Below are 72089 nucleotides of genomic sequence, written 5' to 3'. Positions count from 1 at the left end.
TCTTTTTAAAAGCATTCATTTGCATGGTGCATATTTTAATTAAAATTAAATATTCTACTTTTTGAATTTACTGCAGAGTTCATAAAATCGAATATTTTTATGAGGTACTCTACAAATAAATGTTAAATGAAGTACATTAAGTAAGTGATCTATTCTTTCAAAATGTGGAAAGAGAAAATTATTGCATATGGTTGATTTTAGTTTGATAGCAGGAATTGTCAAAAGTGAAGTGTATAGTAAGTAGTTATTGACTTTTTGTTACATTTGTACTCATTTCAGAGGCTACAGGAATAGGAACAGTAGTAATATGGAAGATAACGAAAAGTGTATAGGAAATACAAAAGGAAGAAAATGTTGCGTATTGGAATCCAGCACAATCAGGTTTGTACTTTTCAGCTTTGCTTATTTCATGACCAGATTTTGCATATTGTACCTCAACGCACTAAGGACACAATTCATATGTAAATGAAGCAAATATTAATAGTTTCACTTTTAAAATATTGGAAACAACAATTTGAGTGGAAGACTACAAAAAGGTCTGTTTATTTATATATTTTACAGGAAAATTCTGCAAAATTCAGCAGAACAATCAACATATACAAATCCAAATTGTACTGGCTTAGGAGATAATGATGAAGGGGATAGTTCAACTTTGCAACAATGCCATAGACCATTATCAACCAAATGCCAGAAGGTAAGTGACATGAATCAGTCATTCATGAAAGAAAGACTTATGAAATAATACTAAGCAGCCTAGGGGTGGCGCTGTCCAGGGAGAGTATAAATACTCGGGCACGGGCCCAGCTTGCGCAGGACATTCTTAACAGGAACTAGTGAAGGACACAACTAGACCTCCATGTTGTAAAACAGTTGATTAAAGCTTTGTTTAACGCTTAGACCAAGTGCCTAGTAGTTTTCTTATGTTGGTAAGTTCATTTTAATAGAAAATTCTACTTTTGTTTTATTATTCATCAGATGAGTGTGTTATTTTAACAATTTTCATATGACATTCTTCTGTTCATTCCTCTGTTAAAACAGAGGAATATCATATGAATGCATTAAGTGTTCATTCTGTGTAGTATCAGAATGGACTGTTGAGATGATGTGGAGACATGTTCTAATGTGGTTTATGACTAGGGCCAGTGATTTGTTGCAGCTTGAGAAGCGTGACAAATCCCATGATTTTCTGGCCTTAATGTTGTGATTTTGTTTCCAACAACTGCAATTTTATACCAAGCTATGAGAATGTGTTGTGTTACCACTTGGGCTATTCCCACTCTGCACACAGCCTTGCAAATGAAACCGCTAACTGCTACTTTAATACTCAATTTTTCAAAAAGTCGATTCTACACACAGTTGGAACTATCTGCATTTCAAATGAATCACCGGGGTTTCTGGCCCGTTCTTGCACTGCTCAAGTTGCAGCCCAAATGTCCGCTTATTCTGGGACAGTTTAAATGACCTGACGAAGCATCAGGGGCAATGTTCCCTCTTTTTATAAAAAAAAAAAAAAATGTTGTACTGAGCGGGCCACAAACTCCTTTGAGCGCAACCTTTTCGTCCATTAGCAAATTTTAAAACAACAACTTTTACAACGACAGCAATAGCAACCACTTAAAAGCATATATACAGTAATGCCATACTGCCACCCCACTGTCTCATGATTTGAGACAATCAGACAAGGTTCTATACAATTTCAGATCATAACCTTGGCCCCTAACATTTTTATATATTTTTTATCCACACTTTTGGTTTGTGCCTTTTCCTTTTTTTCTCTCCCACATGGCAGCTGTCTTTCATTCTGCCAACGCATTTCACACTTCATCTAGAGCCATCCTTTGTTTCTTTACCTGTCCTATTACCATCTCGTCTCGCCTTGAATATCTGTACTGGCCTCGCTAGACGTGCTCCTACCTAGTTATCCAGCAAGTTAAACACTTATTCAAATAATTCCTCGAAGCCGATTTGCTGGTTTGAAGCTTTACTTGAACAAATTTGTGAAACTGTAAACAAAGACAAAATATGTTTTGTACATAAAACTGAGTAATATACATTAGATATTACATAAGATATAAACATATTTACAACAGTAGAATAGACTAATTGTATAACTAACTAACATTTGGACTGTACTTCTGTAAATACCAACTATTACTTCTTATAAACATAGTATTGTCAAAATACTACACTGACAAAGTTGCTATCATGTTAACAAACAAAGATACTCACAGATATTGCGTATGGCCTAACATATGAGATCAGATTACACTGGATTGCAAATCCCTCATGGAATTCTCCATTACTCAAGTCAGGTTCTTTCTGGGAAAACTCCTTCCTGGGTCAAACAGGAAGAAAGGTCAACTGACCTCTGCTGCATACAAACACTGCTAACACAATAACCACCACCAGAGGGTGCTATCTGCATGTAAAATGTCCATAAGTCCAGAACAACATCTCTTAACCTCTCAGACCTTCCCTTTTGTTCTTTCATCCCCTCCCCCAATTCCCAGCCCCCAAACTTGCTTTTTAATCTGTTTCATTTCCTGCTTTTTTCTCAGTTCTGACAAAGGGTCTTCGACCTGAAACGTTAACTCTGTTTCTCTCCACAGATGTTGCCTGGCCTGCTGAGTTTTTCCAGCGTTTTCTGTTGTTATTTCGGATTTCCAGCACCTGCAGTATTTTGCTATCGTATTAACATAACTTCTCTGCTTTTGAATTTCATTCCTCTAGAAATGAACCCCAGTGCTTTATTTGCACTTTTATGGCTTTTTTAACCTGCGTTGCTACTTTTAATGATTTGTGAATCTATACCCCTTGATCCCTTTGCACCTCTACCCCATTTAGACTTTTATTTTCCAAGGAGTAGGTTGCCTCCTTATTCCACTTACCAAAATACACCACCTCACACTTATATATATATTGGAAATAATTTGTCATTTACATGCCCATTCTGCAAGTTTGTTTACGGTAGAATTAATTGAAAGCTTTTAGTTTGTCATGTACAAACTCTATTTAATAAAAAATTACTTGTCAGAATTGACTGGGATATAAAAGAACTGCATTATAATGCATTAACACTTCAGAAGTGTCACTCAGTTACACGGTTATGCATCGTCAAACAATCCAAAAGCCCAAGGTGAGCTGAAAGAGGCATATCTATTCATGCAGTTTGTATTAATTTTAAATTTTTAATGTATTAGCCCATCCCTCATGTCACTATAGCAATGGCTGCACAAGCAGCAGAAATAGTGGCTTTCCTAATGCGCTGACGTGCTGTGCGTCCACATAAGTAGTTAGAATATTAATCACAACGCAACCAGACAACCAACAAATATAAAGTGCTGTAGTTCTTTAGTTCACAGTATTAAAAAGAATTGAACAAACACAGGTATCCGTATTTCCAACTTCAATCACTTCCATTAATAAACGTTGTCTTCTTGAACCAGTACACCCTCCATGTAACGTCAGAAAGGCAGCACTTATTCACAGGTGCAGAAAAACATACACAATTTGCATCATGGAATTAAAACCAAAAAGCATGGAAAGTTATGATTTAACAGAAATAAACATTCATCTTTCTTCCTGGACAGGAGAACCAATCAGACTGACTTAGAAATGTTTACTCGTATGTTGACGTAAAGATGTTAACTTACGAATTTCGCTTCTAATGTTATTCTATTCTCCACAATATTTATCCCTGCTGTTATCACGAAAAAGTGTTGAATTATTTTATGTACTTCCCAATTAACTAGCGGAAACAAACTTCATTATACTCTCAATTTTTAATCTCCTATTTGAAACATTTATAGCAAATCAAAATTATACATTATCAGTTTAATCAAAGTATTTTCTGTGTCTTTCTCAATAAACAAATAGTAGTTTCTTCTAAAGTAGCTTCCTGCAATTTTTATACATAATTATATAACTCATGTTTCTATTAACACTCCACTAAATGTTTAAGAGGAAATCTATATTTACATTATTCCTGGGACTTGTTAGGACTATAGAACAACAGACAGCATAAAATGGTTTTCTACCTTTTTTGGTTCTCTTCCTAAACGTCTTAATGATATTTTTTAAAAAGTCAATAAAAAGTAATATGTAACTTCTACAAATCTTCCCCGCCCTCCCCCTCCTCAACAGCATGGTTGCATGTTTGTGTAAAGCTACTCACTTCAGTCGATCATTCAAAATCAAATATTTAATTTCAATTTAAAAATGTTTTAAGCATTTCAGAACCTCTTTAAAAGCGTTTGGACTGCAAGACCTGGTTGAAACTTGTTTAGATGAGGGGAAAATTGATTTTTGTTTCAGTTTCTTCCAAAATCATATTCGAATCTTAGGGGGAATAAAGTGTTTTTAACACATTTTTTGTGAAAATTTCATTAAAAATCTTTAAATTCTTTCAAGAATCGTTGCAGCTTTGACAGAAGTTGCTCCGAGTTTCTCTTTCCCTCTTCAATGCTGCCGTTAAACATACAACATACAATATTAAAATAAACTCTAATTCCAAAAGGAGCTCAAATAAGAAAGTGAATAAAGTAGTTAAACTTCCTAAGAAGGCGGTGAGGTTATCAATCCCCAGCCTTGGCGATGAGTTGTGATCAGTTTTGGAGAAGTTGTTTCCTCTTTTTCTGCTGCCGTTCCCTCCATCTCTCACAGAATCTGAGGTACAAACAGGGGCACAAACTTTTCCCCTCTCTCATAACATGATTTAAACAACCCTGATAGACTCTTTCAAAAAGGGGACAACACCTGGCAAAATTTAACCGGAACTGACATTCAACATCACATTCCTGCACTTTTTTCCGGCTTTAAACCATTTTCTGAATTTTAAAAAAATCTCATTTTTGTTTCACTGGTGGCACTAAAACTTGTTTGTTTAGCCTCCTTCCAGCAGCCATTGTACATGTTCTGCGCCTCCACCTGTGTTGTTTCAAAGTGCGGCCGCCGCTCAGTCCCCGGGAACGGACTACACGCGTCTGGACCCTCGCCCTTCTCTCTGTCCCCCTCTCTCTCTGTCCCTCGCGCTCTCTCTCTCTCTCTCTCGCTCTCTTGCTCTCTTCATCTCCCTCTCTCTCTCTCCCCCTCGTCTCCCTCTCCCTCCCTCCGTCTCCCTCGCGCTCGCGCTCTCTCTCTCTCTCTCTCTCTCTCTCTCTCTTCTCTCTCTCTCTCTCTCTCTCCGTCCCCCTCCCCCCTCTCTCTCCCTCCGTCCCCCTCTCTCTCCCTCCGTCCCCCTCTCTCTCCCTCCGTCCCCCTCTCTCTCCCTCCGTCCCCCTCTCTCTCCCTCCGTCCCCCTCTCTCTCCGTCCCCCTCTCTCTCCGTCCCCCTCTCTCTCCCTCCGTCCCCCTCTCTCTCCCTCCGTCCCCCTCTCTCTCCCTCCGTCCCCCTCTCTCTCCCTCCGTCCCCCTCTCTCTCCCTCCGTCCCCCTCTCTCTCCCTCCTCCGTCCCCTCTCTCTCCCTCCGTCCCCCTCTCTCTCCCTCCGTCCCCCTCTCTCTCCCTCCGTCCCCCTCTCTCTCCCTCGCTCCGTCCCCCTCCCTAGTCTCTCTCCCTCCGTCCCCCTCCCTCCGACCCCTCTCCAGTCTCTCTCTCCCTCCGTCTCCCTCCCCTGTCTCTCTCCCTCCGTCCCCCTCCCCAGTCTCTCTCCCTCCGTCCCCCTCTCTCTCCCTCCGTCCCCCTCTCTCTCCCTCCGTCCCCCTCTCTCTCCCTCGCTCCGTCCCCCTCCCTAGTCTCTCTCCCTCCGTCCCCCTCCCTCCGACCCCTCTCCAGTCTCTCTCTCCCTCCGTCTCCCTCCCCTGTCTCTCTCCCTCCGTCCCCCTCCCCAGTCTCTCTCCCTCCCCCTCCGATTCCTTCTCTCTTCCCTTTCGATCCTCTATCTTCCCCCCACCGGCTACCAACGGATTCCACGACCTCTGCACAGAGCCGACGAAAGCGTGGCCCAGCTGGGTACTGCACATGTGCGGCTCCGGTATCCGGCGAGCTGGTGCTGAAGGTTGAAAGGTGAATAATCAGAACGTGGGGACTCTCCCGCTGTCCCGTTAAAAAGCCAAGGGAGAAAGCCAAACCCCTCCCGGCGTTACACAGCAACCCATCAACCATTGCAACACACACTTCAAGAGTTGCAATTGCGATCGGCTCTGAGGTCGCAAGACTCACAAACGCTTCTTTCTGGATTCCCGGGGCTGTTGTGTAGTGGGCCCCTCCCCCGCCCCAGCTACTGTCCAGCTCTCTGCGCGGCATTTCATTTGAAGTGCGCGGGAGCTCTGGAACGTGTGCGCGGCCGCGCACCTTAGAGGGAACAGTGATCAGGGGGGTGGAATTCAACTTTGGCAGGTGCGCAAAAGAGGTGGTAACAGATCAGCCGCCTGTTATGCAGTGAAAGATAGTTTGGGGTGTGGTGAATGACAAGCAACATAGCACCGAACAATCAACTGAATTACGGAGCGTGATCCCAAAACACTAATAAAAATTGTGAAACCCATTGTAATAAATTTGCAGAACTATGGGGAAAGAGCAGGGGAGTGGGACTAATTGGACAGCTCTTCCAAAAGAGCACAGGGGCCGAATGGCCTCCTGTGCTGTACGATTCTATGAATAATTCAGTCAGCAGTGGCCTTGGCCATAGGCCTTTATTCCAAGCTGCTTTTCATTTGTATCTAGTTTTTGAGTTGTCAACTTTCTTGGGGCGATGTCAACCTTTCCGAGTTTTGTAGATTGTCAGGTACATTGACAAGTATATGTGCTGGGAATTTCCTCGGGGTTTTCCCACTCTACTGCTGTAACTTTGAAGTTCAGCAGACACCCCTGTTTGTGTGTCAAGCCCCAAGAAAACTCCTGGTAATGGACTTCTCTTCAGAGGAACATAGAAACAGGAGTTGGCCATCAGCCCCTTGAGCTTGCTCACCATTCAGTTAGATCATGGCTGATCTGTATCTTAACTCCATTTACCCACCATGGATCCATATCTTTTAATACCCTTACCTAACAAATTATCAATTTCCGTTTTGAAATGTTCAATTGACCTTGCCTGACCAGCCTTTGTGTGAAGATGTGCTTCCTGACCACCCTTGAATGGCCTAGCTCGAATTTTAAGGTTATGCCCCCTTGTTCTGGACTCCCCCCCCCCCCCCCCCCCCCGCCCCCCCCACCGGAGGAAATCATTTCTCTCTCAGATCCTTTTATCATCTTAAACACCTCAATTAGATTACTCCTTAATCTTCTATTCTTCTATACTTGGAGGCTGCTGAGGTCCACCATAATATGGATCAGGAATGAACTAGGACTACAAATACCTGTTGTACTCGTTTCCAAGACGGGGAAGTTCCTTGAACCTGTTGATGTGAATTTTGGGATTGCAGCTGCAATTGTCCTGGAAATGTTGCCATATTTTGCTGGGGCAAATCACTTGTCTTCTTTATGATTTTATCGTATTCTCTGCTGCTACTACAGAATTGCGTCGTGCTCCAGACTCTATGGGGGAGAAATTCAGTTGGCTGCGCCACCCGTTTGTTCCTTAAGAGGGCGCTAAGTGGGTTGCAAGCCACTGGCCATGCCGCCCACTAAATTCAGCGGGACGCTAGTGGTGGCGCCAGCCGTTAGCGCTGCGCCGCTACCGATGACGTCATCGGTGTGCGCAGCGCCCCGCTGATGCCCCGGCCGCGATATTTGGAAGCGCCCCCTGATTTAACACCGGACGCTATGTGCGACCGGTTCAGGGGGGCCTACCTGCGGCGGTGAATGTGCAAATTAAAGGAGGTGCGGGGCGGCCATTTTTGTTGCTGGCCGTCTGCCAGCACACCTTTGCGCTGCCGTCCCCGGCCTCCTTGAACCCCCCCCCCCCCCCCGCGGAGTGCCGGCTGCGTTCCAAGAACCAGGCACTTCTCCTCGGTGCCGGGCTCTTTTGCCGGCACTCGCGATCCCCGGGGGCCCAGCTGGGCCCCAGATCGCGCTGAACAAGGCCCATCCCCTTTAAGCCACGATATTCAGTCGCAGCGCCCCAAGAGGGATGCGGGGCGCCTCCAGTAGCGCCGCGCTTCCCTTTGGGGCGCTCCAACTGAATTTCCGGCGGGCGGCTGCGAATGCTTCCGGGGCGCTACTTTTAGCGCCCTGGTGAGGCTGGCGCCCCAAACGGGGCGCTACTGAATTTCTAGGCCTATGTCTTATATTTATGTTTTTTTTCTTGTAAACCAGGTAGGAACAAAGGTGGCAGCCAAGTTCCAGGTAGAACATGGGTACACAGTGGATGATGATGACCTCAAAAGTGTGAAGAGTGTAAAAAGTGTGAAGAGTGTAAAAAGTGTGAAGAGTGTAAATAGCTCCTCAGACTCTGTTGCAAGTATGAAATGGTCAAAGGGCTTTGTGAGGAAACTGGTTAGTAATCAGCAACAACCTTCAGCAACTTATTTTTCAGAAGCAGGAAATACCAGGTGAATTGAAGCTCCTGTTACAATGTATTTCCATTTTTAATGAATCACAGAGGGCGCCGCTGCAGCATTTAGGCAGACCTCTAATGCAAATGTGGTGTTCCACTCAATAACGTCTTAATACTATGTCACATCGTTATGTCTTAATGGCAGTGCTTTTTTTTTGTTATCTTCTAGGTGAAAGATAAGAGCACTTGGAAATGTAGAGCTATCTTTTTCTGTTCTATTCTGCATGATATTAGCAATTTGTTTTGTGGCCAAGGGAAGAAAAAACAACATTGGAAATAAAATCCATCTTTTCAGTACAGAGGAGTAACTGGCCATGGAGGTCTTTAGAAAATGATCTGTACAGTTTACACAAATGTACAATTATAAGACTTACCTTTTTTGACTTTGTACATGGTTTCTCAGGACACGGTTTGGTTCGGGGTACATGTGAAATCTGGTATTATAACAATACTTGCAGGTACATACAGTGAGGATCACATATAGTTACACTTCTGTCCTGGCGCATCACTGTTAATACCTGCTGCTGCCTCAACTTAAGGCAACAACTCGCCCACTTTCCCCACAAGTCCCCAGCCGCCTATTAGGAGTGATCCCAGCCCTGTCACTGAGCATCCCTCAACTAATGGATAGAACTGGACGGGGGAAAAATTGTTGCTTTGTGCCTCCCGTTAGCGAGGCTAACCCTAAGAGGGCGCTAACGGGGCGCAAAGCAACAAGCCCGGGCGTGGCACCGCCAATGCCTCCCGTGAAATTCAGCGGGAGGTTAGCGGCGGTAACCGTTAGCGCCCGGCGGCGCTGTGCCGCCTGTGATGACATAATCGCCGTACGCAGCACCCCGCTCGTGCCCTGGCCACGATCTTTGGTAGCGCTCCCTGACTTACCGCCGGACGCTATGTCCGAAGGGGTCATGGGGGCCTACCTGTGGCCAGGGTGCCACTATTTATAGGCGAGGTGCCGGGCGGCCATTTTTGTTGCTGGCCACCTGCCAGCACCTGCCTCCGCTGCCATCCCTGGCCTGCTGAGCAACCCCCTCCCCCCAACACGGAGTGCCGGCTGTGCTCCACGAGCCCAACATTTCTCGAGTGCCGGGCTCTTTTGCCGGCACTCCGATCCCGGTGGCCCAGCTGGGCCCCAGGTCGCGCTGCGCAAGGCCCCTCCCCTTTAAGAAGGGGAGGAAGGCCTGCAGTACCGCAGCACGTAGCACTTCGATATTCCCTCGTAGCACCCCAAGAGGGAGGTGGGGCGCTTCCAGTAGCACCCCGCTTCCTTCTTGGGGCGCTACCCCCGGTGAAGTTAGCGCCCCATAGGGGGTGCGACTCAATTTTTCCCCTATGTATTTTTGTACTCAAGATAGTGCTAGAGAATGGAACTCTTGCCATTTCAGGCACCCAGTATCGACATCAAGCTGTCTTGGGTCAGGTATAGCATTGTCAGACGCAGATTAAAGCTCCCGCTATTTTGCCTCAACAATCTGCCTCTGCTCCAACCTCAACAGCTATCCCTGCTATACCAGTGCTACACTTTTTCCATTTTCCACACCAGCCACCCTGTGGCTTTGTTGAGCGAGATTGACAATTAGTGCCAAATTAGGGACATTTTATGCTGTAGGTCCATGCCCACTATGATTGAGGTTGTCCAAGCTCATTTCATATAAGACCCATACAGCCAAAAGATAGAGGAGACTATCACCCCATCAGTTAGGTCCTGGAGGTGAAAGGCCAGTGTTTAACCCACATTATTATTTGGTCTCATCCAAATTATATGTACTTATATTTTTTTAAACTAGTTTGAGAAAGAAGCTCAGGCTCCAATCACAGCTCAATCTTTGAACAGGGAAGGAGGATTACTGTGCTAAAAGTAGTAATATTTTAAAAAGTTTTGAGAATTTTAAATGAAGACATATTTTATGGTTGGCACAAACTTTATTACAGCAATATAATACCACTTTTTAATCATAGAACTGCCTTTAAACTGTAGATGCAGTATGAGAGCACAATAGTTCCCAGGCATCACACTGCTCCACGGACCAGAACAGAACAAACCAAGTACAGTAAACATTAACTACAAAGTAAACACTTAAAAGCCTACTGGGAATTGAAGTAAAAGCCTATAAAATGTTAGTTTATTTTAGATTTCTCTACGTTTCTTGTCCTTTGCTAGTTTACATTTTCTCTGTCGGAGCCGATTTATCCCTCTTTGCATCATTCCTTTCTATCTCTGACATTATTAGTTTTGCTTCCTGCAGTTCCTCCTCTCTACAGCACACTTTTTAAAATTGCAAAACCAAGGTTAAAGGCCAATATCTATCGTACAGGAGGTCTTGTCTTATCAGAACTTAAGAAAGGCCATTCAGCCCTCTTGTTTGGCTCCCTTTTCTTGGTTCAAACATCAGTGGTGCCCAGCGGCAGCCCACACTCCACAAGGACAGTGTCTATGACTTTAGGAGCTCCACGATCTATTTATCTGCCCTGGAAGATCAAGTTAGTGCTCCTAAGAATGTGTAAAAATGAAAGCAACAAAATCTTTTCATAATTAAAAAAAATCCCACAAAATAAATCATTGTTTTAGTAAAACAAACTGCTGTATGTGCTGACTAGATGATCACATTCATTTTTCAATATCATATATCACTTTAGAATCCTCTGTTTTAACTCCTTCATATGCTCAAGTATATTGACTTATATTGAATCTCTGTTAAGCTGCTTTGACTATGTAAAAATCTTTATAAATAGCATCTGTTACTAGTATTACATTTATTCTTTAATTCAAATTCTAAGTACTGTGAAATTTCCTTTCATCAAAATGAAAAATAATAGTGTAAGTATGATCTGTTGTTCTGGAAGTATTATGTTGTTAGATTTGCATCAGAAAAAGAGTTTTATTATTATTATACATGGGATTGATTACAAGGGCTTAAACAAACTTACGTTGGTCAGATGATGCCCACAGAAATCTCCTGATTAGACTCCGCCCTTTCATAGATGAGTTAAGATCAGAAACTCATTATCGAGAGTCAGAGAGGAGCCCAGCCTTTCTCCCCTGCGCCCCCAGCCACCCCTCCTCCCCCCACCCCCCCACACCAGCCACCCACCGCTACCACTCGACGGTGTAGCACATAGCTATATACCAACACTTTTTGGTATACAACTGTAAAGAAGGCTGCATTATGTTTGGAGACATAATTAGTCATTTCTATTAGCAATCATGCAGCTACACAGGGCCAAAAGATTTACAGGGACAGGGGTATATAGTGCAGTGGTTATGTTACTGGACTAGTAATCCAGAGGCAGGACTAATCATCCAGAGAATATGAATTCAAATCCCAAAACCCATAATCACTTGGCAGTTTGAGAATTTGAATTAATTTTTTTTTAAATCGGTAAATAAAAAATTGGTATCGGTAAAAGTGACCATGAAGCTGTTGGATTGTCGTAAAAACCCAACTGGTTCACCAATGTCATTTTAGGGAAGGAAACCTAATGTCCTTACCTAGCCTACATGTGACTCCAGTCCCATACCAATGTGGCTAACTCTTCACTAACAAGTCACTCAGTTGTAGCAACCTGCTGTCAGCGGCCCCCCACCACCTTCTCAGGGCAACTCGGATGGCCAATAAATGCCAGCCTTGCTCACATCCCGCGAATAAAAAAAAGTTGCCTTTCCCTCGTACATATGACAGAATATTTTGCTTGTTTGTGATGAATAAGGATGGCACCTCATTGTGAGCAATCTAAAAGTGGCCATTTTGGTCATCAGTAGCTAGAATGAAAAACAGCTTTCTGTACAGTGCTTCTGAGTGCCGAGTGCCAGCACTGATTGGAAGCCTATTACAGAATGAGGTAGTTCATACAAAACATGGAAAAGTTCCTAAACAATTGTGTTTTTTTGACCTAGGTTGTGCAGATCAGATCTAAATGTAAATGGTGCTAGCTGCCCCAAGTACTCCGTTGTTCCTTCAGTACGAAAATTGAAGTCTATCGCAAGTAAAAGACATGATCAGCCAGTTACAGACAGCAGCTGCAGGTACCTATTCTATTGTTCATATTTAGATTTTGTGACAATTTATAAGGCCATGGTAATTTAATTCTTCAAACCATTAGTCGTTTGTTCTTGGAAAGGTAATTTAGTTTTACCTGTTTTGTCAGACTGATCTGAAAATCCGCCTTTAAAAATAAATTGATATTCCAGTGACTATTTAATTTGTGTGTGTTACAGGTAAAATGGAGTTTGATGCACAAACTTCATCCCACCATGCTCCCTTCTGATTTACATCTACTTTAACAGTACCATAAAAGCCCTGATTTAAACACTCTCCTGTTTAATTAACCCTCGCTCCTGTTTAATTAATCCTCCCTTCCCCAAGTTGCTCTTGTACTCCTATGGTCCTCATTCTGAAGGGTAGGGAGCCAGCAAACATCGCCATGGATACTGTCAACACTTGGTGTGCCAGGAGATACTTGAGCAGTATTGGGAGGGTAACATCACTCTCTGCTGACTGCCCTTGCTTCCAAACATGACCCATCCTCTGAGGGAATCTGAGATTTCAACACCATATCCTTAATGTGGAATCATAGTTCAAGCATTGTAACTGCTGGTTTCTCCTTGACTTTCCCTATTTATGTGCAGCCTATTGAGACAAATTTTGGTGTGTAAGCTGTGGCTAAAATCTGTCGCTGTACTGTTACATAGTTCCTTAAGCTGCGCAGAACAGGAAGGTGTTTTGAGGAAAAGTTAATCGTGTGAAGAGCCAGGCGAGGCAAATGGAAAGCTAGAGGTACAAAGAAGGGTGAAAAATACATAGAAAAGCAGAAAAAGGAAAGGCTAACTTTGTTTTGGATTCCAAGTACAGAAAGAAGCCATTCACCCATTGTGCCTGTGCCGGTTGCTTGAAAAAGCTATCCCATTCCCTTCTGAAAGTTATCATTGAATCTGCTTCCACCACCCTTTCAGATCAGAACAACTCGCTGCATATTTTTTTTTCCTAATGTCGCCTTCAAAGAGTTGTGTACGTACACCCCTAAGTCTCTCTGTTCCTGCACCCCTTTAAAATTGTGCCATTTAGTTTGTATTGCCTTTCCTCGTTCTTCCTACTAAATTGAATCACTTCACATGTCTTTGTGTTAAATTTGGTCTTCCATGCGTCTGCCCAGTTCACCAGAACCTTGTATCATTTTCCCAGTTATGCTAGAAACAGACCCATGTCCCACCTAAAAGGGCTGATTTTAACCTTGCCCGCGTGGTGGAAACCAGCCCGTGGGACTTTCCCGCCGGCGTACCGCTGTCTTCACGCCGGTTCTGATCTTAACCTGCTCATCTGAAAGAGACAGCCACCAGAATTTTAACCATAGGCCTGCCAGTGGGCGTTATGGCTTCCTTGCCAGGCCAACCTAGCAGTGAGAGGAGCCGGGGCCAGAACAGGCCCAAAAAAAGTTAACTGGTTTTACTATGTTTTTAACTGTCCTCATGGGGCCAGGAGTAGCTGGAGCGCTCCTCTGGGCCCCATAAGGAACGTTTATGCCTCCCCTGCCCCAGGCTCCACCCCTCACCCCCCTCCCCCACTTGCAAGACGCTCCTGAAACCTCTCCTAACCGCTTACCGGAAGCCCGGGGACCGTTCCTTCGTTCCCCGGTGATGGCCTCCTGCTTGTCAGCCAGTTGCCAGTTTTGGGTGGGAAAATGACGGGGCCCATTCATATGAGGCCCAGGAGATAATATTTTATGGATCTCATGCTGCTGAAGTTGGGACGTCCACCTCAGCCGCTGCCTGCCCAGCCTCCACCCCTAGTTAAAATCGGGTTTTCAAGTGTTTTCATTTCACTTCAGAGAAAAAAAAATCACAGTATCTAAAATAGCTATTTGGTCACAAATTATTAGAGAGATTGGAAAGGAAGCAAATGGTGTTCAAAGTAGAATTTAAGAAAAAGGTGTGCACTATTTCTCACGGGGAAAGAAAAGTCGAAATCATAGAATAGTATAGCACGGTAGGAGGCCATTCGGCCCATCGAGCCTGTGCCGGCTCTTTCGACGGGCAATCCAGTTAGTCCCACTCCCCTGCTTTTTCCCCATATCCCTGAAATTTTTTTCTCCTTCAAGTATTTATCCAATTCCCTTTTGAAGGCTATTATTGAGTCTGCCTCCACTAACCCTATCAGACAGTGCATTCCAAATCCTAACCACTCGTTGTGTAAAAAAGTTTTTCCTCATGTCGCCTCTGGTTCTTTTGCCAAGCACCTTAAACCTGTGCCCTCTGGTTATCGACCCTTCAGCCATTGGAAACAGTTTCTCTTTATTTACTCTATCTAAATCCTTCATGATTTTGAACACCTCTATCAAATCTCTTCTTCGCCTTCTCTGCTCCAAGGAGAACAACCCCAGCTTCTCCAGTCTAACCACGTAACTGTATTCCCTCATCCCTGGAACCATTCTAGTAAATCTCTCCTCTCCAAAGCCTTCACGTCCTTCCTAAAGTGTGGTGCCTAGAATTGGACACAATACTCCAGCTGGGGCCAAACTAGTGCTTTATAAAGGTTTAGCATCTCCAGTATAATTACGAATTTCACAGTAGTGATTTAAAATGTAAATTTTTTATTTCTTAAGAAAAATACTAATTATTTTTACATTTTGAAGGACTGAACTGGAACAAATCTGTAGCCTGTCCTATCTGAATGGAATTAGCCTGGACATGGAGATTGAACACAGATCTGTAAGTCAGGCTGCAAACTGTACAGCAGATACTGTCAGCGGTGAGAAAGGAGCTGATCCAGACTATGCTCCAGAAGGGGTAACTAAAATTACTTTCCAAAGTCCAGTTGTACAAGACGTTTTTCCTGTGACTCCAAACTGTGAGAAGCCTGAAGGAAAGATGAACAAAATAACCAAGCAACCTGGCAGAAAACTTCAACGGACTAAATCAAACTCCTCGATAGCAACCAGTTTAAGCAAAACATCTGCGAAGTCTTGCACTAGCAAAATCTCCGAAAGGACAGTTTGTTGCAGCACAATCAGCAAATGCTCCGATAAAGAATCGAAAGTTAGTTCTACTGTGAGTGAAGATGATACAGAGGAAGAGTGTATTTTTGACTTTAATCAGATTTTGCATGAGAAGGGAAAGAGCTTAACTGCGGACACTGGAATTGCGCTTCCCGTGGTGAAGTGCGGGCTGAGGTGCCACAATCAGAAGCAGCCTTTGAAGTCCTCCCTGAAGAAGTCATTTGACTGGCGCACTCATTCTCAAATGATGATTGTAGAAGCACCCAAGACTAGAGGAGAATGGAAGGATGACAGTGTAAAGAAAACTTTGGACAGAAATGTGAAAGGCTGCTTACAAAATAAACATCTTGTACCCCTCTATCAATCATTAAACCAAAATGTGCAGGATTATGTCTGCTCAATTCCTGAGGAATCTACAGAGTTTTGCACTAATTGCTATTATGACCAGAAGCAAGACCGGAGGTTCAGACAACCTTGCCACCAACCTTCCCATCATCATCAAAACTTGCGCAATCTAGGATTACTGAATACAATGCAGCAGAGATTGGAGCAACTGTATTACTATGGCACAACAGAACAAAAATCCACCATGAATATTGAAATGGCTGTGAATACAAATGCATCTTCTAATCATTTTTACTGCAGGGAGAACTACACTGTTCAAGCGGAGGCTGAGCAGAACCGTTTACAACTCCCACAGTCACTGGACTTAATACAATGTAAAACTCCTTCACCAGAACGTACTGTTGAATTGTCTAGTTCTCATGGAGGTAAAGTTCCTAAAATAACAATGACTTGTCCTACCCCAGTCCCACGTAAAACACCTTTATAATGAGCTGCACTCCTAAAGATTGTTGTCAATTTGCCTTACCCTTGTGGGGGAAAAAATCTGGCAGGTAATTGTATGGCTACGGTTTTAAATTGGGACGGGATTGATGTGTGCGGGGGTCAGGGCAAGGGACAAACTCACAAGTTGAGGCCTGGGGAGATTTTAACTCCCAGGCCTGATTTCCATATTCAGGCTCCGACTCCCGTCCGAACCCTGTAGGAATCACTGCCTGGCCAGTGGGTGGGAATTTGGACAGCAGAAGGCCACCATAGGGAACTGTGGGAACGGTGCTTTGTTGTGCCTTCCAGTATTTGTGCCTATATACGCAGGCATGAGTTACAGGATGAGACTTGGAACATATTCAACAATAAATTTTCTGAACTTGTTTTTATGGAATGAAAATAAGAAGGAAGAACTTGGATTCAGATTCCTTCACAGCCAATGAATTATTTTTGAAGCACAGTCTCTGTTGTTGTACAGGTTGAGCGTCCCGAATCCGGCAACCTCGGGACCGAGACCGAGCCGGTTTTCCGGACTTCGGAACACATTTCTGATGTCCGAAGTCCGGAAATATCGTAACCTGGGCTGGGGCGTTTCCGGACTTCGGACATCAGAAACACGTTCCGAGTCCGGAAATGCCTGGGCCCAGCTGGCGGCGGAAACAGGGTGTCCGGATTCTGGAACATTTTACGGATTCTGGACAACCTCGCCACCAATCATTCCGGATTCTGGAACTCCGGATTTTAGACGCTCAACCTGTATAGGCAAATAGAGCCAATGTGCATAGCAAGATCCCACATGCAGCAAATGCAGGATGAATGACCAGTAATCTGTTTTTTGATGGGGTTAAAGGAGAGCTGCTTATCTACAAGACGGAGGCATGAGGTCTTTAACATTGACCTGAACAGGCAGACCTGGGCATCAGTTTAATGTCTCATCTGAAAGACAACACTTCCAACAATGCACTACTCCCTCAGTACTGCACTGAAGTGTTAACCTAGTATTACATTGTAAGATTTTGACGCAAATATATCTATATATTTAGCTGGGAAATGTACAGTCCTATCAGTCATGTTTTGTTGGTCAATGATATGGAAAACTAACAGATCACTACTTGTACTGTACTGCTTTACTGTTGAAAACAGCGGCTCTAAAATTCCTGAGGCCCAAAAATGCTGCAAACTGCGTGGGTGGGGAGGAATTTGGGGCAGGACCCATTTGGGCCATGACCCCGCCCCTTTTATCACCTATGAAAAATTCCACCGGCAGTAGGGGTGGACACTACCTGCCCACCCACATGCGGTCAGGTGCATTATGAATCTGGGAAATAGGTTATACAACCTTGCCACTCTAGCAATGCTGGACACAGGATAGACATGCGCATCTTTGGTATCCAGCATTGCTACGGTCCTTGGTGGGGTTGGGGTGTTTAACATTTAAAAGGCTGGATTCAGCAAGTGATCAGTTGCATTATAGAAACTGGCTGAATGGGAAACTAGCCAATTAAAAAAAATTGCATCCTACCGCTCCTAGAGGATCGCAGGCCCACTTATGTGAGAAGGCACCACACCAAATACCCTCCAACCGCCCTACTGAGCATCGGAAGTGAACATCCCATCAGCCCCATATGGCGTGGGCACCTGCCTGCAGTATACAAGTATCATTGACCCCAGGATATTCGTTGGGGTCGGGGGCAAAGCCATGGGACAGTAGGAAGTTCTGCACTCTCCAAAGTGCATCCCCAAAATGCCTCCCAGGGAATTTCTGGGCTTCCCTGTTTTCGACTGACTAATGTTAAAAGAATTAACGCTGCTTTCTTTAGCTAAAGGCATTGTAATTCAAGAATTAAAATTTCATGGAGTGATTAGAGATTTGTGAAAGGGGCAAGATTTCATTCAAAAAAAATTCTAATAAGTCACAACTGAACTTGAATGAGGTGCAATAAATGCTTCGAGTTTCAAGCAAGACATCGTTGCATGACAGATCTTCTGTTTTGTAAGTGTAAATTATATAACAATAGACATCGCCCCAATATTCTATACAATTAGAACATTGGCATGCAGGAATGCTTTTATCCTTCCCCTGAAGGGGTTAATTGGCACCCACACTGGAATGAAAATCTTAATGATTCAATATTTTATGTTGCAATGTGACATATTTTGGATGGAATCACTATTACTGCAGGTTGTGTACAGACAATTAGTTCTTTGCTGATCTAAGCATAAAACTTACTTAGTCATGAGAATACTTTTTCTGTAATAAAGCTATCATGGAAATATTTCTGTGACATATTTTGGATGCTAATGTTTTAACCCCTATATGGCTAACATTTATTATGAACATGTAAAACAAATTTTACAAGTAAAAAAGCTTTAGCAAGTTAAGAACCATTACGTACAAATTTTGACACCTGCTAACTGAGCAAACAGCCAATGGTTTATATTCCACGTGTATTGGGACAAAGCTGAACTTTTAAACCATAACTCTGTGTTTCAAACTTCTGTGTCAGTTTCCAGGCTTTTTTAACCTACCCTTAAAAAAAAAACCCTAAAAAGTACAAGTCTTTGACTATTTCAGCTTGATCGGGTATCATTTTAAAGCTATTTGTAATTTTACTGAAGTGCTAAATTATTGCCTCTGACTTCTTAATCAGCAGCAATGCAAAATAACCATAGAATTTACAGCACAGATGGAGGCTGTTTGGTCCATCATGTTTGTGCAGATGCTGAATCTTCATCTGAAGCTGTCTACTTTAATCCCATTTCCCTGCCTTTTTGCTGTATCCTGTTGTATTCTCCCTTTTCAAACAGTTAGCTATCATTTGTAGGTTCATTCTGAATTTGTAAAACTGGCCTGAAGTGAACCATTTAGTCATTACAAGTAGATACTGGAGTGGGATTGGATGGTTTTCAGCTGAAACCATTTTCTGAACTTTATCTTGTGGTCTGTATCCCGAGTATCATTTTGTCAGTGGCTGCATTGCCCTTTTACCAACTGGATTGAGATCTTTACAGCCATCAGACAGGAATTTTCCTGCAAATTTTTCCTTTTCAAGTATATATCCAATTCCCTTTTGAAAGTTACTATTGAATCTGCTTCCACCGCCCTTTCAGGCAGTGCATTCCAGTGCCTTAGAACTATCTGCTTGCGTGGCGGGTAAACGCTAGAACAGACTGGTTGGGCTGAATGGCCTGTTTCCATGTTGTAACACTTGTGTATTTCTATGTAAGATGTAGGCCCCGATTTTAATTGGGGCCAGTTTCTGGCAGGTGTGTTTTGATGTCCGTTCAAAAAGAGGCTCGGGATATTTTAATTCATTTAACTATCACCGGTGGACTTCCCCTCCATCCTGGATGGGAAGTGCCGCAAATCCGTGCTGCTTGGAGGCCACGCACTGAGCAGGTAAGTCACTGGAATTGGCTGTTGGGCCATCGCGTGGAGGTCCCTGTGATTGGGAAGGAGGAGTGCGTGATCACAGCAGGGGAGGCCTCAGATTCCCACCTGACCTCAGAAGGAATTTTTTTTTTTAAACTTGCCTTTATGAGCCTCTTCTGGCCCTGACCCACTCCCACGTTGGGTTGCCCTGGTGGGAAATGGACTGCCGTTTCCCGCTCAGGCCTCCCAGTAAATATGGCAGTCGGGTCCTGATACGGTCATTGGAACCCGACATGCAGATGTTAAAAAGGACCCCGCCGGCTTTGGGTGGCTGTCCTTGCCACCTGCTCAGTGGAGCTGATGAAAATCCCGGCAGATAAGCTCCAAGTTGGGTAAGTGACCGGGGGGATTTTAACTGCCCACCTGCTCTGTTTCCGATGGGCGGGTTGAGTTAAAATCACCCCGGTGTGGTTTGTCATATTGACATACGTAACCTCAGTTTGGGTGTTTTGGCTGTGATTCATAATGAGTTGTTCTGACATGTATTTCTCTTCAGATGCTGACTTCTGTGCATTTGCAGCATTTTTTCTTTGCCTGTCTAGCATTGACAGGTTTTTTTTCTCTCTCTTTGAATATGCTCAACATTGATTCAATTCAATGCCAGATGTAAACAGGGCTGTTGTGACACTTGTGATAGCATGGTAACATTTAAGCAAATTGTAAATCAATTTGACGCATATTAGCACAATCGCTCCGGTTGCAGTGAAATCCCAGGGAAGAATTTAGCAGCAAGACCAAAGCCATAATAAAACCTTCACAGTCAAGAAAAGTTTAAGGAAAATAGCAGTACTTTTATACAACGACTTGTACACAGCGTGTAGGTTGCTTCTTTGAAGGTTTTCAGTTTTGGCAGAAGTGTACACTGGTAAATATTTAATCAGTTCACCATTTAAGATATCTGTCAGCAAAACCACGAGTGGAATATTGTGTGGCGAAGGCTCTGTGAGAAAGTTAATGAGTGTTTGACAAATGGAACATTTGTTATTTTATTAACCCTGGGGGAGGGGGGGAAGTATCTGCCTCCTGGAATGGAATGCTCATGTGCATAATGCATCCTAATTAACAGCATTTTGAAGCTATTTCTGTTTAACATAATTTCCACCCGATTGCTTTTTTCATCAAAACCTAAATGCTTGCGTTGGAAGTGAATGATATAACTACTTCTTCTCAGAAGAATCCTGTTAGTTATGTAGGCCAGAATTTTGAAAGTTTGTTTTTCTATTACTGCAGTTATGTTTCATATTAATCTACAATCACATAACACTACAGTGTTTTCCATGGAAGAATATATGCGCGTGTATTTATTTTCCTTTAATTGACTGACTGTATCTCAGCTGAGCCGAGAGTTTTTCTATTATTTCCTCATAAAATGTGTCCCCGCCCGAAGGCATTGACTCCTTGCGAGGGTATGGTTCTACTAACTCTCGTGCCCTCCTATACCACATTTAAATGACCATTAATCATTTATGAGCCTTGCCAGTGAATGTTGCCATACTCTTCAACCAGAGGGGGCATCGTAGGTGAAGCCTGCTTTTATCCTCAGTTGATGTCCACACAAGCTTGCTTCTAGTGGGGGTTGGTTTTTCCCTCTCTAATTCGGGGTGCTAAGTAAGGCTAATTGTAGCATCCCTACCATCTCCATGGCTTAGATCAGCTAACGTAGCAGCCCGGGATCTCATGGATTGTATAGTTCACCTGTTGATTGAAGAAACCTGCTGAGCCGTCAGGAGAACCAGATTTTTTTTCTATTGTATTCACTCACTGATACTTCACGGTAAAGAGTTCAAGGCTAAAAACCAGGCTGTAAATAAAGAAAGCTTTAAAAGTTAACTCCATAGTACGTTATACTAGCTGGAGTTGGCGTGGCGCGACATCCCACAACAAATCTGGCAAATTTCTCCATTTACTGCAGGTAGCATGATTTGTTATGCAAGTACCACAATTTCCATCCGAAGTCCCAGAGGCAATGAAAATGATGGTTTCTGAGAGATAACACATCACACTGTAATCAATCACTTCTCCAAATAATGCATTCATACCAAAAAACAGACACCTCAAAAGTAGCATGCCCATGAATAATATTTTACTAACTTCAAAAGGTGGCAATTCTACTGGAATTTCAATCTTTGAACGTTGCAGCTTAAAAAAACTGTCCAAAGTAGGGCTAGAATACATGGAAGTGGCATATTGTTGGACTTGCATTAGTCAGAATTATACGTGGCCATTCTTTTAGAGTTTACTTTTATTGTTGCCTAGTGTATCAGTTCTGGGAGGATCATAAAGATACATACCCTCAGAACAATATGACGCACAAGTAACCTGATTAACGACAAACCTAGAATTTGAACAAGCTTGCAGTAATTAAGCAGGTCATTCTCTTTAAATCTTTCACTGTAAGAAATACCTGGTTGCAATTCTAGTTGCAGTCTGCAATGCCATGTTTTTGCTTCTTTGCAAGAACGTGCAGTGCCGATCGCTGCCAATGGCCGCCAGAAAACTAGATGCTGAATACGTTTGATGTACGCGCTCAGTACTAAAAAGCACAGTTGGGGGAAAAGTGCATTTTGTATTGCTCTGTTAATTCAATGCAGTAGTACATCTGAGACCTGCTGTGTTCCATTTGAAATAAATGCTCTGAAGACTGGCTGGACAGATTTGCACTTTAATAGTATGGAATCCTAGTCTGTATGTAGTGTTGCACATCAATATTTAACACTAAGGATAAACTTTAACTTGAAAGGGAAAATGTACATGAGGAGTTTGCTAGACACCTAAATCTATTTGGTCAAATACTTAGAATGATGAACAAGAATTGTAATGCTGTACTTCTATATTTTCATGTTTTCTCAACCATTGCAGGCAAAGTGCAACCTATCTTCAATAAAAATCTGTTTTCAAATCAGATTCTGCAGTACAATACTGCATCTAATTTGTCCATTTGCCAGTTTAGTATGAATTCCACAGACACGTTGCTAATTTTTGCCTTTTTTCTTCTTCATGTTTTATTGAAACATTTACGAAGACTAATGTTTGGCAATGACGCAGGAGGTTGAGATCCTGTGTTACGGTCTTTGCATTTGCAAGCATCAGTGGTAACACTGGCCTCCTGCAGTCCTACTTGGACCCCCACCTGTGGTGGCACATTCCTTAAATGCCTTTAAAACATAGGGGCCAGATTCAAAAGGACTCTGGACCAGAACATGTTTTTATGTAAGCAACTGAAAGTGACAAATGAAATTGAGGTTTAAGGAACAGTAAAATTAATTCTGAACAAATTAAATATTATAAACATAAAGAGGGAAAAGTTCAACTCGCGACCGAGAATCGTTTTGGCATAGAATCGGCATTAGGCCGCCAAATTTTGCATTGTGATCTGCTGCACCCTGGCTGTGCCCAAAGTGCACTGAATCCCATTTTGGCTCAAGCGACTTTTAATTGCCCAGGGTGTCCACCTGAAACAGGCTTTGGGTTCCTTAAATATGCAATTTGGGGTTATTACACTGGTTGAAGGACCCTGAATGCAAAATTCATGAACAAATGGGTAGAGGTTGCGTCGTGCATTCTCTGCCTGGTTGTACCAGGCTTTGAGCAGCCTAACCACGTTCCTTGAAGAGACTGCTGAAGGCCGTTCAAAAAGAAAAAAGGCTCAGGAAATTTTCAATTTTTACTTTTGCGCGCTCAGGAGAAGCAGATGTGCTCCACCCGGTCCCACAAAAATAACTCCAGCTAACAGCCGGTGGGTGTTAAACCTCCTTCTGTAGATCACCACCCCCTCCTAACCCGACCTGCCTATGCTGAGCCAGCCATTGAAGTCAATGGAAAAGAAAATCAGGCAGGGTAGATAATGGCCTGCTGATACGCGACTGCTTGTTTTGAACCCCCGCCAAAGTTGAATTTCTCTCCCTTTTTTTTTGCTTGTATACGCCCTCACTAAAATTGCTTGCACTGAATTGTGCTGGGAGAAAATGGGTAATGCCAGTAAAACATGTACAAACCTAAACAAAACCATCTATTCGTTAATAATGTTCCCACAGCAGTGGTTCAACGAATGGTGTATGGCCAGACATGGAGGGGTGTCAATCATTTGCTGTTGGATGAACTTTTATAAAAAAAACAGTAAGTAAAAATCTTCACTTGTGATTATGCATTTACAAACAAGTTCCACTATTCTGTGGCATCTCACCTAGTCATACACACAAATCAAATGGTCACTGTTATGAAACACAACTTCTGATTCATGCACACATATAAGAAGTGCTTGTGAGGCACTCCACCTTGTCATACATGTGAATATAGACACAAGTACTACAATATTCTAACACTCTGGGGTGGATTTTCTGGTTGGGCCATATTGTTGGCAGGGCAGGCGAGTGAAGAATGAAACCCGTATCTTACCACTGTGCTGCTCCGCTTTGACTATTGCACTGCACCATCCAAGGGGATAAAACCTTTTTTTATTATTCATTCTCAGGATATGGGCATCGCTGGCAAGGCCAGCATTTATTGCCCATCCCTAGTTGAGTTACTGGTCAATGGTAACCCCCCAGGATGTTGATGGTGGGGATCTCCGTGATGGGAATGCCATTGAATGTCAAGTGATTAGGCGATCTCTTGTTGGAGATTGTCATTGCCTGGCAATTTTGTGGCACGAATGTTACTTGCCACTTATCAACCCAAGCCTGGATCTTGTCCAGGTCTTGCTGCTTGCGGACATGGACAGCTCCATTTGGATAATGAAGCAGAATACTGAGCAATCAGCAGTGAACAGCTCCACTTCTGATGTTAGCATGGATGGAAGATCATTGATGAAGCAGCTGAAGATAGTTGGGCCTAGGACGCTGCCATGAGGAACTCTTGCTGTCCTGGGGCTGAGATGATTGGCCTCCAACAACCACAACCATTTTCCTTTGAGCTAGTTATGACTCCAGTCACTGTAGAGTTTTCCCTCTGATCCATAATTGACTTCAGTTTTACTAGGGCTCCTCGAATGCTGCCTTGACTTCAAGGGCAACCACTCTTACCTCACCTCTGGAAGAGAGCCCAGGTGGGCAGAGGAAATGCTTCAAGGACACCCTCAAAGCCTCCTTGAAAAAGTGCAGCACCCCCACCGACACCTGGGAATCCCTGGCCCAAGGCTGCACAAAGTGGAGGAGAAGCATCCGTGAAGGCGCCGAACACCTCGAGTCTCTTCGCCAGGAGCAAGCGGAAGCCAAGCGCAGGCAGCACAATGAGCGCACGTCAACCCAAGCACCCTACCCACCCGCCCCTTCAACCACCATCGGCCCCACCTGTGACAGAGACTGTAGGTCCTGCCTAAGAAGACGACCTCTGGAATTGAGCTCTTTTGTCCATGTTTGGACCAAGCCTGTAACGAGGTCTGGAGCGGAGTGGTCTTGGCAGAACCCAATGTGAGCATTGGTGAGCAGGTTATTGCTGAGTAAATGCCGCTTGATAACAATGTGATGATTCCTTCCAGCCGTTAATTGGAAATAGGCTAATAGGGCGGTAATTGGCCAGGCTGGATTTTCCTGCTTTTTGTGGACTACTCTATCATTCTGTACCATCTATAGCTTAATATAAATCTTGCGTATGTGTGCACTTGCTGTCTGCAAACATTACTTCCTGTTGGCAACAATTTTGTTGTCAACTTTTGATATTCACACAGCCATTGTAAACACTTCTAATGGGAATTTCCGATGTAAACAATTGTCTGTACTCGTTACTGATAAGCCAATTGAATCATTCAATATGCTTTTTCAAAATAAAATTCAATGGCACTTTTTTCTCAGTAACTGAAATTTATCATGTTTAAAATTCAAAAATTACGTGCTTCACATTAACATGATTCTATTTATCCACTGAATTGTCTTTTAAATGCCTTCCTTCTAATTTTTGCTTCAAGGACTCCATCTCTCTCAAAAGCCGGGGCTTCATCTGGAAGTTTTAGCAAAGTTGCTGTGCATTCTGAGCATGTGCAGTTTGCAGAATTTCCCAACATGCAAACTGTGGCTCAATAGGAGTTGAAGGGTAAGTCTCCACATTCTGTGAGGATTTAAAAGTTTCTTTGCTTTTTTTCCAATAATCTTTCAAGGAAACGAGATTAAATTATCAAAGCTTTACTTCAGGCAAGTCTGACATTTATTTAAATTAATTAACAACCAACATGTAAGCAGCAGCACTTGTGATCAGCAGGACCTGTGTAGAATAGCATCTGTTATTGTCGTTTCTTTGTTAATGATTAGAAAAGAAAACTGGGATTCATTTTTTATAGAGCTGGGGCTGCTGTTTGTTACTGTTGAAAAATCAGTTAAAAGAGAACACTCGTTTTGAATATTTTTGAGGCTTAAGGATTTTTTTTTTAATTTGGAAACTGTAAATAGTGGAACTTTTGAGCATTTTGAGTTAATTTCTGTTTGTGGAAATTTATGTTTATTGAAGATTGTATAAGTTGGCCAGCTCAGTAATAGTGCACTGTAATCTCTGCTTCTGCATCCAGGAAGGGCCCATCAGGAAATGACACACTCCAGCCTATGATTTTCCATCTATTTTAAGAAGCAGACCATTTCTGCTTAAATGCTTTATGATCTGAAAATAAAAGCAAGAACTGGTTGACTGTGGAGAAAGTGGTTATGGCCTTCCTGAAGGTACAAAAGAGGCTGGAGGCTGATGGGTGGGAGAACAGTGGGGGCTGGGGGGAAATGGTTTGAAAGGAGCCAATGGCATTTTGGGTCCGATTCTCCTGGGGATCCCCTCCTCCCAACCTGTTAAATGTTGCTTTCCTGAATACTACCAAACTCTGACCATTACTGCTTCAAAAGTCCCTCTTCAGTATTGCTGATTTCCCCTTCCCAGACTTCAACCCCAACACTCCCATGTCCAGAGACCCACCTTCAGTGCTTACAAATCCTTAACTGTGTCCCTAATACTCCTTGATCCCAGAACCATCCTTATGTTTCCCGAATCTGAGACTTCCCACCAACACTCCAGAATCCTTGGATTTCTTTTTGGACCCAGGTCCTATGATCTGCCCCAGTGTTCCTAGAATCTCCATCTCCAGTGTTCGTGGAACCCCCCTCACAATAACACTAGACTGTCAAACACTAGCCTCCTTTCCCAGTGCTCCCAGATCCCAGGGTTCTCCCCAATGCTGATAAAAGAAAGGACGACTTGCATTTAGAAGACTTGCACAATGAAGTACTTTTGAATTGTAGACACTGTTGTAATGTCGGAAACACAGCAGCCTATTTTCAACATGGCAAGGTCCAACAAACAGCAATGTGATTATGACCAGATAATCAGTTTTAATGATGTTGGTTGAGGGATAAATATTGGCCAGGATAGCGAGGAGAACTCCTCTTCTGCTCTTCGAAGTAGTGCCATGGGATCACCTACGTTCACCAGAGTGGGCAGACAGGGTCTCGGTTTAATGTCTCATCCGAAAGACGGCACCTGACAGTGTAGCACTCCCTCACTGGAGTGTCAGCCTACTTAGTTTACCTGGTAATGTTACTTGGCATAACACCCCTGTTCTTATAAAACCTCTGACTAACCATGAACAACACCACAGACCAGAGGAAATCTGCTAGTTCATAGTAATTATATATATTTAACAGCTTAACAATAGATTTTTAAATTGTAGAACATGCTAGTACAAAGAAGTAAAGCATTATGACTCCCTTGGCAATAGCTGTTAAATTCGAAGGGAACCTCATCCATCACCTGCTTCCCAACAAAGTTATGACTTTCTGGCAATGTCCCTCGTTTTCATATTGAATTATTCATTCACAACACTCCGTAGGCTTGTACCAAACAGGATCTTTCGGGAGACAAAGGTTATAACTGATCTTTAGTTACAAGTTGTGCAACACACTTACACTGACAGCATCGCCAATTATATAATTGACTATTTTGATATAATGTTTTGGCTATGTTCTGTGTTGATCACAGACATGAAATGTTTGGGCCACATAAATAAAGTCATGCATGCAGTAAACTAATCCCTGCCATAGCTGGAGCATGTGGTCTTTGTGGGGGAGAAATTGGGTAAGTAGTGCCACTTGTTAGCGCCTAAAGAGGCAGGCAGTGGCTGTAGCGCCACTGGCTGCGCCTCCCGCGATATTCAGTTGGGGTGATAATGGTGGCGTTAGTCTTTTGCGCTGCGCCGCCACCGATGATGTCATCGGTGTGCGCAGCGCCCCGTTCGCGATATTTGGTAGCGAACGCCGCTGTTGCGCCATTCACGGGGCCTTACTGTGCCGGCAGCGGCGCAAGTTAAGGTGGAGGTGCGGGGCGGCTGCCGAAAAAGGCGGCCGCCTGCCAGCACCTCCGTCCCCGGCCTCCTAACCACCCCCCCCCCCCCCCGCCCGCGGCATTGCCGGCTGTTTCCCGAGAGCCCGGCACTTCTCCTTGGTGCCGGGCTCGTTTGCCGGCACTCGCGATCGGGGTTCGCGCTGTTGCAGGCACCTCCCCCTTAACAGTGGGAGGAAGGCCTGCAGTACCGCAGCGTGCCGTGCCGCAGCATGTGGCGCTGCGGCACGTTGCACTGCGATATTCAGTTTCAGCGCCCTAAGAGGGACACGGAGCGCCTCGAGCCTCGCCCCGTGTCCCTCGAGGGGCAATGAAACTGAATATCGGACGATCGCTGAAGCTGCGAACGCTGCGCTAAATCCTGCGCTCAGGCGACTTTTGCGCCACTTTGGCGCCCCAACCCAATTTCTAGGCCTGTGTGTTTTAAATTGTATGGCTGCCCACTATTTGAATTAGATTTTATTAGACTAACTTTGGCTGCGTATTGAAATGGAACTTGTTTCATTGAGTGGCAAAATGTACACTAGAAAGTCACAAAAAAAACTTTGTTGGCCAGGATAGCAGCCCCAAGATGACGTCACCACTTACCATTTTGGGAGGCTATTGGGAGGTCACCCATTCCCACTTGATATCCCTTGCCCCCGGCCACCACCTTAACTTGGCCCTTTATTTTAGGTGGCCGAGGCGCCCGCCAGACTTGGGCGGCAGCCTCATTAATACATTCAAATTGGGGTTCCATGAAGTCATTAAGACCCTTTTAATGGCATTTTAATGGCCGACTGAGCAAGGAAGAGGAGGAGGTTCCTTAAGGTAGTGGGGCCATGAAGAGCAGGAGTGTCCCAATCTCTCAGTTGGCAGAATGCGATTGAGAAAAGGAAGAAGAGCACCTCCCCTCAGGTATGATCCTTTGATCCCTGACTCGGATGGGGAATTTAGAGGGGGGACCTTGATGCCACTGCACTAGGAATGAAGATGCAAGGGTCAAGTGGATGTAAAAACATGGTAATATGTTTCTGATCCTTTATTTAGCATGATAAGCAGATTATGAAACCGTGAGTGTTTCAAGCCCTTTTGCTGATTAAATGGAAGCGTACCTCCCACTTTGACATTTAGAAATGATGATGCTTGTGAAAATATATTTGTGGTAGAAAGTCATGCAAAATTGGCATCTCACAAACCAATTTTGTGGTGGGACGTCCCATGCTGGAAGTACGCACGAAATGCCGCCGCTGCTATATTGGTTAACGTGCTCCTGAAGCGTCCTTGACAGCCACCTGAAATGAACGCTGGGCTCATTAAAATATTTAAATAGGCGCCCTGTGCTTGGGAAATAGGTGCCTGGGAGCATTTGATTGGATCATTCTTAAGGCTGCTCAGAAAAACATGGCGTGAACACTCAGGAAGCAGACTGAAGCAACGATATTTAAAGGCAACCCCCCACCTCCATTAAGGTAAGTCTCTTATTAGTAACTTTTGGCTGCTGGGGATTTTTGGAGATATTTTTTGGCTGCTTTGGCTGAGTTTGGAAGTCTTTAATACTAAATAGCTGTTGGAGAACTCACTTGGAAAGATGAGAATGTTGCTGGGATTGCCATTAAGGCTACCACTCCAGGGGGACAAAGCAGCAACATGGCAGCACAGGCCTGCAGAGGGCCAACGAAGAGAGCAAAGGAGGCCTTACACCATGCAGGTGTTTCGCTAAAGATGTCTCATTTCAACATGACAGAGGAGCAGTGTATGAGGAGGCTGTGTTTCAGCAAGCAGGCAGTCACTGACCTGGTCACTTGTTGCAGCAGGAACTGGAACCAAACACCATGGCTCATACAGAACTGCCTGTGGCTGTGAAGATTATGGTGGCCCTCAACTTCTATGCCACAGGCTCATTCCAGGCTGGAACGGGTGATATAAGCAACATGAATCAGTTTGCTTTACATACAGCCATCAAGCAATGACAGATGCCCTCTCCACAAGGAGACAGCAATACATCACCTTCCTAATGTAGGCTGCTGATCAGGAGGACCGAGGTGCTGGATCTGCTCACACCGCTGGCTAACAATGATGGACAGGTAAAGACCCTCTTGTCCATCCACCCTGTCCCACACAACTGGGATACCTTGTGTATCACAGTATATCCACTCCCTACCCTACCCAAAACCAGGTGATCTCCTAGGAGAGGCAAAAAAACAGATTAAAAACCCAGGCCAATTTGGGGGGAAACCAACCTGGGAAATTTCTCTCCGACCCATCTAGGTGATCGAAACTAGTCCAGGAGATCACTCTGGCCCTGAATTTCCTGCAGCACCAACCTTTTGTAAGAGGTGATGTCCGTCCCAGCCAGAAACAGATCCAGCTCTCGCTTCAGAATTCCACAGGTGCAGGGTCTCATGGACTGCACACACATTGCCCTGTCTTGTCCACGTCCGGAACCAGCCATGTTTTATAACGGGAAAGGGTTCCACTCACTGAATGTTCAGTTGATCTGTGACCACAGATAGTGAATAATGCAGGTCTGTGCTCAGATCCCTGGCAACAGTCATGATGCTTTCATATGGCACAAGTGGTCAATCCCCCCACCCCCGTCTTCCACCCAGACAAGCGGGTGTCAGGCTGTCTGCCTGGAGACAGGGATATCCCCACTACACCTGGTTCATGAATCCTGGTAGGAACCTGGGCACAGACACTGAGCACTGATACAATGAGAACCTTACACAAACCAGAGTTCTCAGTGAGCAAACCATAGGCGTTCTCGAGCAAAGGTTCTGAACTGATCTGGTCAAGTCCTGCAGTATAGCCCTGAATAAGTCTCCACATTTGTAGTGGTTTACTGCATGCTACACAATTATACAAGGGCCAAGTCTTGCAGTTGCCATTAGAGGAAGAAGTGGAGCAGGAAGAAAAAGGGGTGAGGAAGAAGACAAATACCAAAGTTGGGCAGTGCTGCCAGAACTGTAAGGAAACAAACTATTGAGAGATTCTCATAAGCAAACCCTTCCCGTAGCACACCAACAGTACCACCTCCCATTTGACCCACTCCTCCCACCCATCTTCTGAACGCCTTCAAACATTACTTCCTGATGGGTTTTCCTCTTACAGAACTAAGAATATGAAAGCCAACATCAATGTTTAAAAAAAAAACCTCTCTTCATATATTGCACAGGAATTCTGGATGTAACAAATTTTTCTTAATGTTGAAAATTAAATTACTCGAGTGCAATCCTTTAGTGCCTGGCCTCTGTGCTCGTTTACCTATTCTAGTGCTCCTACGAGGTGGTTCACCTGTCGCTGGAGCATGTGAGGTGGGAGGCTGCTGATCATTCACTGAGGGCACTTGAGATGACCGTATTGGGCCCCCTCAAGCAACTTTGACCAGCTGCAGACCGCTGTGTCTTGGCGTCGACCGGGGCAGCCTAGGCCAGCTGGCTGTAGGGAACCAACAAAGGCACTGGGTTAGAAATTGGCAGGGGAGCAGGCATCCTGTCATCCTGAAAGAGGACAGCATGAACCCAAAATCATCTGCATGAATACTTCTCACACTTCCGCATGAATACTTCACACACTTCCAATTGTGAACATTAGATATATGTTAATTTTATAGACCGGTATAATTTTAGCATCATAGAATCTTACAGCACAGAAGAAGGCCATTTGGCCTATTGTGCCTGTGCCGGCTGAATGAAAGAGCTATCCAACTAATCCCAATCCCCTGCTCTTTCCCCATAGCCCTGCAATTTTCTCCCCTACAGGAATTTATTCAATTCCCCTTTGAAAGTTACTATTGAATCTGCTTCCACCACCCTCTCAGGCAGTGTATTCCAGATCATCATAACTTGCTGCATAAAAAAAATTCTCCTCATTTCACCTCTGGTTCTTTATTCATAAATAATCATTAGATTATTCATGAAATTATGTGTTATAAAGTTAAATGTCTGTGATTATTCCTCCCAATGGCTCTACATAACAGAAGATCCCAGATTCAATTCTTGTATGCCTCAAGTTAACTGATTTCAGTTGGGATGAATGATCCCAGTTGGAGTGAATGACATCACACTATCATTATCATCTCTTTTGAAGGTGTCCACCCATAAATCCATCATAACTTCCGACAAAAAAAATGTCAGCCTAGGAACTGTCATGGATCTGATGTTTACTTTTGCTCTGCTTGAAAACATTTCATTTTCTAGGGAAGCCTTAGAAATTTATGGCACAGGAGGAGGCTATTCGGCCACTGTGCCGGCCAAAAAAGAACTCTCCAGCCTAATCCCACTTTCCAGCTCTTGGTCCATAGCCCTGTAGGTTATGGCACTTCAAGTGCATATCCAAGTACTTTTTAAATGCAATGAGGGTTTCTGCCTCTACCACCCTTTCAGGCAGAGAGTTCTGGGTGAAAAAAGTTCTCCTCAACTCCCCTCTAATCCTTCTATCAATTACTTTAAATCTCTGTCCCCTGTTTATTGACCGCTCTGCTAAGGGAAATAGGTCCTTCCTATCCACTCCATCTAGGCCCCTCATAATTTTATACACCTCAATTAAATCTCCCCTCAGCCTCCTCTGTTCCAAAGAAAACAAATTCAGTCTATCTAATCGTTCCAGAGGTCTGCAAATACAAGATTCGAAGCTAACCCCGTATGCCTGCACATCAATGTGGGCTCTAGCAGTCATTGAGAGTAGTCCTTGTATTGAAAGGAATTTACAGGGAATGGTAGCGTAGTGGTGATGTCACTGGGCTAGTAATCCAGCGGCCTGGACTAATGATCCAGTGACATGAGTTCAAATCCCACCACGGCAGCTGGGGAATTTAAATTCAGTTAATTAAATAAATCTGGAATAAAAAAGCGAGTATCAGTAATGGTAATAATGAAACTATCGGATTGTTGTAAAAACCTATCTGGTTCCCTAGTGTCCCTTTAGGGAAGGAAATCTGCCGTCCTTATGTGACTCCAGACCCACAGCAATGTGGTTGACTCTTAACTGCCCTCTGAAATGGCCTAGCAAGTCACTCAGTTGTAACTAACTGCTACGAAACAAAATAATAAGAATGAAACCGACGGACCATGGATGATCCATATCTGCCTACTCCTGAGGTCCCCACCATCACAGAAGCCATCTTCAGCCAACTCGATTCACTCCATGTGATATCGAGAAACGGCTGAGCACACTGGATACAGCAAAGGCTATGGGTCCCGACAACATCCTGGCTGTCGTGCTGAAGACCTGTGCTCCAGAACTAGCTGCACCTCTAGCCAAGCTGTTCCAGTACAGCTACATCACTGGCATCTATCCGACAATGTGGAAAACTGCCCAGGTATGTCCTGTCCACGAAAAGCAGGACAACTCCAACCTGGCCAATTACCGCTCCATCAGTTTACTCTCAATCATCAGCAAAGTGATGGAAGGTGTCATCGACAGTGCTATCAAGCGGCACTTACCAATAACCTCCTCACTGATGCCCAGTTTGGGTTCCGCCAAGACCACTCGGCTCCCGAACTCATTACAGCCTTGGTTCAAACATGGACAAAGGAGCTGAATTCCAGAGGTGAGGTGAGAGGACTGCCCTTGACATCAAGGCAGCATTTGACCGAGTCTGGCATCAAGGAGCCCTAGTAAAACTGAAGTCAATGGGAATCAGGGGGAAAATGCTCCACTGGCTGGAGTCATACCTTGCACAAAGGAAGATGGTTGTGGTGGTTGAAGGTCAATCATCACAGCCCCAGGATATTGCTGCAGGAGTTCCTCAGGGCAGTGTCCTAGGCCCAACCATCTTCAGCTGCTTCATCAATGACCTTCCCTCCAACATAAGGTCAGAAATGGGGATGTTCGCTGATGACTGCACAGTGTTCAGCACCATTAACAACTCCACAAATAATGAAGCAGTCCATGCCCTCATGCAACAAGACCTGGACGACGTTCAGGCTTGGGCTGATAAGTGGCAGGTAATTTTTAAACCACAGAAGTGCCAGGCAATGACTATCTCCAACAAGCAAGAGTCTAACCACTTCCCCTTGACATTCAATGGCATTACCATTGCCGAATCCCCCACTATCAACATTCTGGGGGGTCACCATTAACCAGAAACTTAACTGGACCAGCCACATAAATGCTGTGGCAACAAGAGCAGGTCAGAGGCTAGGTATTCTGCGGTGAGAGTCTCACCTCTTGACTCCCCAAAGCCTTTCCACCATCTACAAGGCACAAGTAAGGAGTGTGATGGAATACTCTCCACTTGCCTGGATGAGTGCAGCTCCAACAACACTTAAGCTCGACACCATCCAGGATAAAGCAACCCGCTTGATTGGAACCCCATCCACCACCTTAAACATTCACTCCCTCCACCGCCGGCGCACCATGGCTGCAGTGTGTACCATCTACAAGATGCACTGCAGCAACTCGCCAAGGCTTCTTCGGCAGCACCTCCGAAACCCGCGACCTCTACCACCTAGAAGGACAACAGCAGCAGGCGCATGGGAACACCACCACTTCCAAGTTCCCCTCCAAGTCACACACCATCCTGACTTAGAGGTATATCGCTGATCCTTCATCGTCGCTGGGTCAAAATCCTGGAATTCCCTACCTAACCGCACTGTGGGAATACTATCACCACACGGACTGCAGCGGTTCAAGAAGGCGGCTCACCATCACCTTCTCGAGGGCAACTAGGGATGGGCAATAAATGCTGGCATTGCCAGCGACGCCCACATCCCATAAACGAATTTTAAAAAAATTAAGTGAAAATTTACTAAGTAATATTAAACAGAAGCAAATTCTCTTCTGTTTTGTATGTTCTACACAGACATGCAATGCATTCACGTACTGGTTGCCCCCCATTGGGAAAAACATTAACCAGAAATTTTGAACTTGGTTTGTGGCCACCAGCAGTTTCACAATTTGACATCCTTTCATCCAAACAAAACAATCTCCTCTGTTTGGCTATACCTGGGGCAGCTAACTGAGCAAACGTTAACACAATATCCGGGGTATATTCCTTTTTATTTAAATTAATGTTTTTTCCAGGTGTGTATTCCACATTATGAGAGGTGGATGGAAGGCCAGAAAGGACATTGAAATAATTGTTTTGAGGTGATAAAAGCATGCATGAAGGTTTCAGCATTGGACAGGGGCAGAGGTGAGCAATGCTGTTCAGGAGGTAATAGATGGTCTTTAGGATGAATAAGATTTAGCATTTATAGCTCAGCTCAGGGTCAAACAGGACACCAACATTCTGGACAATTTCAGTGAGCGGGAGAGGAATCAATGGCAAAGGATTTGAGTTTATGGTGGGGCCCAAAATGATGGCTTCAATCTTCCTCATGTTAAGTTGGAGGAAGTTATAGCTCATCCATTATGCTGGACAGGCTGTCCGGCAATGTAGTGGCAGTCAAGGGGGTCGAGAGAAGTGGTGGGGAGGTTGAGCTGGGTGGAAGCAGGCCCCATGAATGCAGATGATGTTGAGAGAGGCAATATGTGGGTGAGGAAGAAGAGGGTCCAGGGATAGAACCTCCGAAGGTCAGAGTGCAAGGGTGAGAAGAGAAGCCTTTGTGGAGATGCACTGGCTGCAATCAGAGAACAGTAGTTTTAAAATGGAAAAAAACATTTACACTGCCAGCTGGTATGGGAGTGAGGAAGAGAAGTTGACTGGTCAGAGGTTGAGTAAGGGGGAAGTGAATCTCATGAAGGAAATGAGTGAGAAGGGTGTTTGGGGAAGATGAGGGAGAAATTGAAGAATAAAGTTATTGGAGCTAGAATGGGTGGGGTACTGGAGGGAGGTTGGGAGTGGGGAGAGGAAGGGCAGATTGCATCAGAGGCAGCTGCATGGATGGTCTCCATCTTAGCGACAAATAAATCCATGAGCTCTTCGCATTTATGTTGGTGGTGAGGGAAAAAGGAACCTTATCCCCTGGGATGATCCTGGAGCAGCAGGTGGTTTTGGATGAAGAGAACAAGACATAGCAATATTTAACCTTATCGTCTCCTGTTCTGAACCACCATTGTTATTGTTAAAAATGTATCTACAGAATCCCAAATTTTCTTTGTGCAATTTTTTGAATTTGACATTGGAGGTAAAATTTGCACATGGCTGAATCCAAAGATTCTATTATTACCTCAATCGGCAACATGTGAGATCCCAAGATTGTCAGAGATCATTTAGATATTTGTCTTCAACACCTGGGCAATAATCTGGTAGGGTAGATCGCTTTATAGAACTCTCCTGATTTCAGTGGAATGAAAATCAGGCCAGGTTTTGTTAAATGACATGGGACCCACCTTGCCAGATTAGCAGCCAAGTGTTGATGATGAAAATGTGCCCCTTTTTTTTTTAAGGAAAAGATCAATCCAAATGCAAAACAAACCAAATTGGACAACATTCAGGTATAGACTTATTAACCTGTATTGTCCCAATCGGGATACTGAGGTTCAGAGAAATCTCACACCAGGTACATTGCATCTAAACTAGAGAAGACACATCTGGAAAAACTGGATGCTAACAATGTGAACTTTTTAAATGGCACTTTTTAAATGGTCAATGATGTCTAAGCTCGCTAATGCTGGTTTATAAAAGAAAGTCTTGCATTTATATAGCACCTTTCATGACCTCAGGACGTCCCAAAGCGCTTTACAGCCAATGAAGTACTTTTGAAGTGTAGTCACTGTTGTAATGTAGGAAACACGGCAGCTAATTTCCACACGGCAAGCTCCCACAAACAGCAATGCGATAATAACCAGATAATCTGTTTTAGTGACATTGGTTGAGGTATCAATATTGGCCAGGACACCAGGGAGAACTCCCCTGCTCTTCTTCTAAACTGTGCCATGGGATCTTTCACGTCCACCTGAGAGGACAGACAGGGCCTTGGTTTAACATCTCATCCAAAAGACGGCACCTCCGACAGTGCAGCACTCCCTCAGCACTGCACTGGAGGGTCAGCCTAGATATTTGTGGACCGGGGCTTGAACCCAAAACCTTCTGACTCAGAAGTGAGAGTGCCACTAACTGAGCCACAGCCTGTGGAATAACTTCAATGAAAAGACAAATTGATAACCTATTGATCAGCTGTAATTATTTTTATAGGCAACCTCAATAACTTAATTACTTATAAGCCCGCATAAATGTTGTCAGAAAGTAGAACAGTGATACTAATAAAGGAACTAGCTGCTTACTGTGCAAATAAAACAATCTAAATGTAGAAAGGAGGTTAAGTTCTCAATTGAGTTTCATGGTCAGTAAGTAGGGTCTTATTACCCATTATGAATGTCTCAAATAAAAAAGATTGCAAGCATCTGTAACTGATCAGTGTCAAGTATGGTAAATGCTATTTACAAAAATGTTCTAAAGGATTTAAATAGGTATAATTTTGTTCTGTCCTATGAACATCATCATTTTGCACAACAGTCAGCTCCACATAGAGAATAACATTACATCAATCCATAGTAACCAATCCAGTTGCATGTTCAGAATTCAAAACAGAAAATGCTGGAAAATACTCGGCAGGTCAGGCAGCATCTGTGGAGAGAGAAACAGTAATAATGTTTTAACGTTAACTGTGTTTCTCTCTCCACAGATGCTGCTCGGATTTCCAGCATCCGCAGTATATTGCTTTTGTTTTCGTATGCTCTGAATGATAGGCGTTTGGTCACCTGGGCTTCCGTTAGTCTATAAAGCTTGTTGTCATTTTGATTAACGAATTGTGGAGAAACTTTGAAACAAAGCAAATGTCATGATAAAAAAAACAATTCCAGTCTCTTGTTCTTGTAAAGTTTTCCCCTGGTCCTGGCTGAAACTCCATTAGCAGAGGAGTGAGAAAAATCATTAAGAGGAAAGCTTGAAATAACTGTTTTGTTGGTTCACAAAAGTTTGTAAAGATGATATTGTGCTGTGGTTTAATAATTATATGTATAAAATATAAATCCCAGTGATAATTGAAAGAAATACTGGTAGCAATGAAATATAAAGATCATTTTACAAACATGAATGGTAGCTTTAAGACAGCAACAAAGCTGGATGAGTTAGTCTATAAAGCTTTATAAAACGCATTACAATAGTGACTACACTTCAAAAAAAAAAGTACTGCATTGACTGTAAAGCACCTTGAGACGTCCGGTGGTCGTGAAAGGTGCTATATAAATTCAAGTCTTTCTTTCTTGTCTTTCTTTCTCACAATTGAATTAACTTTTGAATCTTCCACCACCAAACAGTATTTTTTCATTATGTAACTGTAGTGTTATAACCTCATGCATGCAGTATGTTTAGATAGTATCCACCTTTTTTTTAATATTCGTTTACCTGGGATGTGGGCATCATTGGCAAGGCCAGCATTTATTGGCCATTCCTAACTTCCTTTGAGAAGGTGGTGGTGGAGCCGCCTTCTTGACCTGCTGCAGTCCGTGTGGTGAAGGTACTCCCACAGTGCTGTTAGGGAGGGAGTTCCAGGATTTTGACCCAGCGACGATGAAGGAATGGTGATATATTTCCAAGTCAGGATGGCGTGTGACTTGGAGGTGGTGGTGTTCCCATGCGCCTGTTGTCCTTGTCTTACTAGGTGGTAGAGGTCGCAGGTTTGGGAGGTGCTGCCGAAGAAGCCTTGGTGAGTTGCTGCAGTGCATCTTGTAGATGGTACACACTGCAGCCATAGTACGCCGGTGGTGGAGGGAGTGAATGTTTAAGGTGGTGGATGGGGTGCCAATCAAGCAGGCTGCTTTGTCCTGGATGATATCGAGCTTCTTGAGTGTTGTTGGAGCTGCACTTATCCAGGCAAGTGGAGAGTATTCCATCACACTCCTGACTTGTGCCTTGTAGATGGTGGAAAGGCTTTGGGGAGTCAGGAGGTGAAAAACTCATTGCAGAATAACCAGCCTCTGACCTGCTCTTGTAGCCACAGTATTTATGTGGCTGGCCCAGTTAAGTTTATGGTCAATGGTGACCCCCCCAGGATGTTGATGGTGGGGGATTCGGCGATGGTAATGCCGTTGAATGTTGAGGGGCAGTGATTAGACTCTCACTTGTTGGAGATAGTCATTGCCTGGCAGTTGTGTGGCGCGAATGTTACCTGCCACTTATCAGCCCAAGCCTGAATGTCATCCAGGTCTTGTTGCATTCGGGCATGGACAGCATCATTATCTGAGGAGTTACAAATGGAACTAAACACTGCAACCATCAGTGAACATCCCCATTTCTGACTTTATGTTGGAGGGAAGTCATTGATGAAGCAGCTGAAGATGGTTGGGCCTAGGACACTGCCCTGAGGAACTCCTGCAGCAATGTCCTGGGGCTGTGATGATTGACCTTCAACCACCACAATCATCTTCCTTTGTGCTAGGTATGACTCCAGCCAGTGGAGCATTTTCCCCCTGATTCCCATTGACTTCAGTTTTACTAGGGCTCCTTGATGCCACACTCGGTCAAATGCTGCCTTGATGTCAAGGGCAGTCCTCTCACCTCACCTCTGGAATTCAGCTCCTTTGTCCATGTTTGGACCAAGGCTGTAATGATGTCTGGAGCCGAGTGGTCTTGGTGGAACCCAAACTGAGCATCGTTGAGCAGGTTATTGCTGAGTAAGTGCCACTTGATAGCACTGTCAACGACACCTTCCATCACTTTGCTGATGATTGAGAGTAGACTGATGGAGCGGTAATTGGCCAGATTGGATTTGTCCTGCTTTTGAGGACAGGACATACCTGGGCAGTTTTCCATATTGTCGGATAGATGCCAGTGTTGTAGCTGTATTGGAACAGCTTGGCTAGAGGTGCGGCTAGTTCTGGAGCACAAGTATACCACTGTGCCGCCACTTTTGATGGGTCTGTCCTGCCGGTGGGACAGGACTTACCCAGGGATGGTGATGGAGGAATCTGGGACATTGGCTGAAACGTATGGTTCTGTGAGTATGACTATGTCGGGCTGTTGCTTGACTAGTCTGTGGGACGGCGCACCCAGTTTTGGCACCAGTTTCCAGATGTTAGTGAGAAGGACTTTGCAGGATCGACTGGGCTGGGTGTGCCGTTGTCGTGTCTGAAGCCGGTGTTGAGGTCGATGCCGATGGTCCGTCTGGTTTTCTTATTATTATTGTTTTTCATAGTGGTTTTTTACAACTGAGTGGCTTGCTTGGCCATTTCAGAGGGCAGTTCAGAGTCAACCACATTGCTGTGGGTCAGGATTCACATATAGGCCAGACCGGGTAAGGACGGCAGATTTCCTTCCCTAAAGGACATTAGTGAACCAGATGGGTTTTTAGGACAATCCAATAGTTTCATGGTCTCCTGATAACACACAGTGCCTGTGGCTCATGTACTATTTGTTAAGCAATCTGAGAGTGGCGCTGAAACCAATTTTGTAGAGTTCACTTCCCAATTGAAGATCTAAGGAGCACGGGGCAGTGTGGGGAGTCTCTGGGGAAAAATAACAGAAAAATACAAACATAAGAAAAAGGACAGGAAAAGACCAGCTGATTCATCAAGCGTGTCCCACCCGACATAGTTCGACCTATGTACTCCAACAATCCCATCCTACCCACCGCTCCACAGTCACGCTGTCTCCTGGGAGAGGCAAAAATCTAGAGAAAAAAAATACCTTGGCCAACTTAGGAATGAAATTCTGGGAAATTCCTCACCAACCCCAAAGGAGCCCATGGTTATTGGTATCACGAGTCCCCATCAATCCATCTACCTTCTATAAGTCAAGATGTCTTCTACTCACAGGACTTGCCCAGTTCTCTTTTGAATGCTTACACCAAGTCCATACTCACAAAATGCAACGATACATGTATTAGATAAACTGACATTATAAATTACTTTTTACCGCAACTCACAATATAAGCACCAGGTGGTGCTACAGCACCTATGAAACTATGATAGTTTGTTTTGTATCTCTTGTAAGGATTTTAAAGCACTATGGTTAAAAATATTTTCAATAACAGCATGATTATATTTTAATGACTAAATCAGCCATTAGAATCAATTGCCTAAATATAGTGTCCTCAGGTCAAAGTACCAATGGCAATCAGGGCATGGGAGAGGAGTTATGGGATCTAGGAGTTTTGAGGAAGGGGTTCTATGGACCTTCAAGCAATTAGGAGGGCAAATGGTATGTTAGCGTATATTGCAAGGGGGTTGAGTATGACAATAAGGAAGTCTTGCTGTAATTATATAGGGCTTTGGTGAGACCACACCTGGAGTATTGTGTACAGTTTTGGTCTCCTTACCTAAGAAAGGCTACACTTGCTTTAGAGGGGGTGCAAAGAAGGTTCACTCGATTGGTTCCTGGGATGAGAGGGCTGTTCTATGAGGAGAGATTGAGTTGAATGGGCCTATATTCTTTGGCGCTTAGAAGAATGAGATGTGATCTAATTGAAACATATAAAATTCTCAGAGGGCTTAACATGATTGATGCTGAGAGGCTGTTTCCCCTGGCTGGAGAGTCAAGAACTAGTGGGTCACCATCTCAGAAGAAGGGGTCGGCCATTTAGGACTGAGATGAGGAGACATTTTTTCACTCGGAGGGTTGTGAATCCTTGGGCTAGAGAATTCCAGAGGGCTGTGGATGCTCAGTCGATGAGTATATTCAAGACTGGGATCGATAGATTTTTGGGCACTGAGGGAATCAAGGGATATGGGGATAGGGCGGGAAAGTGGAGTGGAAGTAGAAGTTCAGCCATGATCTTATTGAATAGCAGAACAGGCTCGATGGGCCGTATGGCCTACTCCTGCTTCTATTTCTTATGTTCTTATTTTCATGTGCTGAGGAGACCAACAAAGATGTCTCTTGGACTTAAATGACTATTCTAAATGTTGGCTGAAGAAAACAGTTTATGATCACTGAAAAAGATGGTAAGGATATGTTCAAAAATAAGGAAGTGAATATTTCAAGATCAAACTGGTAGATTCTTTTAAGTTGAATCAAAAACATATTATGTAAAAGCGAGGACGCAGTGAAGAAAATAATAGGTAAATAGTAAGGACTATCATACAACTGTGTATTAATTGGCTGTTTTGTTTCCATACATAAATCTGAATTTTACAAAACTCTTGCCTATTGACTTAAAATATTGGCCCGTATTTTCCGATCCCTACGGGTGTGTGCGAGCTGTGTATGCGCCCATAGGGACCTCACAAGTGCCGGTTTCCGGCATGTGAAGCACATGCGCTGAAAACCGGCACTTTCGATAAGTCAAGAATGCCCTTGACAGATCGGACGCCTGCCCTGGGGAAGAGCCTCTGTGGGCAGAGAGTTCCACTTTCTGCAGAACCTCCGTCCGCTGAAATCCCTTAAAAATCTTACGCCTGGTAAAAGCAGGTGTACGGCCTGCTTTTACCAGCATAAGAGTTTAAAAAAAGTTAAAAAAAATTTTTTTTTTTCACTCATTTATAATTTTAAAATACTTTTTAAAAAGGTAAGTTTATTTTTAGCCCTGTAAAAAACTTTAATTATTTTTTTCAAAAAGTTAAATTTTTGTTAAAAATATTTAATTTAATGTAATTTTAACTCATTTAAAAAATGTGATGGTTTTTTAAAAATGTATTTAATATTTTGATGTCTTTTTTCAGTGATCCCTGTTCATACTTTTAACAGGTCTACCTGTCAAAAGCATGAAGGAGGATTCCCTTCTCCCATTGGTTCCCCATGGCCCACGTGATCTCAGGGATGCTTGCGAACCGCCTGCGCCCCTGGGATACCTGGGCCTCTGCGCGCACCGGCAGAGGCCCAGGAGTGGAAGAGTCCGGACCTCGGGAGCCCTCGGGTAAGGGCGTAGATTTTTTCCCGATAGGAGGCATCTGCACGCAGGAAGCCTCCTATTGGAAATTACCGGCCAATTTGATGCATTATATTTGTCCTGCATGATAAATTGAGATATGGAAGCTTTGCATGTTAAAAACTAACTTTTGAAAACTTTCCCAATGGAAATTGGTTGTCTGTATCTGTTTTAGTAGCAGTTAGTGCCAGAATTAACCATAAGTTCTGGAAAGTCCAAATGGTCTCTTTATTTTTAGATGATTTGCAAAGAAAAAGATATACTTTTAGAACTCTGTTCTTAAATCATTACCAAAGAAAGAACTCTCCAGTTAGCAAGAGGGTATCTGGGCATCTGATAGGTGAAGTTATGATTCGCATTTGGAATACAGATTATTTTTTTCTTCTTCCTGTCTGTTAATGGAACTGCTGAGTGTGACTTTCTGGGAATTGGTTCTTAGCTGCTGGTAGGCTGACAGACATAGTGACTGATATTGCTGATTCAGTACAGTATGGCACAGTTAACCTTGTTGCTATGAAAGAGGTCAACACAACATGGCGAACAGCACAGCACTGGCTGTGGAAACCTGACCCTAGGTGCTAAAATTAGTTTAGCCAAGGCAACAGAGCATAATAAACTTTTTAATCTGGCCATATGTTCCAAGCAACTGTAGAAAATTACAGTTTATTTAAAAAATATTTTATTTGTTCTTTGATAAATAATTCTAACTAGGAATATTTACAAACTAATCGATTAACGTAATTTATTTTAAATAAAATCATCTTGTTTTTACTTTACACATTGCTTTAAAAAAAAATCCCCCAATTTTTCCCCATCTGATGTGTCAGCTGTGGCTCAGTTGGTAGCCCCCTCGCCTCTGAGTCAGAAGGTTGTGGGTTCACGTCCCACTCCAGGGACTTGAACACATAAATCTAGGCTGACACTCCAGTGTAATGTTGAGGGAGCGCTGCACTGTTGGAGGTGCCGTCTTTCGGATGAGACGTTAAACGGAGGCACTGTCTGCGCTCTCAGGTGGACGTAAAAGATCCCATGGCACTATTTTGAAGAAGAGTTATTCCCAGTGTCCTGGCCAATACTTATCCCTCAACAAAAACAGATTATCTGGTCATTATCACATTGCTATTTGTGGGACCTTGCTGTGTGCAAATTGGCTGCCGCGTTTCCCACATTACAACAGTGACTCCACTTCAAAAAGTACTTCATTGGCTGCAAAGCGCTTTGAGACGTCCGGTGGTCGTGAAAGGCGCTATATAAATGCAAGTCTTTCTTTCTTATTTTCTTTCTTTCATCTTTCTCATCTTCTCTTAAAGGTTTTGACATCCATACCAGATTACGGTGCAGTGACTAATGTCAGTGTATCAAGTGGTCATTCTTCATTTGTAACCTTGTCAAATCATTTTGGCAAGATGCTCCCATAGCAGAACTTGTTATGCATGCCTCAGTGCAACACAGGATAATGCATTTACTCACTGACCTACGGAGAGATAAAATAATACTTCATGAATTGTTGCAACATAATGAAAAAGCAGAAATGACGATGGGCACCGGTCTTCACATAGAGTAGCATCCTCCTCAAAACCTTCTCATGCAGCATTTCAACAAGAACAGCTGCCAGGGCCCTAAGCTCTGGAATTCCCTCCCTAAACCTCTCCGCCTCTCTACCTCTCTTTCCTCCTTTAAGACGCTCCTTAAAACCTACCTCCTTGACCCAGCTGCCCTAATATCTCCTTATGTGGCTCGGTGTCAAATTTTGTTTAATAACGCTCCTGTGAAGCACCTTGTGACGTTTTATTTCGTTAAAGGCGCTATATAAATACAAGTTGTTGTTTCTTTTATATAACGCCTTTAATGTAGTAAAATGTCCCAAGTGCTTCACGGGCGCGTTATCAAACAAAGTTTGACACCGAGCCACGTAAAGAGATATTGGGACAGGTGGACCAAGAGGTAGGTTTTAAGGAGCATCTTAAAGGGGGAGAAAGAAGTAGAGAACAGTCATCAAACATGGGGTCAGCTGCTGCAAACCTGCAAACTCATACTTGCACCTTGGATCTCCTTTCATTTCATGTTTGTCTGTCAGTGCTTATTCATCTCCTCCTTCAGCCGTGGCAAAGGTTGCTATGCCTATTGAGCCATTCCAAAGCCTGTCAGAATTTTTGTCACCACATTTTGATCCTTTCCTTTAATTGTCCTGCTCCCATTAAATTCACTTACACACAGTTTCCCCACACCTGCCACTAGCCACGCCAAAATTCACACCTGGAGCCATGGTAATGAGCTAACCTCAGAAAAATGCGTTTAAACATCACACTTCAATTTGAGTCTGTCTGACCATTTGGGTATCAACTGCACCCAGATTCAAAAACCTAGGCTCCCAAATAAGATTTTTCTGAGTTAGCTATTCAACACTGGGCAGAGGGACTGCAATGGCCTTTTCTGCTCCTGTACATTCCTATGTTCCCTGTTTAGAAATAGCTGCGTTAAACTGCATGCCTGGCTTCTACTGAGTAATACCCGCCACTTTTAGCTGCTGTCACATAGCCAGTCACTGGGCACAAAATCTAGATGTAACAGCTGATCTGTGAATGACAGTGCCACTGAATCTAAAACTAATCATGAGTCAATCAGCAGAAGCTGAAAGTACAGAACAGACTGGAACGATTTCATTCTTAAGAAACAGCTGCCAACTGCAAACCATAGAAAGAGGAAGGAATTGGGCTATAGCATGATTGCAAAATCAATTTTAAAAATCCCTTTGTCTTCAAAACTAGATGAGTTGGGTCTGGCTAATGGCATATGAGTAATGTACCTTCAAAGATATTCAGTATCAAACTTTGTTAAATCATCAGATCATTTTAAGCCTGAAATTAGTGTATTCTTATTTTAAACTAATTCCAGCAGTCCATCTTATTCCTAATTTCCAATAAATAATATAGAAAGCACAGCTTTTACAGTATATTGCAGTGCATACTGTCTTTATTCGATTATCATTGTATAAAAACTTCCACCATGTGGCTTATTTTCTTGACTTTCCATTATTTACTAATAAAACGGAAAGAAATTAATACTAACTTACTTGATATATATCACGATAGTGATGAAGTGATGTAATGTGGGAGAAAAATCTGAAGTGCTTAGTAGATTTCTTCCATGCTTATGTGTTTACATATAATTCTGATTTGATAACAGTTAGGTGAGCTTGAAGTTAGTTTAATTACTGTTTTAAATAGATTTTTAAAATCATTAGACATCACAGTTCTGTTTATTTTAAGTTGTACTATATATTAAACTAAAATGTCTCCACTGATTGATGAATGTTTAAAAATCTAGGCGCATTGAATACAGAAAAATCATGTTGGCTTCTTTTATAGGTATGCGCTGCTCACTCTTAATTTTTCTGTATTCTCTGTGCCCAGGTGATCTAATAGCCTCAGGTGCAGGAATAGTTCTCCAGCTCTGTAACCATCAAGACACGTGGAAAATCCAGTAACTTTGAGCAAAGGATTGGGTTCTCAACCCAGATCTTTGTCAGTCCACTGTGATTTGAACGAGCCCGCCCGTTATTCGGGAAGTTTTGCCAGGTCTCAAGTTGCGTTGAGTTGTGGATGACAGCAGAACCTTCAGCCGCCAGTCAGGGGAAGGGCGCGCAAGGTAAAACTGGCAGGGAGTTTCCTGTTTTGTACAAGCACACCTCTGTCAGTTGATCACAGAGCAGCACTGCCAAAGGCAATGGCCCAGAATATCCTGTCCTTTTGACTAGAAAAGAAAAACATAACGGCTAGAGGTGCAAGGGCAACCAAAAGAGGAATTATTCATTCACCTATATTTAGAGGGCATCAAAATATGCATAAAGATGCAGATTGTATACACTGGGTTTTACAATACTACTGATGCATTTGACATGAAAAACAAACCTTACAATTTTAATCATTATTACACTGTTGGTCCAGGACATCTCAGCAGTCCAAGCGTTAGAAACATTTGGTTCTAGAACGTGCGCCCCTTCTCAGGGAAGAGGTCACGTGTAGTGCAGCAGAGGAACCCATCTCTGCCAGGTTTCCACCTCAGAAGTAGCCATGGCAAATCTTTTCCTGACTTCAGCATAGGGGTATATCTGGGGGCATTCCTGAGCTCCCCTAGAAATCCCACCTGGTATATACTGTAAGGCCCAGCAGTACCTACTGGGATGGGCCCCTGCCTTTAAATAAGTTGACGAGCCTGGGATATGTTCAGCCAGAATTTCTACCCTTAGTGATCGCATTTATACGTTCTTTATCAATTAATTCAGAATTGCATTTTCGCCCGAATGAGTTATAAAGGCAGGCGGCATCTAACAGATCGTAACATTTGAATATGGGTCGCGAGGCCTTTCGGCAATATTTAGACTAGAAAAGTGGCCAGTATTGGCAGTAAATAAAGGTTGGGATGTTTGACCAGGTGGCCAAATGGATGATTGAGGTCATCCAAAACTCGGCTGCCCGTGTCCTAACTCGCACCAAGTCCCATTCACCCCTCCCCCCTGTGCTCACTGACCTACATTGGCTCCTGGTTAAGCAATGCCTTGATTTCAAAATTTTCATCCTTGTTTTCAAATCCCTCCATGGCCTCGCCCCATCCTATCTCTGTAATCTCCTCCAGCCCCACAATCCCCTGAGATATCTGCACTCCTCTAATTCTGCCCTCTTGAGCATCCCTGATTATAATCGCTCAACCATTGGTGGTCGTGCCTTCTGTTGCAGAGGCCCTAAGCTCTGGAATTCCCTGCCTAAACATCTCCGCCTCTCAACCTCTCTTTCCTCCTTTAAGACGCTCCTTAAAACTTACCTCTTTGACCAAGCTTTTGGTCACCTGCCCTAATTTCTCCTTAGGTGGCTCAGTGTCAAATTTTTTGTCTTACCATACTCCTGTGAAGCGGCTTGGGACGTTTTACTATATTAAAGGTGCTATATAAATACAAGTTGTTGTTGTTGTAAATACATGAAAAATTGTGCTGTTGACCTGTTCACCCTATCATGTGATCATATCACCCTTTATGCCTCTAGTTCCTGATTGGCTGAAAATCAGCATTTAGAGATGGTATTCAGTCAATCAGTAGCATCATTTTTAGAACTAGTAACATCGCCAAAATGGACCAGGGGATCCAGGAATGAACCATTTTAATCTTAAAAATAGAAAAAAGATACAGAAATTATGTGCGAATAAAGTGAAATCAACACTAAAAGCCAAGAATGGGAAAGCAAGGTAAGAAATAAAGGGTTGACGTTAACTTTCAGTGTTGTTGGAAAATGGGCAGAAGGAATCATTCACACAGTGTACACCCTGTCTGATATTCCTTTCCATTGACTTCAATCACCATACTGTCACCTGCTGGGGTGAAGTTTAAGTGGAAAGTGCCACTCGTAAATAAGCTTGTGGGAGAGACAGACACTCAGGCAGGGACCCAAGTCGAATGGAAACTACTGCTGATGGAGGAGGAAGAACAGGAACTAAAGGAAAATCGCAAAGGGAGACCAAAGGCGAGTCGCCAGGAAGGGTCTTGTGTGGAGGGAAGACCGTCGCGGTTGTGACAGCTCCCTTGTCGGTACAAGGACTTTGTGATGATTGAGTGTGTAAGATTTGCAAAATTTCTACATTTCCCCGAAGGCTGTTATTAATAAACGGGACCCCGCGTGGACATTTTAAATCAAAAAGGGGTACCCAAGATGGCGTCCGTGCCTCGTGGCAGAAAGCCTGTGGGATTTTAAAATGGACTCTGCAATGCAGACAGCTTGTGGATCGAAACCCAAGCTGCAGGTTTCTGTGAAGAGAGACTTTGTATTTTGGAACCAGACAGGACTCTGAATTATGCAGTAGACCGAATTGGAGACAAATCTAAATTCAGTTTAGGCCTATAGTTAAGGCCAGCAAGCAGTCTACATATATTATCGGAAACAGATTAACAAAGCCATTGAGGCTGGACAGGCCCATCAATACAAGTCAATACAAGTCAATTATCGGGCCGGTAGATGCGATTACCGGCCATCTAAAAAAAGTTAGTATGGATTGCTACCATTTAAAATAGCCCGCCAAAATTAAGAAAAAGAACTAACCTGATTTGGCGTGCAGATAAGGGTTTTCGACAAGGGTATAATTGAAGGCCCCCGGGTAGCAATCGGTGTGGTGCGCTGTGCTGTCCTGCTGCTGCTGCTCTTCGGCCCCTCGCCCTCGTGGCTGCCGCTTTTTCCCCGTCCCGCGCTTACCCCCTGGCCTTTGTCCGTGCCTTTCCCCACTCCATCTGGAATTGCCCCAGCATCGGGTCGGGCGGACACGGACAATTTAGGCCAGGCGAGGCTGGACGCGACGAGGGGAGGAGGGAAGACCACCGGAGGGAAGGCCACCTGAGGAAGACCGGCTGAAGAAGACCAACTGAGGAGACGAACTGAGGGGAGGCTTCGAATTATCGGGCCTTCAGCCTCAGCCGACCTTCGAATATGCACACCAACTCAATCTGTCGGCTGTCGACGAAGAATCATCCCTGCAAGGTAAAGTACCCAAACAGAGACTTTAACTTTGGGGTACTCGAACCTGGACAACGCCCTTGCAGCGCTCGGAGGCCACGTGATGACGGCAGGCTCCAGAGAGCACCAAGAGCGAACCCCGAACCCAACCGCTGTTTTGAGTCCAACAAACCCTTTTGATTGGTGAGCATGAAGTTCTGACCCCTCATAGCTTAACCTAGTTAGGTATAGGGGGTGGGATAAAGATAAGGGGATTGTTAAGATAGTTGTTTTCCCTCGATGTGCCATGTGTTCCCCATTCCCTGTATAAGTATATAGTTATTCTTCTTTTGTATTTTTGCCTGTAGAAGTGTACACTAGTAATTTTTCCATAAGATTGTATCAGTTTTTTCCTCTTCAATAAAATCTTGGTTTTTGTTTACATCCAACCACCTGTCTACTCGAGTCTTCTCTGTACTGCCACGTTATACCTAAGTCCGGTGTCTAGAACCTAGGGGCGTGGGAGCGATTCGAACCGCTCATAGACAGTCAGAGGCATAACTGACTGGGTGCACGCGCCACCCCACAGGCCACCCCCTACAAGTGAAACAAAAGCAGGGAGGGATATGTAATAGTGCATAGTACTGAAGATGTGTGGGGAGTTCTGGGAGGACGTGATGACATAAAAAGGTCAAAGGGGTTCCACCATTTTGTTTATGCCATTAGGTTGCTGTGTATGTGTGTTGAAGCTACCAAATAAAGTATTTGTTTCTTTTATAAGTGTCTAATTACTACAGCAGTATCAATACACTACAGTCATAAAAAGGGAAATCTCTTCATTGCATCCCAACCTGTCACTTGAACATATGGATGGAGTCCTGCTCCTCCGCAGATAGGACTTCATACGTCTCCACAGCTGCAATTATATTGCACTACCAGTCTGAGATTGGTAGATGCAGAGTGCCAAGCACAACTGGCAAGACCCAAGTTATACTGCTGGCTTATATGCATATGCGGAGCTCCACTCCCCATCAGTATATTTTTAATAGTTTGAGAATGTGGGCGAGAGCATCTGCTTTCTGAAAACTTTAAAATAGTCTCTGCAATAAGTCTATTAAGTGCCCAGAAAATCCAACACACCATTTGAGCACTTTTCAAACCTGGCTTTACACCTCACTGGAGTTATACTCCACATGGTGTCATGCCCAAATGGCTTCTTGAAGGCCATCTTATTCCACTTGGCTTTAGCCTGTTCTGGAGTCAGATTGAGAATCAACTCCAGAGCAATGCTGCACTTTGGCATCGATGTACAGCTGAAACCACTTTGCATCAGTGCAAAATTGACAATATAACTGTACCCTAGAAGTCCATTTTTGTAAAGAAGAGAGGGGAACTGCAAAGTTATAGTCAATTAGATTTTTTTGGTGCTATTTGAAAAATGGTTAATTATAATCTATTGCCTTTAATGGCCTTTGGCAGTAACTGGTCACCACATTATTTAAGTAACATCATCAACTGATTACAAGCAGAAAATACGCTTTTGTTATTTGCAAGTAAATATAATGCCACTCTTGGGTGCCAACAAGTGACACCACTGTATTATCCAATACTTACCACTTCACACAACTGTATGACCCCGAGTAGTGCAATATACGTTAACCCTTTGATGCTGCAGCATCTTTGCAACAACTTACTTCCATTAAAATATTTTAAATTGTTCCAAGAAAATACAAATTCGGAAGTGTCCTGTGGTTTTCTGCATATTTTCCCTATTCTTTATAACATGCTTCTGTTGAGAAACAGTTTTTTAAAACAACATTGAGAGCTCTTCTGTATCAAAACAGTTCATCTCAATTTTTCAAGCCGCTTCAATTAGTTTTGCTTGATTTCTCTTATTATTCAGGATCACTTTGTCTGATGTTGCATTACGATCGAGAGATCAGGTTTACAAAACAATGGCTGCCATCTGTACCTCATTATTAATACATTCTTCAAAGCTGGGGTGCACTCCAGACTCTGCTTTATTTAAGTAACATCATCAGCCAGAATATCCCTGGACAACACATGGCTCCAGCTGGCATGCAGCTGATTCAGATTCCAGCCTATTTTCTCCATGTCCTTTGCTGGGTGCAGATCTAGGGTGCTAATCCCACAGAGAATTCTTTGCAATGATGTCGTTCAATTTAATAAAAATGTTGCAAATATTATCTATTTATTATTCCTCAAAAAAATTATTTCTGTGTGCCTGCATCTTTTCTCATTCTTACTTATAATGCATGGTATAAGAAGTTCTGTTGGCTTTCCAAGTAGCCACGTTATTTTGTTTTTATTTTGTTAGACTTAGCCAATCCTGTAATTAAAGTTTGGGTCTCACTGGAAATGTAACAGTAACGATGCTTAATTTGTTCACTAGAATAATCTAGTCAGCAAAATCAGACTTTTTTGTTTATCTGGCGCATTTACATGTGTAAAACCATTAGGCAATGATAAATGTTGACTAATTTGATTTACCACATAATTTGTCATTTTCAGACATCATGGATGAAGACTTGCTGTTCACAGTGAAATCGTAAACACAATTTTGCTAAACATTCTGTCCCTCTCCCAAGTGTATACATGAAGCATGAGATTAGCAATGGCATAAAACTGACAATATGTTATCACCAGCTGAAGATTCAGATGCACCTTTTTATTGTTTCAATGATTCCCCATACTCGGGGGGGGGGGCGGGTGGGAAATTTTCACTGAAATAAAATAGGTGGGTTGGGGTCATGTGGGAAGTTAAAGTGTTAAAAACCTGAATCCGGACCAGAACCCGCCTGCAACTCACCCACTTCTGGTTTTAACGGAGATGGGATGGGGGCCGGGCAGCCAACCCACTCCCAGGAGGTGCGTTGTCTATTTAAATATTATAACGAGGCTGGAAGCCTCTGCTTTAACCTCCATTTTGAATTTAACTTTAACTTTAACCACCAGCTAATGCAAGGTGAGGACTGCTGGATCCAGGAGGTGAGTGTCTTTACACTTACCTGCTAGATCCAGTGTCCCTGCCTAGCCCACCCCGCAAGATCGGAGACCCCCCCCCCCCCCAAACACCACCACGAGCCTCTGATTTCCCCCCACAGGCCACCAATCACCCCGCCCCAGGCTTCCGATGCCTTCATGAGGCTTCCCCCACCTCCCACCTTGCTGCTCTGGCCCTTGATCCTGGTGAGACCCACCCCTCCTTGCTGCTCCGGCTGACCCCGGCCCCCAGGCGATCCCTCCCTTCCTCCTCTGTGCGGCCTAGTGCCGCAGGCCTACCCGCCTGGAGCAAGCCAGCCTTTCAATCTGGCTGGCTGCGGGTGGGAAACAGAGGCTTCCCATGCAAATCTAGCCCTGCCGTTAAAGTCGGCAGGGCCTGCGGGAAACCCGTTCTCCCGGGTTTCCCGACCTCTTCTGAGCCACCTGCCCCCAACCCGCTGTCCCCATTAAAATTTAGCTCTATGTTATCACCATCTGAAGATTCGATTGCACCTTTTTATTGTGTCAATGATTCCCTATACTCTACGTGGAACACATGGTAAGGGTTGAATAATGTTGTTTGTAATGTTAGGTTAATAGCCTTGAATTTTCACTCCAATATCTTTGGGGGTACATGGAGAAATCGCAGGCATTTCTCTTCTTGAGAAGTTGCTTATTCACCTCTCGAGAGATTAAATTAGGGACAGTGCAAAACCGTGCAAACTGTGTACAATCCATCAGGAGGAACGGGCGGTGGTTTGAATGGCCTTTCTTGTTACATACCTGCTTATATGTTTATGTATACAGAAGAATAAAATGGGGGTGAATTTCCTCAGAGCTTCTCCCGCCCTGCCACTGTAGCTTTGCTGGAAGTGTGGTGGAATCTCTCTTTATTCCAGTACTTTGTTCATTAATCCTTTTGATTCTTACAAGTTTTACTACTAAGTTGATTAAATTTATAATGTTAATGATTTATTATCAAATAAACTTACAGGCTCTGTCACAGCATAAACCATGGCCATTTTTATGTTAATCAACTAGCTAACAGCAGATTAGCTACAAGAGGACACTTTTATGTAAATAGAGTCACCGTGGGAAACTCATCCAATGAAATAGCATTGACTACCTGAGGCGTTCAACAGCAAAATAAATCATACAAATCACAATTCTGTTTCAGGTTGCGTTTAGTCAAATGATGCTCAAAATTAAAAAAAGAAATTTGGCTCGGTCTCTATCATGAATTATGTGTTACAATATTATATAATTTTCAGTGTTATATTGGAACTTTACAAAACAAAAGTGATAGAGGTTATATGATAGAAAACAAGCAGTTTGAAAGTTGCAAAGGTCTCCCGGATATTCAGTTCTTAAATGGTTGATGGAATTTATAACACTGCGTTGTATGTATGGAGTCATGAGGTGATGTTGACAGCTGAATTGTTACTAGATCCTTAGGCTATAATCTCATGCGCAGACTCCTCAGTGGAATATCAGAATGAAAGATTATTGCCATTCTAAATGTCTGACTATTCCTCCGTAGATTAAAAGAATACTAAGCTCATATCAACACACATATCATCCTCAGAGCCTATATTAGAATATTGATGCTGATTGGCATCATTTTCACTTCTATATGGTGGTTTTTCTTCTCTCTTGCTTGTCGTTAATGGGGGCGAATTTCCGTATGGATTCTCCTGCTCATCTGTTGTAAATTCATTGGAAGAGCCGTGGAAACCCTGTAAAAACAATGTTAACGTTAGGTTATGGTGTTACAATGGACGAGCAGGAGGAACCCTGCAGAAATTCAACCCTACATTTTTTCTTATTAACCTTTGCTTTTCATGCCCCAACTTGAACTATTTTTATTAACTTTTAATTGATTTTTAAATATCTTCTGAAATTTTCTCTAATTTAATGTGTAGTCTCTTTTCATTTTTATATATTTTTCAAAGTGGGGAGGGGGGGGGTTAAAATAATTACATTCTATCTGGACTTCAGCCTGTTTTTCCAGCTTTTTCCACTGTGTAGTCCACATTTTGGCATGCTGATGTTCCTTGCTGATCCAGACAGAAGCAGCCTTTTAAAATGCACTGCATATTTCTGTTGTAATTTAATCATTTCAGATGACAGCGGAAAGGTGTGTGAAATGCACAATCATGAATCCAGCAACAGATGTTAAGGGAGTCGCAGGAGAATCTCATGTTGTATCCTTGGAAAATTTGGTCACAATAATATCCTTTTCTTTTGACCTCTTGCAACTCAATTTTGGACCAATGTTTCACCCAAACTCCAACCAATCTTTGATATCTTCAGGTATTTAACTGTGTTTATTACTGATGTTTGATGATTGGACGGCTTACCTTACTGTTCAGCAATAATTGAGTGTGGTCGACGTGCAGATATTGCCCAAAGTGTCCTTATAACTGCGTCTGAACGTAGGACTAGAGATTCTTGCTGCTCACCAGGTTCAATAAACAGGAGCTGTTAAAAGCCAACGTTTAGCAACCATGGGAATTCTTTTAACAGCTGTGTGTGTTTGATGCATTTAAGGGGAAGCTGGATAAACATGAGGGAGAAAGGAATAGAAGGATATGTTGATGGGGTTAGATGAAGAAGGGTGGGAGGAGGCTCGTGTGGAGCACAGACACCGGCATGGAGCTGTTGGGCCGACTGGCACGTTTCTGTGCTGTAACTACGATGTGATGTCATCTCACTCACGCAGTCACTTTAATTATGCCATCAGCACTCACGCTTTAAACAAAAATATTGAAATAAAAAGAAATAGAAGAAAAAAGCAAATTAAAATTGAATAATTATTTGATTTTCAACAGGGCTACTGACGGCTACACGAGCTCTTTAAGGGGGTAGTTGATTAAAATAGGACATAAAGCATATAAATACATTTTACACCAAGCAGTGCCTGCCCTGACATCTGAATGTTGGAAAAATACAAATGACTGCTGAAATGAGCTTCCGACCACATATCCGCAGCAAATCTAAGAATGCCTATTTCCACCTCTGTAACATTGCCCGTCTCTGCCCCTGCCTCAGCTCATCTGCTGCTGAAACCCTCATCCAGGCCTTTGTTACCTCTAGACTTGACTATTCCAACGCATTCCTGGCTGGCCTCCCACACTCTACCCTACGTAAACTTGAGGTGATCCAAAACTCGGCTGCCCGTGTCCTAACTCGCACCAAGTCCCATTCACCCATCATCCCTGTGCTCACTGACCTACATTGGCTCCCGGTTAAGCATTCTCATCCTTGTTTTTAAATCCCTCCATGGCCTCGCCCCTCCCTTTCTCTGTAATCTCCTCCAGCCCCACGCCCCCTGAGATATCTGTGCTCCTCTAATTCCTTATTATAATCGCTCAACCATTGGTGGCCGTGCCTTCTGTTTCCTAGGCCCTAAGCTCTGGAATTCCCTGCCTAAACCTCTCCGCCTCGCTACCTCTCTTTCCTCCTTTAAGACGCTCCTTAAAACCTACCTCTTTGACCAAGCTTTTGGTCACCTGCCCTAATTTCTCCTTAGGTGGCTCGGTGTCAAATGTTTTGCCTTTTAATACTCCTGTGAAGCCCCTTGGGACGTTTTACTACGTTAAAGGTGCTATATAAATACAAATTGTTGTTGTTGTTGCTTACACCAAGTTCAGCTAGCGACTGCCCGTGACACCTGGCAAGATTTAAGTGAGTGGAAAGTGAACAAATATGAGGCTGCAAATTTGTGTGGCATCTGTTCTTATTAAAAATGACATGCACCAGTGTTGCTACAGCTGGACTGCCATCCCATTTCTTTATCCACAAGATTTTCTTGTTGTAAATATTTAATCCTGCAGACCAGGAAATGACGTCTGGCTACTGGCAACTGATAATGACGGTCTTGTCAACACAGCATTTCGAAGTTTCTCTTGCTTTATTACACTTAAGTATTTATGAGGCAGTGCATTTTTTGTGCAAGTGCCCCTCCTCAGTACATTAAACAACACTTTGCTTTCACTTCCTTTGCATTAAATGTGACAAAATGTACAAGTGAAATTTAGGCCCAGATTGCTTGATCTTTTCTGTATTGAATACAAGACAAACCACATTAGGAGTCTGCTAATGGCAGGGAGCCACGGCGTAAATAGCACTGCAATTACTGGCCCTCAATGCCGTGCATTTGGCCAATAGAAATATGTAATGAAAGTTTATTTTTGAAACATGGAGCTTTTCAGTCCTGTGGAAAAATTCTGATGACTACATGCTTCTGTACTAATTCAAAACTGTTTTCACATTTATTTTGATCTAAGGCCTACTCCAGCACCACTACATAATCATCTGAGCACAGACGCTTGGCCAAGATATGCAGGGTTGTAAAAATGTTATTTATTCACCAAAAATACATTAAACAAAGATATGATTTAACAAAAATATTGCTTTAATGCAAATTAAATCAGAATGTATCATAATGCATTTTGTGCTAGTTAATGGGTGTTTATTTGTGGGTCTATATTTCGTATTTTTTGCCACCTTCACACTTCCAATTAATCATTTTACACCACAATATCATAGATAGCTACAGATGAGGAAAGCCATTTGGTCCAATTTAAACTCATCCATCCGGAATAAAGAAAATTCACTTTTCCCCATCGTGCTCTGTAAATATCTCCACGGAAAGACCGTTCAATATGTTGATCACTATTTGGATGAAGTGCTTCCTGATACTGTCGTGAATTTTCCTTTCACCAGTTTTAACCTATGCCCCCCTGTTCAATGTTCCTGGCATATACAGGTAGACTACCCTTTATCCGGACTTCCGAAAACCGAAACCCTCTAAAAACCGAAGGTTTTTTCGTTCAGCGTAAGTCGTGCGTACGAACGAAAAAACCTTCGGTTTTTAGAGGGTTCCGGTTTCGGAAGTTCGGATAAAGGGTAAGTCGTGCGCACGACCCCCCGCCGGCCCCGACAACCGCCGACCCCCGCCGGCCCCGACAACCGCCGACCCCCCCGCGGACACCGCCGGCTCCGACAACCGCCGACCCCCCCCGCGGACCCCGCCGGCCCCGACAACCGCCGACCCCCCCGCGGACACCGCCGGCTCCGACAACCGCCGACACCGCCAGCCCCGACAACCGCCGACCCCCCCGCGGACCCCGCCGGCCCCGACAACCGCCGACCCCGCCAGCCCCGACAACAGCCGACCCCCCCGCGGACCCCGCCAGCCCCGACAACAGCCGACCCCCCCGCGGACCCCGACAACCGCCGGCCCCGACAACCGCCGACCCCCCCGCGGGCCCCGACAACCGCCGATCCCCCCCGCCGACCCCGACAACCGCCGACCCCCCCGCCGGCCCCGACAACCGCCGACCCCCCCGCGGACCCCGCCGGCCCCGACAACCGCCAGCCCCGACAACAGCCGACCCCCCCGCGGACCCCGACAACCGCCGGCCCCGACAACCGCCGACCCCGCCAGCCCCGACAACCGCCGACCCCCCCGCGGGCCCCGACAACCGCCGATCCCCCCCGCCGACCCCGACCACCCCGCCGGCCCCGACAACCGCCAACCCCCCCGCGGACCCCGCCGGCGCCGACCCCGACTGACTTACGCTGAGCGTCAGCGTAAGTCGTGCGCACGACCCCCCGCCGACCCACCTTCCGAAATCCGAAATTCTCCTTTATCCGAAACTCGGCTGGTCCCGAGGTTTTCGGATAAAGGATAGTCTACCTGTATTAAAGTAGTGTTCCAGATAAACCATATCAATGCTTATCTACTTCGATAAAGTCGCCTGTCAACTGAATCCTTTCAAGGCTCAAGAGCCCCACTTTCTCCAGTATTTCCTCATAATTGAATCCTCTGACACCAGGGATCAGCCTAATGGTTTTTCGCTGCACTGTGTCCATGGTTTGAATGCTTCTTCTTGAATCTCTTGGTGATGACAACTGAACACATTATTCAAGCTGAAATTTGACCAGGGCACTGTTCATTTTTAGCGTGACATTGTCTGACTTGTTCTCAATTGACTTGTTAATGTAAGTAAACATTCTGTTTGCTTTGTTTATTTTTACTTCACAACTATTTGACCTGTTACATGCCAAAACTATGATCACACACACAGGTATCCTCCCATTTCACTTTTAGCTGTTTTTACACCATCCACAGTGTATTTGTGACATCTTTTGTTTCCTTCCACAGTGTACTCTTCTGATCAGTACGTTAACAAATTTGACTGTAAATTAAACAAACTTCAAATGAAACTTAAACAAATCAAATTTAAATTTGGTTGTCCAGGTTGATGATGCACTCCAGTCCCCGCGGCGCCCACCGGTCACGGAAATACTCAAGCGTGCCGGCGGACACCGCGTGCTCCATCTCCAGGGCCACCCGGGCGCGAACATGGCTGCGGTAAAGAGGCAGGCAATCTGGCTGAACGACCCCCCCTTCCACAGTGTAATACCTTGTAGTGAATTTCATCTATCTTTAATTTGTCCATTTGAAGATTTTATACAACTCCCTTTGTGGGTCCCTGGCTCAACTGCCCATAGCTAATGTTAATGTAGATTAGGAACAGTTGAATTCCCAGTGCCGATCCATGGAGCACTCCACTCAATACTTCCCCATCCCTGACATCGCTGCCCTAACAAGTACCTGTTAATTTCTTTGCTTCAGCCAATCCCTTATCCACAACCAAGGTTTACCTTGAATTCCCACTTCTTTCAGTTTCAGTAGCAGCCTTCCATGAGGAACTTTATCAAAGGCTTTTTGGAAATCTATGTGCAACATGTTGTATGGTTTTCCACTGCCACTTGGGATGTCACTTCTCCATAAAGTCAAGGAGATTAGTTAGGCAGGATCTTCCTGTTCTAAAGCCGTGTTGGCTCTTTTTTACTAAATTATTTCCATACTGGTAGTTCTCAAGTTTGCTTCTGATAATTGATTCCAGTATTTTCCCAGATATTGCTGTTGGACTGAGTTGCCTGCAGTTATGTGCATCAGAATTGTCTCCTTTCTTTAATGTGGGTATTATGTTAACTTGTTTCCAATCTAGCAGTACGTCAAAACATTCAGCACAGAAACAAGCCATTTGGCCCAAATGTTCTACGCCCAACATTGTGATGATTATTAGCATTTCACAAATTTCAGCCCTAATCTCTTAGTACCCTGGAATAGATTCCTGGGGCTCAATTTTAATAGCCCTGAGGAGGCGGGTCTGTTGGGAAAATCGGGAAAAATGGCTTCAGGCACCCAACCCACCTCCATCCCGCCCCCATGCGATTTTCCTGAATGTCTGTTTAGTTGCTCCCAAACTGACCCATCTCCAACCGGTGGGACAAGTAGTTAAGGCAGTTAACAGCCTGTTAATTGCCTTGCTAATCCTATTTTTATCGTGGTTTCCCATTTTCCTGCTTCTGGCTCCTGTTTCCCGACTAGTCAGAAACAGGCCAGGTTCAAGGAGACGAGTTGCTGGAGGACATGATTTGTATGCATTGGTGGAGTGTTTTAAAAGCGCCCCTGAAACATGGCTGACATTCAAATGCAACAACTTTGCTGTTGTAGGTATGGGATAACATTTTGCACATCTACTGACTTTCTGACTGTTCAAGCTGACACCCATCTGCAGTGTGTCATGAATAGAATTATTTCAGGTCACTTCAACTGTGTGCTTGCAAGATTGTTACCTCAAATTAAATCTATAGCAAGGGGATGGGAAACATTTATGCCCTCTCCTGGTCCTCATAATCGGAGGAGCAGCAGCCGCGTGGCTCAGCGCAGATCTTCCTGGGAAGAGGAGTAGGAGGAGGATGAGGGGAGCCTTGCATGCCCTGTTGTGACCAATGCAGCATCCCTCCAGTTCATTGCTGCCCCTCAACCAGGGTATGCACACTGCCATGCCACACTACCATAAGCTTACTCTTCGACCATAGGTGGCCACCATATGGCTCTGTAATTGCAGGCGACACTTGTCTAACATCATACTTCATCTCTGCTATACCCTCTTATTTCCTATCACTTTTACCATCAGCATTACAAATGTAAGTCACCCTGAGCCCTCAATGCGCTCTTGCCATTTCCCAGAACACATAGGCCACACAATTAACTGTTTGACATAATTTATCTTTAACACATGATAAAATATACCAACAACAGTCAAAAAAAAAAGAAACATCACCCAAGTGAGTCCCCTTGTGACTATAGGTGCTAAATCTCTCTCTTACACGTGCTTCTACGTGGTGCTTCCCCTGTGGCTTCAGCAGATGTAGAGGCACCTTGCTGACTAGGATGCTGCGCCTGCTGAGACGCCTTTAGCAGGTGTCCTCTGGGTTTGGGAGCCTGGGAGGGCTCTTCAACAGTCTGCTCTTCCTGCAGCTGTGCAGGGGCTGAAACGGCCATCTCAGTTGTCTCTGCAAAGTGGGTCTGTGACTGAGGGCTCCATAGTGGCATTGTTGTGCGAGCGCTTTGAGAGGAGCCCACACTTCCTTTTGTCCTGCCAACAACATCCCTCTCATGGGTCAGCTGCACCTCAGTGCTGGCAAGTAGCAGGAGAGCACCTTGCTGCACTTCAGGGGGGTCTTGAGGACCCATATCTGCACTGGCAGTCCTCCTCAAAAGGACATCCATGAAGCTCTGGTCTCTCTGCTCAATAGCTGCCCATCGCTCCTCCAGAGATGTCATTCTATTCTGAACAGTCACCATGTTTTCCTGATTCTGGCAACTTATTTCCTCCATGGCTGTAGCCATCCTTTCCACCGAGGTAGCCAGCCTTTCCATGGAGGTTGCCATCCTATCCATGGTGGTGCGTTCATGCGGCATTACCTCCAGCACAGCAGTGCTGATGTTAGAGATGGACTCCTCCATTCTCGCCACACTTGCACTAACCCTGCAGGCAAACCCTTCCAGAGACACCTGTGCTCGTTCCTGTATTTCACGAACCGCTCTTTTTCTGGATGGCCCCAGAGGCTCAGTGTCTGCATGCAGCTTAGCAGAACTAGGAGAGGCCTGTGACGTCCCCCAAGGACTCTCCACTGCTGTCGCTGTCTCCACCATCTGCTGATGCTCACTTGTGCGCTGTGATAGACAAGGTGGCAACACTACTCTAACTCGTGATGGCCCCACCGAGGTGTGTGTTGCTGCGCTGGTGCTGGGTGCGCTGAGTCCTGGTGACGCTGCTCCCTCAGAGGCTTCAGGTTCCTCTGAGGAGATGTCTGGGTCTTCATCGTGGGGAGGGGGGCGCTCGATGGTCCTGTGGGAGAGTAAAGGCTTGAATTAGACATCTGATATTGATGTAGCAGACACATCCTTTTGAGCAAATGATACAAAGCGATTCTCTATGAACATCATATTGCATTGCTTTCTGAGAGGGATGAAACTCTATTATGTCACCAGCTTCCTCTATTGTGCCCGTGTCTCCATCGCCCACTTCCAGGTCCTCGCCACCTCCAACAATCTTGTTTGCTGCCTCCTCAGCACTGGTCAATGTGGCTAGGGTAGGTGTTCCTCCTCTAGTCATTGCTCTCTCCCTCTTATTGTGGGCTATCTTTTCCTGCAAGCGCTGTTTCAGCCACAGTGATGGAGTGAGTGTGAATAATCTCTACCATAGAAGCTTTGAGTGAGACGAAGATGGGGTAAGTTGCCAAGAGGAAGCTAGCTCCCTGTACGTTGTTAGTTGTTGTCACTGCATGACAGTGAGAGCGAGTCGAAGGGATGCATAGGCAGGATGCTGAAGTGATTCAGTGCAGAGACAGAGATGGATAGGAAAGGGTGCAAGGGAAGTAAGAGTAAGGTGGGATGTGAAGGAGGAGGCTTCCAAAGCAGAGTGCTGGTGATGAGAAGAGAAGGGAAGCAGAGTGAAGGCAAGTGAGATGGGATACTCACTTTTGATGTTCTCACAAGATCATTAAACCTTTTGTGGCACTGGATCCATGACCATGCATAAATGGTCCTTGCGCTCACCTCCTGAACAATGTGCAGCCAGGCTGCCTTGGTCCGCTGAGGCTTCCTCTGACCATCAGGAGGGAAGAGAATCTCCCTATGCCCTCTGACAGCATCCACAAGAGCATGGAGGGAGTCATCATTAAACCGGGGAGCTGCTGAAGGATTGGGATTTGAACCAGTTGAATGTTGCAGTCGAGCGACACAGCAGGACAACCTAGTTTCAGTCGAGACTAGTTTAAAAACACAATGGACTGAACTACAAAAGTGATTAAGCATGTGGAGATATGAGAAGCTGCAATAACAAGGTTAGCCATGTCCAATCACGAGTCACTGATCGGCCGAAGTCACAATGAAGTAAGAAAGGACCCTGCTGTCCAGATAACTGGACAAACGTAGATAAAAGACAGAACTAAAAGAAGGGGCTTAGCTAACGATGTAAAGTTATAATTAGGTTGTTTTTGAAGGAATATAATTGGGGAGGGGGGCGGCTGTTGCCATGAAGCCAGACTGGCCAAGGAATAAGTAATGTAATCAAGGCTATCGATGTGCTCCAGTCTTGTACTGTATATAAGCTTGTGAATTTTGTTGATCGGGGAGAAGGTGCTTCTCCCAGAGCTCTGTTTTCAATAAACTGCACCTTTTACTTTACCACAGATTAGATGTGAATTTATTTTCACCCAACACTGCCTTGCCTCTGGAAGAAGTCGTAGCTTTTAAATCAAGTCCAGGAAACCACAATGGAAAGGCTCAGGCTGGATGGCAGCTTTAAAAGCAGCTGCTATTATGACATCATCAGAGGTGGCCAGCCGACCCGATCCCACTCATTGGACCGGCCAGCGCGCCTCCATGAAATTAACAGGGTTCTTTAATAAAAATCGCAACTCTGCAGCTGTTCCCGCCGGAAGCAGCTCCCGAACCCGCCCACCACGCAACCCGACTCCAACCCGCCTCTGGAATTAAAATCGAGCCCCATGCGTCCCCCCCAAATACAAATTATTGTTGTTGTTGTTGCTGCAGGCTGGTTTATGCCCTGGCACACTCTGGGACTGAAGGTGGCCCCAGTTAAATTGGTCCGCTGGTGAGTTCAGGTACTTGGTCGCCAGCTCTGATGTAGCTACAGTGGTGAAATGGGATTGTGAATTTTTGGCCCCAATCTCCCTTTGAGCATGACTCCCCAATGAGAGCATGGAATTTACCCACTGGTTTCAGCTTTGATGGACTTGGGTCGATATAGGCCATAAATATAAGATAGTCACCAATAAATCCAAGAGGAAATTCAGGAGAAACTTCTTTACTCAAAGAGTGGTTAGAATGTGGAACTCGCTGGGATTAAAGTTCCTGTTCCCTGCTGGTTTTAAAGAGCAGGAATTTGATGCTCCACTGCCAACATGGAGCCTCACTAGAGACAAGCATGGGTTGAAGATAGGGCTACATTATTGTAGCCCTGCTTCTAAGCCCTGCTCGTGAACCAGTGAGGCTCTGCACTGGCAGGTGTCGGTGGGAGGCGTGAGCGGGAAGCTTAAAAAGGCTTCAGAGACCCAGGTAAGGCCTCAGACCGTGGATGTCGGCGGGAGGCGCGAGCGGGAAGCTTAAAAAGGCTTCAGAGACCCAGGTAAGGCCTCAGACCGCGGCGGGAGGCACGAGCGGGAAGCTTAAAAAGGCTTCAGAGACCCAGGTAAGGCCTCAGACCACGGGTGTCGGCGGATGGCGTGAGCGGGAAGCTTAAAAAGGCTTCAGAGACCCAGGTAAGGCCTCAGACCGCGGGTGTCGGCGGGAGGCGCAAGCGGGAAACTTAAAAAGGCTTCAGAGACCCAGGTAAGGCCTCAGACCACGGGTGTCAGCGGGAGGCGTGAGCGGGAAGCTTAAAAAGGCTTCAGAGGCCCAGGTAAGGCGTACCAGTTTCCAGTCTCTGAAGTCAGAGGGAAGGAGAGAGGTAAAAAGAATCCAAGTGTGACGTCACCAGAAAGCGGGTAAGTGATTGGTTGGTAAGTATTTACTCTTTCTCCTTCTTCACAAAACTTAAATTCTGTGGTTTATAGTTTCTAGGGTCTCTGTGGTGTAGCGGGGACTGCTGGCAGGCAAGCGCCCTTGAGTATATCATTAAATTGGTGGTATTGATTTAATTTAAATTAATTAAAGGGTAAGTCATGTCAGGACTGTAGTGTATGTACCTTTAAGGGGAGAACTACTTTTTACAGCCCCTGTATACTGTAGTACCGGCAGTGACCACACCGGTATATAACCCTGAGTAGGGATCTGTACGTTTAGTTTTAGAGTAACCCTCATCCAGTAAACACCTGTTGTTTGTTATCTGCAGTCTCTTGTCTAGTTATTGAAGAACATACAACATCAAGATACACGGATTTAACATTGGCGACGAGTAGATTCGAACCTACCTACAACTCTGCAGAAGAAGGCCGATTCCAGAAGCACGCGCGTCGACCATCCAACGGAGACTCCAGCGAAACGGGCTGGCAACAGGTACGGCGCAGACCCTTCCCGCACAGCGGCGGCTAGAGCCGACCGACGGCACAGGAAAAGGCCGAGCAGTGTCAGCGGGGAAGAGAGAGGGTAGAGCGCACAGGGCGCAGCCGGTGTTCAGAACCGAGCGGCGCCGACGGGAAAAGAGAGAGGGTAGAGCGCACAGGACGCAGCCGCTGTTCAGGACCGAGCGGCGTCGACGCGAGAAGAGAGAGGGTAGAGCGCACAGGGCGCAGCCGCTGTTCAGGACCGAGCGGCGTCAACGAGAGAGAGAGGCGGTGTTCAGGGGGCGAGCAGCGTCAGCGGAGAAGAAGGGAGAGCGCGGGAGATGCCATTTTGTTTGAGCCGCAGCGGAGAAGAAGGGAGAGCGTGGGAGACATCATTTAGTTTGAGCCGCAGCGGAGAAGAAGGGAGAGTGCGGGAGACGCCATTTTTGTTTGAGCCGCAGCGGAGAAGAAGGGAGAGCGTGGGAGACGCCATTTTGAGCCAGTCTAACCACACCCAGGGATGCCGAAGAGTGGCAGTGTCACAGCGTTCGACAATGAAGTCGAAGATTGGACGACATATGTCGAACGCATAGAAGTGTACTGCAAGGCGAATGAAGTGCCAGATGACAGGAAAGCGCTGGTATTGTTGAATTCAATGGGTGCAAAAACGTATGGCTTACTGCGAAACCTAGTAACCCCAGAGAAGCCAGCGGAAAAGAATTTTGAAAACATAGTGTCAATACTACAGGACCACTTAGACCCCACACCGCTGCTGATAGCGGAAAGATTTAAGTTTCACAAAAGGAACCAGCATAAAGATGAAAGTAATGCTGAGTTTTTAACGGAACTGCGCTAACTATCGAAACACTGCCAGTTTGGAACGGGACAAGCAGATACTTTAAGGGACAAGTTTGTGTGTGGGCTTCAAAGTGAAGGAACCCAGAAACGGCTTCTATCAGAAAAGGATCTTACGCTGGACAAGGCTTTCAGCATGGCAGTATCACATGAAGCAGCAGCACGGGGCGCAGCAGAGATACAACGGAGACCGCAAGAATATGGCACAAATGAAATGTCATACGGAACAGTGAAGTGCTATCGCTGCAGCAGAACAACACACGACCATAAGGATTGCTGGTTCAAGGACCAAGTGTGCAGGCAGTGTGGAAAAGTAGGACACATAGCAAGAGTCTGCAGGTCGGAAAAGAAAACCAGCAGCAAGAAATCCCTACAGGAGAAGTACAAGAAGGTACATAAGGTGACGGAGAGTAGTTCAGATGAATTGAAGAGTGATACAGACTCCGGAAGCAAGGAGCTGGGTTGTCTGAAACTACATAATGTGATCAAAACGGAGGATCACCAAACTATCTGGATCACGCTCAAGATAGCCGGAGTCCAAGTGAAAATGGAAATTGTTGTGTATGTACCTTTAAGGGAATAACTGGTCTTAGACTGCAGTACCGGCAGTGACCACCCCTGTATAAAAGGCCCTAGCAGGCTTCTGTAGTTTCAGTTTCAAGCTGCCTCTTGTTCAGTAAAGTACCTGTTAAACTGTACTCCCGAAGTCTGTGTATTATTGAGGCGCGGACTTTACAGTGGCGACGAGTAAGTTCGAACTCACCTGCAGTGTGGCATCATCTCACGGGGATCTCGCCTGAAAGGAAGGTCCTGGAAGGTCGTAGTCTGAGCAACGGGCGTCGACCGAGGGCAACCGCCCAAAGAATCCATCGGTGTTTGGAGAATTGCGGGAGAGACTGTGGTTCCAGCGAATCGTGCTGGCAGCAGGTAGCGCGCTGACCTTTCCGGACTGCGGCGGGCTCAAGCTCGTTCGAGCGGCTCTACAAATCGGGCCGCGCAGCGTCGCCGGGAAAAGAAAACAAGAGAGAGAGGGTGGAGCGCACAGGGCGTGGTCGGTGCTCGAGAACAGGACAGCGGAGAGAAACCAAACGGGGGGGGGGAAGGAAAGCGAGACGCGCCGAAGCTGCGGGTCGCCGCCATTACCCGTAGAATGCTAGGAGCAGCGTGGAAGTAAGGGGAAGAAGCAAAAGCGCGGGAGGCGCCATTTTATCCCATTGGGGAAGAAGCAAAAGCGCGGGAGGTGCCATTTTATTCCATTGGGGAAGAAGCAAAAGCGCGGGAGGCGCCATTTTAAATCGCCCAAGATGCCGAAAAGTGGCAGTATCACTGCTTTCGACAACGAGGTAGAAGACTGGACCACGTATGTAGAAAGAATCGAAGTGTACTGCAAGGCAAATGAGGTGGCCGATGGAAAGAGGGCGTCGGTATTATTAAATCTGATGGGTGCGAATACGTACGGCCTATTGCGGAATTTAATTACCCCAGCTAAACCAATGGAGAAAACTTTTGAGGAGATTGTTCATATCTTACAGGAACACCTAAGCCCTACACCACTGCTGATAGCAGAAAGATTCAAGTTCCATAAAAGAAACCAGCACAAAGATGAGAGCAATGCTGACTATCTTACGGAACTACGCAAGTTATCGAAGCACTGCCAGTTCGGAGCAGGACTGGCAGACACCTTACGGGATAAGTTTGTCTGCGGGCTCCAGAGTGAAGGAACCCAGAAACGACTACTTTCAAAAAAGGACCTGATGCTAGAACAGGCTTTCAGCGTGGCAGTATCCTACGAAGCAGCAGCACGGGGAGCTGCGGAAATACAACAGAAACCACAAGAATACAGCGCTAACGAAATGGCGTATGGAGCCGAAAAGTGCTATCGCTGCAGCAGAACAACCCATGAGCAGAAGGACTGCTGGTTTAAAGACAAAATATGCAGGTAATGCGGAAAAATGGGACATATAGCAAGAGTCTGCAGGTCGGGAAAGAAGACCAACACGACAAGAACTACTAAGGAACAGTACAGGAAAGTAAAGAAACTGACAGATAGTAGTTCCGAAGATCAGGAGAGTGATAAGGACTCCGGGAGCAGGCGACTAAGTTGTTTAAAATTACACAACGTGATCGCAAAAGAAGATCACCGAACCATTTGGGTCACCCTCATGATAGCAGGGTCCCCAGTGAAGATGGAATTGGACACAGGATCAGCCCTAACCCATGAATCGACGAGACTATGAGCGGCTATTCTCACACATACCCTTAAAGGACACGTCCATTGTATTGAAGACATACACGGGGCAAAGGTCTACCCCAGAGGAAAAATAAGGGTGCCAGTTGAATATAACGGAAAGGAAACATAGAAACTATACTTGTATATACTATGAGATGGAGGACCACCATTATTGGGATGTGAATGGATCCGAAGACTACAATTGGATTGGCATTCCATTCTGGCACTAACTGTGACTGACAAAAAAGATGATGACGTCGCACCTGGACGTCTGTCACAAATTCTATCTGACGCGGAAGAGGTGTTCCAACAAGGACTTGGGACTCTAAAAGGAGTAAAGGCAACCATAAAGATTGAGGATAACGCAACCCCAAAATTTTTCAAGGCCAGACCGGTGCCATACGCGATACGCCCAGCTGTGGAAGCTGAACTGGAGAGTCTGGCGCGTTCGGGGGTGCTGTCTAAGGTGGACTGGAGCGAGTGGGCCACACCCATCGTTCCTGTAATGAAGAAAGCATTGAGCAGCACGCCTGGGGAGCCAAGGAAGGTTCGCATCTGTGGGGACTTCAAGGTGACTGTGAACCCAGTCCTGCACACAGTACAGTATCCGCTTCCGCGGATAGAAGATATATTCGCCTCACTATCTGGAGGGAAACGTTTTACAAAGATTGACCTGGCTCAAGCATATCTACAAATGGAGGTGGAAGAAGCATCTAGGAAATACCTCACGATAAACACTCACAAAGGCCTTTACCAGTACAATCGACTGGTATTTGGGGTAGCATCGGCCCCGGCTATGTGGCAGAGGGCAATGGAACAAGTCCTGCAAGGGATCCCGGGGACCCAGTGTTATTTGGACGACATCCTGGTTACGGGCGAAAATGACAATGAACACCTTGCCAACCTGGAACAGGTGCTCACAAGATAGCAGGAATATGGGCTACGAGCCAACCGTCCCAAATGCGAGTTCTTCAGGAGACAAATCTCGTATTGTGGCCACATGATTGATGAGGAAGGGTTGCATAAGTCACCGGACAAGATTGAGGCTGTAGTCAAGGCTCCAGCACCAGAAAATGTGTCGCAACTGAGGTCGTTCCTCGGGTTGGTGAACTACTACCAGAAGTTCTTGCCGAATTTATCTACAATTCTGCACCCACTGAACGCCCTCCTTCAAACTGGTGTAACATGGAAATGGAGTGATGAGTGTAAGCATGCCTTTCAGGAATGTAAATGCCAAATCACTTCAAAAGAAGTATTGGCCCACTACAACCCAACACTACCGATTCGGTTGGCATGTGATGCGTCACCTTACGGCATTGGAGCGGTGCTGTTACACAAATTCCGTGACGGTTCAGAGAGGCCAATAGCCTTTGCATCGCGCTCGCTAACCTCAGCCGAGCGTAACTACGCCCAGATTGACAGGGAGGCCCTCAGCCTGGTGTGGGGGGTGAAGAAGTTCAATCACTATCTGCACGGGCAGAAATTCACCCTACTGGCTGATCATCAACCCCTGGTCTCAATTTTTAACCCAAAGAAGGACGTTCCGGTGATGACGGCGCAATGGCTGCAGAGATGGTCACTTTTTCTAGGGGCACATCAGTATGACATCGAGTACAAAGGTACGAAACAACATGGAAACGCTGATGGGCTGTTGCGCCTACCGTTGCCTACGGCGGAAGAAGCATCTGCAGTGGACCCTGTGGAGATATTCCAAGCGACCATAGTCGAATGTTTGCCTGTTACAAACGCAAGTATTGAGAAGGAAACCCGAAATGACCCGACACTCTCTCGGGTCTATGATTTGACGGTGAAGGGATGGCCAGCATATGGCGACTCACTGTTGCCAGCATTCTCGCCAAGGAGGGAACAGCTGTCAGTGTGCCGGGGAACCTTGATGTGTGGATCCCGAGTGGTAATTCCACCCAAGTTGAGAGATAGAGTACTCAATGAGCTTCACGAGGGTCATCTGGGAGGGGTAAAAATGAAGAGCCTAGCCAGGGCGTTTGTGTGGTGGCCAGGAATCGATAAAGAAATCGAGGATATGACCAAGAGATGCACAGGATGCCAGAAGGTCCAAAACGCTCCACCACAGGCCCCGCTACATCCATGGGAGTGGCCCTCATCTCCATGGCAACGGGTACACATTGATTTCGCTGGTCCATTTATGGACTCAATGTTTCTAATCGCTGTGGATGCCCATTCGAAATGGCCAGAGGTCATTAAAATGTCCTCCACCACCACGGAGAAAGCTATTGCAGTCCTAAGGACCATCTTCATCAGGAATGGGTTACCAGAACAGATCTGTTCCGACAATGGCCAACAGTTTGTGTCTGAGGATTTCCGGAGGTTCCTGAAGAATAATGGGGTGAAACATTACACATCTGCCCCATATCATCCAGCCACAAATGGATTGGCTGAGAGGTTTGTTCAGACCTTTAAAAAGGCCATAAAGGCAATGTATAATGACGACATACCACTGCAACACAAGGTGGATAACTTCCTGTTTGCTTACCGGAATGCGACACATGCCGTAACCAACCAAACTCCAGCCGTACTGTTTTTCAACCGGAGACTAAGATGTCGCTTGGATTTGCTCAAACCAAACATAAGACGAGATGTTGAGGATAAGCAGTTCTGGCACATAAATGAGAAGCCAACCAGGAGCTTCAAGATAGGGCAACCAGTCTTGGCCCACGACTACCGAACAGAAAAATGGCAGCCAGGCACGATATGCACACAGCAGGGACCACGAATGTACACAGAGGACGTTGGAGAGAGCATCATGAGACGCCATGCTGACCAGATTCTAGAGTCACAGGAACAAGCCAAACCTGTACCACAAGCATGTGCACCTGGTAATGAGCCCGAAGTACAGATTGCGTCTACCTCAGAAGCAGGGTATTGGAAGCTGACGAACCAACCAATGACAATGAGCCAGAATTGACTCCACCGCCAGAACAGGATACTCGAGAAAGGCGCTATCCAGTCCGGATCAGGAAGCCTCCTCAAAGACTGAACTTATAAATGACTATTTCAGTTGATGTATATATTACTGAGGAAATTGTAATTGTAATTAGTTATTATTTAGTTGTTAAATGAATGTTATGTACTGTTTATCTAAAAGGGGAGGAATTGTTGTGTATGTACCTTTAAGGGACTAACTGGTCTTAGACTGCAGTACCGGCAGTGACCACCCCTGTATAAAAGGCCCTAGCAGGCTTCTGTAGTTTCAGTTTCAAGCTGCCTCTTGTTCAGTAAAGTACCTGTTAAACTGTTCTCCTGAAGTCCGTGTATTATTGAGGCGCGGACTTTACAGAATTGGACACAGGATCAGCCCTAACAGTCATAAACCGAAGGGACTACAAGTGGCTATTCTCACATATACCCTTGAGAGATACGGAGATTGTCTTGAGGACGTACACGGGGCAAAAAGTCTACTCCAAAGGAAAAATAAGGGTGAACGTTATATATAACGGCAAGGAAACACCAAAAATGGACGTATAGGTATTGCCAGATGGAGGACCACCACTACTAGGGCGTGAATGGATCCGGAAGATACAGCTAGATTGGCATTCCATTTTAGCACTAACGGTAGATGCCAAAAAGGATGACGACGTCACACCTGGGCGACTGTCAAAAATGCTAACTGACGCACAAGAAGTGTTCCAGCAGGGACTCGGAACACTAAAAGGCATAACAGCGACAATCAAAATAGAGGAAAATGCAAGCCCAAAGTTTTTTAAGGCCAGACCGGTCCCTTATGCGATCCGCCCAGCTGTCGAAGCAGAGCTGGAAGGTTTGGAACGTTCAGGAGTACTGTCCAAAGTGGACTGGAGCGAGTGGGCTACACCCATCGTTCCTGTAATGAAGAGGTCATTGAGTAATACGCCTGGGGAACCAAAGAAGGTTCGCATCTGTGGGGACTTTAAGGTGACAGTGAACCCAGTCCTTCACACTGTACAATATCCACTTCCGTGGATTGAAGATATTTTCGCCTCGCTATCTGGAGGGAAACGCTTCACTAAGATTGATCTGGCCCAGGCGTACCTGCAAATGGAGGTAGAAGAAGCCTCGAAACAGTACCTCACGATCAACACTCATAAAGCTCTCTACCAATACAATCGGCTGGTGTTCGGGGTAGCATCAGCTCTGGCTATTTGGCAAAGGGCAATGGATCAAGTCCTGCAAGGGATTCCAGGGACCCAGTGTTATTTGGACGACATCCTGGTCACGGGCAAAAATGACAGTGATCACCTTGCCAACCTGGAGCAGGTGCTCACTAGATTGAAGGAATATGGGCTCCGAGCTAATCGCCACAAATGCGAGTTTTTCCAGAAGCAGATCTCGTATTGTGGCCACGTTATTGATGAAGAGGGGTTACATAAGTCCCCTGAAAAGATTGAGGCAGTAGTCAAGGCTCCA

General features: G+C 44.9%; 1 protein-coding gene and 1 long non-coding RNA gene across 2 annotated transcripts in view; one reads left to right on the top strand and one right to left on the bottom strand.

The window, feature by feature from the left end:
• Nucleotides 1-22590, top strand: part of LOC147106269 (uncharacterized) — a 31560-nt gene extending 8970 nt beyond the window's left edge. Inside the window, exons 5-9 of the mRNA XM_086009238.1 lie at nt 280-381; nt 562-694; nt 8192-8427; nt 12328-12456; nt 15060-22590. Of these exons, the coding sequence (XP_085865364.1) occupies nt 280-381; nt 562-694; nt 8192-8427; nt 12328-12456; nt 15060-16254 (1795 nt within the window). The 3' untranslated portion in view covers nt 16255-22590. The remainder of the gene's footprint in view (nt 1-279; nt 382-561; nt 695-8191; nt 8428-12327; nt 12457-15059) is intronic.
• A 30780-nt stretch (nt 22591-53370) lies between these two features.
• On the bottom strand, nt 53371-58190 carry LOC147106268 (uncharacterized). Its single transcript, XR_015081403.1, has 2 exons — nt 57909-58190; nt 53371-53940 (listed from the first exon to the last, which is right to left on the bottom strand). It is a non-coding gene; the product is annotated as an uncharacterized LOC147106268 (long non-coding RNA).
• Between the last annotated feature and the right edge of the window lie 13899 nt (nt 58191-72089).

The sequence above is a fragment of the Somniosus microcephalus genome, chromosome 16 (assembly GCF_052327205.1).
Source record: "Somniosus microcephalus isolate GS21.2 chromosome 16, FLI_Smic_1.0, whole genome shotgun sequence".
In the NCBI taxonomy this organism is placed as follows: Eukaryota; Metazoa; Chordata; class Chondrichthyes; order Squaliformes; family Somniosidae; genus Somniosus; species Somniosus microcephalus.
The sequence above is the reverse complement of the archived record's forward strand: the minus strand, read 5'-3'. Positions and strand labels throughout refer to the sequence as shown.